This window comes from Eschrichtius robustus, chromosome 12 (genome assembly GCF_028021215.1).
Source record: "Eschrichtius robustus isolate mEscRob2 chromosome 12, mEscRob2.pri, whole genome shotgun sequence".
NCBI lineage: Eukaryota > Metazoa > Chordata > Mammalia > Artiodactyla > Eschrichtiidae > Eschrichtius > Eschrichtius robustus.
This window is the reverse complement of record NC_090835.1, coordinates 12,809,357-12,881,445: the sequence shown is the minus strand read 5'-3', so window position 1 is coordinate 12,881,445 and position 72,089 is coordinate 12,809,357.

Below are 72,089 nucleotides of genomic sequence, written 5' to 3'. Positions count from 1 at the left end.
GAATGAATAGGACTAAGGCCTTGAATGCTGCCAAGACTGCTTCTTTACATTTTGACTCTCTCTACTACAGCCTAACTCTTTACTATTGCTGATTGCTGACCTGTTTTCTCCATGGCTGCAGGCAGCTCTATACTCACACCCTAACAGCTCTTTTACCACACAAGCAAAGAACCCTCCTTTTCAGCTTCAAATTAAAAAGAAAAATCTGCCAAAGGATTGTGAATGGCTAACCTCGCTTCACATGCCCATACTCTGGACCAATCACTTTGACTGTGGAGGGGAAGGACTGTCATTGCCCCAGCCTGGACTACGTATACACCCTTGGGGCCCCATAAATGGGACCATTACTAGAAAAGACAATGGAGGGTCTTCCTAGGCATAAAGACAAGTGTTTTAGAAGCGAGAATGTAGAAGAAAGAAGGACAAATAATCCATGCCTAGGAAGGGGAAATAGGGCATAGCTCACCGAAGGCAAAAGTTGCCCACTTCACAATTTCATGTACTTGGGAATCCTTTTTAATCCTTTCTGATGTTTATGAGAGGGGATGACGTGAAGCCTTGCTTCTTACAGTCCTTTGGTGGAGTGGATAACTAAGTCTGTTAATCTGACAATACATTTAAACTGAGTTATCGTGACAACGGACTTCCATTATCTATTTCATCTAGTTGCAAACTGTCAGAATAAACCTCATGAAGGGGGAAGATCAAAGCTGCTTTGTTTTATTAGCCAGTTTTATATTCCATGAATTCTTAGATTTGACATGGTTTAATACACAACTCAGGACAGAGGTATAAGGTGGTGATTTCCACTGTAACCTCCTACACCCCCAAATCCCACAAAAGTAAAAATATCCTAAAATGACAATTCCTGGCAGTTCAGTCTGAATGAGAGTGTCATATTTTGATTAATTTATGTTTGCTCATTCAAGTTTGATCTGAAATGGCCTGAATCTACAGGAAAAACTTCAAAAAAGGGACCCAAGTTTCAATAAAACTTTCTGAAAAAATATTTAGAAGGGGTATAAGAGCTCTTTCTGTTAAACCCAACTTCAACTCATGTAAGCCAAAAGGATATTTATAGCCTCACATTAAAAAAAAAAAAAAATCCACGATAGCAGGGAGGGCTAAATCTAGGGGTTTAAATGTTGTCATTGGGACCAGCTCTTGTTCCATCTGTTGGCTTTGCTCTTCGTAACGGGCTCCATTCTAATTTACTTCCTTATGAGTTGATGTCCAGTGGAAGAGAAAGCATGCCTCTCTCTCACAAGCCCGCCAAATCTAAAGCTTACAGCTCGCTGGTTAGACTGAGTCACATACTCAGACCTCAGTGCATCACTGCGCCAGGCGATGACGGCTCTAACTGGTGAGGCAGGACTACGGAGGGCGGAGCCAGCATTTGTAGACTATGAACTAAAGTAAAGGAAGGGGTGGGTTCCCAGAAGACATGCAGGGTTTTTCACCAAAAGAGTTGTCACAGGTGTAACAACAAGGATGGTAACAACTACAGACGTTTATAGAGTGCTTAGTACGTGCCCAGCACTCTTCTGAGCATTTTAAATGTTTTAATTAATCTAATCCTCAATACCACCCCATGAGAAGATAGAGCGGTTGAGTAACTCGCCCAAAGTTATACAGCTAACAAGTGAGAGAACCAGGATCTGAACCTAGGTAACCTGGCTCCAGGGTTAGTGCTCAACACTAACCACTGCTCAACACTGCTGCTTCAGAGACATGGGGCAATACAACTCAAAGGGCCACCCTAGAAGGCAGGATACAAGACATGATAGTCAGGACCCCTTCTCAGAAGACAGTTCTTCATGTGATCTTTAGCTGACTGTAAATTATATTCTGATCCCAGACTGCATGGCCCATGTAGAAAATAAACGCATCTGGGACCAAAGGCTAAACATCTTGACTTGCAATCATACATTATTTTGGCCCTATGTCTCTACTCTCAGCTTTAGTAGATGGATTTCTATAAGAAAAGGTTTCCCTTTGAAGTGAACTTTGTTTATACGTGTGTGTCTGTATCTGTCGGTTTTGTTCCTCCCCTGAAGGAAAATACCTCCAGTTCACAAATATTGTAGAACTCAGACTGCTCCTCCATTCCTTTTCTCCTCAACCCCCATGGGAAGCCTGCTGAGTTGGATGTCTGGAAATTGATTTCACCCTCCATGGCTATGCAAACCACCTGCAGTGCCCTTTGACAACAGACGAGTTTTAAGAGAATTCCAAAGAGAATTTGCACTGGCAGGGCAAAACATCTTGTCTCCACCCGATGGAGACTTGTGGAGTTTACAAGGAAAATGATGTAAGAAGATTTAAAGCCAGAAGAGTCAATGGAAGGAGAGAAAACATTTGCAACTTTGGAGTTAGGAATTCTGAATAGCTTATTTGAAAAAAAACATCTTAATGAAATCAGTGAAAAAATATAAACGTACTTGAGGAGTGTTTTGTTATTGAATAAGTTGATAAGTAACTGGATTTAATCAGTTATTTTTCTCCCTAAAATGATTTATGCTGTGTAACAAACCACCTAAAACCTGAAGGCATAAGACACCAATCATATCTGATTTCTCATCAGTCTGCAGGTTGACTGGGGATTGGCCCTTCTAGGCTGCCTGGGCCAGGGATGGCTCTGCTGCCCATGTTTTTTAGTCTCCTCCTGAAATCAGCAGGTCAACTTGGGCATGACCTTCTCATGACAATGGCAGAGATGGCAGAGAGAATGAGCCCAAATGTGTAAGCACTTTTCAAACCTCTGTTTGTACTGTCAGCCAACTTCCCACTGGCCAAAGCAAGTCACATATCAAGCACAGAGTCAAGACATGGAAAAGATGTCCCAACAACACAGGAGGCTACTGCAACCTTATACAACACAGGGAATGGATACAGGGAGGGATAAAGAATTGAAGCCTTTAATGCAGTCTACAGACCCTATCACCCAACCTTTGCTGATTAGACTGAGGGGTGATAGCTGACAGAAGATCAGCCCTCAAAAACTTTGACGCTGACCGGGGCACACCCACAGCTTGAGTGAGCCAATCACATACTAATAATAGCAAACACCTACATCATGCTTACTATCTGCCAGCCATAGTTCTATTTTACAAATATTATTTAATTCTCCACAACAACCTTATGAGATAGATAAAATTATTATCCCATTTTACTCACAAGGAAATTGGAGCAGAGAGAAGTGAAGTAACCTGCCCAGCTGGTAAGTAGAAGGGCCAGGATTCAAACCAGGGCAATCTGGCTCCAAAAGCTCATGACTTTAACTGCTAGGTTTTCTCTCTTGGAGAGAAACAAAGAATTTTCAATATAATGCAGCAGAACTTACAGGATGCCATGGCAAGCCAAAGCCACATGTCACCTTCATTTAGGAAGGAATAAGAAAGTGTGAAGAGGTTGAGGAAATTAGTATGGAGAGAGAGGAGGAAAAGAGAACAGATGTAGACAGAGATGAAGGCCAGAAGAGTGAGGAAAAGAAGGTAGATCCCTAGCACTGCTTTGGGTCCTGATAAGTTTCCAGTTCTCTCCTTCTCCCATGGAAATCTCTGCTTTTATGGTGAAATAATGACAGCAGATCCTTGTTTCCTGGAAAGTATATCGCTTGTTACTAGGCATTTAATTTGGAAAAGTGTTAAGAAGATTTAAAACACTTTATGATTTCAAAATTTACTGCTTGTTGCAGTGGCTTTAAACTTTTATACATTCATTCGTAGATTTTAAAGTATGAGAAGTAAAAGCAGAACCATCCTGAGCAGACGGGACATCTTCATGGAGCCTCTCCCTGGGGCCTCCCCTTCCCATTCTCTGCTCTAAGGTTAAGCTCTGTTGAACAACGAGGATCTTTAGGAAACTGTTTTAAAAACACTGACCCAGACTAAGCACTGGCAACCTTTTTCTTAAAGGGACAGATAATAACTATTTCAGGTATTTTAGGCTCCAGGGACTGTCACGACAACTCAACCCTGCCTTTGTAGAACAAAGGCATCCATAAGCAATATGCAAATGAGTGTGCATGGCTGTGTTCCAATATAACTTTACTTATGGACCCTAAAATTTGAATTTCATTTCAAAATATCATTTTCACGTGTCACAAAATCTTCATTACTTTTTTCCACCCATTTTAAAATGTGAAGTCATCTTCGGCTCACAGGCCGTATAAAAACAGGTGGAGGGGCTGGATTTGGTATGTGGACTGTAGACTGCTGTACCCTGAACTAGATCTTTGTTAAGAACTCTGCCCTTCAATAGAAATAAAAACAAAAATAAACAAACGGGACCTATTCAAACTTACAAGCTTTTGCACAGCAAAGGAAACCATAAACAAAACAAAACAAAACAAAACAAAACAAAAAAACAAAAGGACAACCTATGGAATGGGAGAAAATATTTGCAAATGATGCAACAGACAAGGGCTTAATCTCCAAAATATACAAACAGCTCATACAACTCAACAACAAAAAACCAAACAACCCAACCGAAAAATGGGGAGAAGACCTTAACAGACATTTCTCTAAAGAGGACATACAGATGGCCAGTAGGCACATGAAACGATGTTCAACATCACGAATTATTAGAGAAATGCAAATCAAAACTACAATGAGGTACCAACTCACACCAGTCAGAATGGCCATCATTAAAAAGTCTACAAATAACAAATGCTGGAGAGGGTGTAGTGAAAAGGGAACCTTCTTACACTGTTGGTGAGAATGTAAGTTGGTACAGTCACTATGGAAAATAGTATGGAGGTTCCTCAGAAAACTAAAAACAGAATTACCATATAATCCAGCAATCCCAGTCTTGGGAATATACCCAGACAAAACTATAATTCAAAAAGATACATGCACCCTTATGTTCATAACAGCACTGTTCACAATAGCCAAAACATGGAAACAACCTAAATGTCCATCAACAGATGAATGGATAAGGAAGATGTGGTACATGTATATATACAATGCAATACTACTCAGCCATAAAAAAGAACAAAATAATGCCATTTGCAGCAACATGGATGCAACTAGAGATCATCATACTAAGTGAAGTAAGTCAGAAAGAAAAAGACAAACACCATATGATATCACTTATATGTGGAATCTAAAATATGACACAAATGAACTTATCTACAAAACAGATACAGACTCATAGACATAGAGAACAGACTTGTGGTTGCCAAGGGGGAGGGTGGGGGGAGAGGGATGGGCTGGGAGTTTGGGATTAGTAGATACAATCTATTACATTTAGAATGGATAAACAACAAGGTCCTACTGTATAGCATAGGGAACTATATTCAATATCCTGGGATAAACCATAATGGAAAAGAATATAAAAAAGAATGTCTATATGTGTATAAGTAAGTCACTTCGCTGTACAGCAGAGACGGGCACAACATTGTAAATCAACTCTACTTCAATTAAAAAAAGACATAAGAAAATAAAATAGAATATAAAGTGGGAAAAAAAAGAACTCTGCCCTCACTTATGTGTAAGGGACAGGGACAATCTTGAACACAGGTTAAGTGGGTGTTTCCTGCATAAAATATGACTTAGCACCCAAGGTGGTTTCAAACTCTGAATGTCTCCCAACCCCTAAGATTCTTCCTCAACCAACTCACAGATATTTTCTGCCCTTTTCAACCCAAAACCAATTTTATTCCACAGTAAATAAAAAGACGTAAAAAGCCATCTGAAATTCTGCAGGTGTGAGATCCTTTTCTGAGAGCAAGTTTTGACCTGAGGGGTTAGGGAGGACACGGCTGAATTTTTCCATTCTTGAGGTTTTAAGATTCTATACTAATAAAGACAGAAGAAGGTGTGGCCGCTGAGGGCATTCCGGAGGCAGAACTCAGCACTCTTCGCTGCCTTACGGGGGCCAATACCGATAGCAAATCCACAGAAGCTTCCTAACTTGGGTGTCTGGAATTGTATTGTCAACTTTCAATTTGCTGGACCAACCAGCCGGTGGAACAAGCTTGGATGATCAAAATCTAACCAACTCCCAGCAACTCTTCTACATCAAAGTCTTTTTAAAGTGTTTCTGGAGCACCTGTTTCTTCCTTCCCACATGGAAACAATAAACAGAAAGACAGGAAATGAAGGAAGGAAGAAACTCTCTAGAAGGCCCCAAATGTCGGCTTCAAAGCAATTAAGAATTGACTGTATTTTTATTATCATCTAAATCCCCTTTGAGGTCGATGCTAAAAGCTAATTCACTTTTGCTGTATCTTTAGTGCATGGGATTTATTTTTAAAAAGTCATTTGCAGAAGAAAAGCAAAAGAAGACAGAACTTCTATTTTTACTGACTATGATTTGTTAATCGCTTGACCAGTCAAATTAAATTGAGTTAAGTATCAAGTCAACCAAAAATGTCAAGGACTTTCCCATAGATGTAGATACAGAATACACAATAGAAAATGAATGGAAGTAATCAATTCTCCCCCCAAATTTCACTTCTCTCTTACTTTCTGGAGAAAACCTCAGAATTCAAACTTCCAATCTCCGAGAGGACTGATTTAACCTGAAGCTTTGCTTTTCTACTTTTCTTTGATTAGATAAACCCCCTGAATAAAATATTCTCTATTAATATCTGTTGAAAACACATCATTCACCTTGGAAAAATGTGATACGATGGTTAATTTATGAGTGCCTCTCTCTCTCTCTCTTTTATATCAGCCACTCTGGAAGGCAGCTATGCTAATCACCATACCACCAACACTTGGGCACATCAGTCCCTCTGGTTTAGGTGCTATTTGTGATGAGCAGATCTGGTTTAATGGAAACATGATCCCACCGATACAGGAAAGTAGTAAGAGAAAACAAGAAGTGCATATCTTAGAATCCTTCTCTATTGGGGAATCAGCACTTATACCGACTAATTGTATTCTTGCAAACTCTAACTATTCTATAAAGTGCTAAAAAATCTTAATTCATGATTTTCCCCGAAGCTGTCATTTGTTCTCAGTGGGTGGTCAGGAAGTGAAGTACAAAACATCAGCGGGTTGTTTCTCAGTGAGTCTTTCCTTTCATCAAGCTTGGAGCCCAGACAGGAAACAATATGCTCATTGCTTTACTGCCATTGCGGATTGTTCATTAGTTTTAATTATTTTCTAAGATCTAGAGGGAGCCATCAAGAAAAATGAATCATGAATGGAAAGGCAAGGCAGCCTTCTGTGATCATAAAAACATAAAGCATTTTGGATTATGGACTTTTTATGATTTACACTCAAACTTGAACTGAAGGGGGCATATGGCACAGCAGCGTTTATTAAAAAAGCGTGGGGATTTATGATAAATCATAAGTTTTGTCGTAAAATAAGTTGCCTTTCTATTGAGTTTTAAAGTCGATTTTGTGAGTATGTCTGGAGGAGTCCTTTGCTGATTCTGACCTTGCTAGAAAAATAAATTGAAAAAGTAGCATCTCATTGTTAGGAGGGAGTTTAAAGATGAGGTCAATTAATGCAATATTTGAGTTTTCTCTAAGCAGTCCTACCAAACTCAGGCCATTCTCCAGTCTGGAGCAGCCTATTCCACTCTGGAAAGTTCAGGCATTCGGAACTTTGTTGCTCCCATACTTTACATACTTCCTGACAATCACAGTTTCATAAAATAAGCCCAGTCTTTCTCCCATGGTATCCCTTCAAGTAAAGAAGCAGCTATTGAATCCTTTTACATTTTCTGAAAGGCTTAAGTTTGCAGGCTCTGGAATTCAACTGCTCCCATTCAGGGTTCTGCCACTTACCAGAAGCGCCTTGGGCGATTATTTAGCCACCGTGAGCCTCAATTTCCTCCTTATGAACATGACTGTGAAGATTAAAATGAGAACACTCACCTAAGTGCTTAACAGAGAGTTTGACAAATGGTAAGTGCTCCGTAAGTGCTAGTTATTATTACTGATATTATGACTACGTTTCTTCCCACCTCAGTCTTTGACTAGGAATGTTCCTCCCCCAAATCTTTGAATGTATGTGTCCATCATTTAAGTGTCAGCTCCAGACGTCTCCCCAGGGGGTCCTTCCCTGACTTTCCACTTAAGAGTTGCCCTCCCAGGGACTCTCCTATCTCCTCATTTCTATTTTTCTCCTTGTTTTACTTGATAATCGTCTCCCTCTGCCACCAGAATGTAAGCTCCATGAGAATGGGCTGTTGTCTGCCTTGTTTACGCCCCTGAACTCTATGCCCAAAACCATGCCTGGTGCATAGTGTACTCAAGAAATGTTTGGTAAATAAATGAAGGAGCCTCCAAGACTCTCTGAAGACCAACAGTATCTTTCAGGTTTTAATAATCCAGCAGGGATTCTAGGTCTCACGCCTTCTGACTCTCTTGAGGGTTAACTCCATGAGCCCTATAACCTTCTTTGTCTCTATGGAAACAACTACACGAGACCAACGGCACCTTGCAGCTGTCCCAGTCGGAAACAAATTGTAGGTCATGAATACCTCAACAAAGAGCCACAGGACAGATTTTCCTCACTATTTGACTAGAGGAGGAAAAGAGATCCTTACGGAGCTAAGCAATCTTAAGAGAAATGGGAAATTAAACCATCCATAAATACCTTTAAACTCTGCTGCTGACTCCATGGATTGGCTTAGGCTACAATCAGGAACAGGTGCAGCAGCGATAGGAGTGCGTGTGTGTGAGCGTGTAAATAAATATACAGACACAACATCTGTGGTTTGTCTAATGTCCCTTCTTTTAGGGAAAGCCCCAATCATTTCTTCTCTGTATATGTGGCTCTTGGTGGTGGTTTCCTTACCCACAGCTCAAGGGCTGGACATGGGACCCAAGCCTAGCCAATCAGATTACTCTATTCCTCTCCTTTGTGAGTGGTCAAGAGATATGAAACTGCATCATGCTGGGCCAATGAGAAACCCCTCTATGAATCCTCCTGGTGCTACCAGGAAATAGACTCCCTCTGCAATAATGAGAAGGATGTGAGCTTGGGGGCTTTGGTGAACTTGGGGGCTTTCATGCTCACTGCATGAAGAGAACCTACCTGGGAGGAAAGCAGAATCTAGATATAGAGAGACAGAGTGATCAGTGTAGCCTGTAGATCCAGGTGTGCCTGAATCTAACACCTGGATTTCTTACTTAGGTGAACACATTATTTTCCATTTGTACTGAAGCGAATTTGAAATATATACTGTCACTTACAACTGAAAGGGTGCTGAGGGAGCCAGCAAGTCCCACATGTCCTTATGAGACTCTTCCCTGAATTGCCCTGCTGTGCTGTGTTATTTTTCTGTCAACACCTAGTTCGGAGGCAGGACCACCCAAACCACAGCACTGAAGCTACTGTGAATCTTGAGCCCACACACCGTTGCCAAGACAGTACAGAAAATGTTATTAATAACAAGGCCTCCATTTCTATGGAGTTTTCTTCAAAAGATGCTAAAGAATCTAGTATATATTTCTTTTCTCTTCACCATGTTCCTGTAATGGAGGAATGAAAACAGACACTCCCAAGCTGTGTGACCCTAGGAAGTTATATCACATCTCAGAGCATCCATTTTCTTAACTGTTAAAACAGAGGGAGGGACATGAGGCAGGAATTTCCGATCTGACATTCATGAGACTGTGAGGCATAATGTGAAATCATCAGTATCTTGACCTCAGGGTCTTCCAAAATAAAATGTTGGTATTGAATACTACTGTCTGCAAATAGGGTCTGAGAAAATTGGTTCTAGGTCATATCAGAATCTTTCAATGTCAATTAGAAGCATGGAAAAATCACTCTCACGCTTCTCAAGCGATCTTTATCTAAAAGGAGCACAAGATGAACTGAAACGGTTTTAAGAGACCCACTTACTCTATTTTACTACCAACTTCTCTAGGGAAATGACATTGTAATTTTACCATAAACTTTGCGGCATAAGCCAGCATAATGTGCCCACGAGTTAAGCTATGAATTACAGGTGTCCTCCTGGTCTCCTAAAGCAAATCTGACTCTGGGGAAGATGAGTTTATGTGACCCACACTTAGGGAAAAATACATCTAATTCCTTCTTAAAGGGCTGTAACTCAACTGATAATCTGCATTTTGCCACTTTATTCAAAGCTCTTCAGGCCAGTGCAGCTCAAACATGAACAAATACAGAACCACTGGACTAACAGGGCATTTGTGTCATCATACACGTGTACAATATTCATCAGCCCTTTGAACACTCAGTGTGTGTACAATTGGGAAATATTTTATACTTATAAGATATAGCTATTGCTTCAAGTTATAAAGCAACCCACTGTAAGTCCATGGGAGGTATCAAGCAACATTTAACTATCTGCTAATTGATAAAACAAATAGAATAAAAATTGCAGAGAGAGAGGGAGCTAGATGGGATTAATGAGAAAAAGCTTATTGGAAGAATTGGGCTTTACTATGAGATTTTCTAGAAGGTAGGGACTAGTATATATTTAGGAGTATTTGAAGAGTTGTATGTTTTTTATAAGGGTGGAAGGAGGCTGTTTATAAATGCGGGCTAGAAAACAGTATTATGAGGCATAACTGAAAAATATTTCATTTTACAATATCTAAAGTATCAGTGAAGAGACTAGGACACTCTCTTAAGGATTGGTGTCTCAGAATCAACAGAGGTAGCCGTCGTTAATTTTTTTTAGTTAAAGTACGCTCAAATATTGCATGGAGCATACTTATACTAAAAAATTATAATTTGGGGTATTGAAATTAAAATTTAACAGGGCATTCTGTATTTACATTGACTAAATCTGGAAACTCTATTTAGAAGGATCTCGGTTGACGCTTACTGTTTTTATAAAAGAGGGATTACCAAGTGTTACAGATATTCCTGTCAACACCATATTGCACTTACTATGTGCCAGGCTCGACTGTGGCCACGTGACACATTTTGACTGATTTAATCCCTACAAAAACCTATGAGGAAGGTTTTAGTACTTCATCCCCTTTTTCCCAGAGGAAGAAACTGAGGCACAGAGGAATTAAATAATTTGCCCAAGATGACCAGCTAGTAAGAGGCAGAGCCAGAATTTGAACCAAAGCAGTTTGGTTGCAGAATCCGTGCTCTAAACTACCATGTAATTGTGCCAGACGAGGTGTGTGGCCACATGGTGCTTGGGAAAAACACCCCATCATGGCTCTTTTAACACAGTGGGTCCTAGTGCTTAACTGTCGGCTCAGCCCTTAAAAGCAAAAGCACTGTCCTGGGGAAAGAGCACTCCTGATCTTGAAGAGAACCCCAGGCCCCCCTCCCTTGAGTCTGAACGCCATCTAGTAGTGCATTCAGCTGTCTCCTCATCTTCCCATGCCTCCCAGCCACCCCCTCCTGACTCCCCCTAGGGCCCCCTCTGTCTCTCCCCGACTAGCTCATGACAGTCATTTTATGTTTGTATCACATGATGAAAAGGCAGCATTACAGTACACCATTGCTCTCATAGTAGGTGGGAGGGCCCTGCAGGAGCTGAGCAAGGGGATATGCCATCCACAGGCTTAATTTATTGCCAGGGATTCAAACACTCGCTAGGCTAAAAGCGCATTCCTTACGCGCTATTTTATATCTGTCAAGGTTTGTCCCCAAGATCGGCCAGGAGCTCCTGATATATTTTCAAAAAGGAGCAAATACCATACAAATGCAACAGATATATTCCAAGAATTCCAGTGAGAAGAATTATATCTATCACTTAAGGGTGCTTTCCAGCGAACTGATGCTCTAATTTGTACAACGTAAATGAAAGCAAATCAGAAATATGCATTGTTAGTATATTTAAAAACGATTAGGTCCCGGTATTGACTGACTTGGGCTTTTTGTATTACTCTATCAATCTGTGCAATGTTCAAGCATTTTATTTCTAGTGAGACATTTATTTCAATAAAGTGATATAAAACCCTTCGTCCATTCCCACTTAAAGCTGAGGAACAAGCCTATTTGTAATGACTCTTACATGAGAACCATGTTGAATACTTCTCTATGGTAATCAGACATTACATGAAACTAGAAACAAGAGGGGAGCAAAATCAGTCAACCATGGCAGAGGGGTTGAGATAAAAACGACTCATTTGACTGGGTTGATTTGGGAAATGAATAACAGAGGTAACTACTAACCTGGGAGAGCCAGACTCTTGATCATTCTTTAACACTTTTAAACACAAAGTGCACGGAAACTCATCACTGCAAGGCACAGGTCCGTGTGCTGCAGTCAACACTCAACCGGCTCAAGTGGCTCAAAACCCACATCCTCCAGATCAGTGGTTCTCAACTGGAGGTGACTTCGTCCCCAAGGGGACATCCGGCGATGGCAGGAGACATTTTTGGTCGTCCCAGCTTGGGGCATGGATGCTACTGGCATCTAGTAGGTAGAAGCCAGAGATGCTGCTATACCGTCTACGACGCCCAGGCAAATGCCCGCAGCACAGAATTGCCCAGCCCCCAGTGGCAACAGTGCCAAGGGTGAGAAACCCAGGCCCTGGGCCCTGCCTCAGAGTCACTGACTGTCCTGACACAGAGCTCACAAGGCGGGTCGTGAGCACACAGGAAAAGAGGCAGTGATGATAGGTCCAAGACAAATGGCCCATCTCCCACTTCCTTTTTTTTTTTTTTTTTTTTAAAGATTGATTGATTGATCGATCGATTGATTGATTGCTATGTTGGGTCTTCGTTTCTGTGCTAGGGCTTTCTGTAGTTGCGGCAAGCGGGGGCCAGCGGGGGCCACTCCTCATCGCGGTGCGCAGGCCTCTCACTCTCGTGGCCTCTCTTGTTGAGGAGCACAGGCTCCAGACGCGCAGGCTCAGCAGTCGTGGCTCACGGGCCCAGTTGCTTCGCGGCATGTGGGATCCTCCCAGACCAGGGCGCGAACCCGTGTCCCCTGCATTGGCAGGCAGATTCTCAACCACTGCGCCACCAGGGAAGCCCCTCCCACTTCCTTTGACTGAGGTCTCTATTCTGCACAAAGTGCTTGGCAAATCCCTTCGTTTTCCTTCTCGCTCTATCTGCTCTCCAGTGCAGAGGCATAGATCACTGCCACCTGGCTGCCCGCTGCAAGACACCGCTGTGGGAACAGACAGATCAATGCATCAGAGAAAGGGCCACTCTAGACACAGCTGGCCAACAGGCGGCTCACTGGGGACATTTAACCTGGCTCTTTTCTCTGAGTCCTCAGCCCTTGGTTGTTTGGAGGTGCTTTGACCCTTACTATGGAAGACACTTACTGAGGCAGCTTCTGGGGGTAAAACATATAAGTGTATATGAAAGAATGAGATCATTGAACAGACGTGCTAAAACCAACCGCATCACATGCCCAAATATTGCCTGTTTATGCCTCAAGTAATCCTACGCACACTCCGCTTTATGTTGTGCAAAGCTGACAATGACCACTTTGCTGGTAACCAAAACAATAGAGCGAATTACCTACCAAACCCACCATCAGGTCCCCAAGAACTTGAAGTAATATGGTGTTCCCTGCCACCTTAGTCCATTAGACATCTGGCAGGTTTGGTAGGGGAGGATTTAGCATGCCTCAGATCATGCCATTTGGATGGCTTGCTTAGCTACTGTGTGAAACCCTCTTTCAAAAATCAAGCAACTATCGCCACTCCTTCATCTCACGTGATGCAGACGCTGTACTGTATTGTCCAGAGAAGTTACCCATTTTCCCAGAGACAATATTTAATCTCAGCCTGGATTTCCCAATATGCACCTTTCCCAGCTTCTCAAATGTTACATTCATTTTATTAGAAGCATGGGATTTTCAGAAATGCCCAATCCTATCCTCCCATTTTACACATTAGGAAACTGAAGTCTAATACCTCCCCAAGGTTACTTTGTAGATTGTTACTCTTCAAGGTATTTGCTGCTCCTCTCTGTGGAACGGTTTTACGTCTTCACTTCTCTGCCATAGGATTTTACCACGTTATTTACTTTGGCCAATGAAATATGAGTAGAAATGGCGTGTGCCACTTTCACGCAGGAATTTTAAGAACAATCATGTGGTTCTATCATATTCTGTACCTCTTTCTACACAATGAGCAGCAGCGTCCTGAATAGGGACTGTTTCTTCAGTTTGGGTTCCAGATGAAGGATGAAGCAAGGCAGAGCCACAGCCAACTTGAAACAATGCAAACAAGAAATAAAGCTTTGCTGTTGTCAGCTGACAGGTGAGGCCCTTTGTTAATGCACCATCATCAGCCTATACTGACTGACACAGTCACCCAGCTAGTTAATAACAGAGCTGGTTTAAGACCTAGTCCTTATTTCAGAGACCAGCTTTTTGTACCACAATGAACAAAATATAATTCAGCTGTAATGAGCTACACAAAGAATAACATCCAACATTTGAGGAGAGAGGTCTCGGTTTTGAATATTTTGAGTTAGCTTGTATCCCAAAACTAATCGGAAAGGCTTTGCAGATCACCCACACCATGGATCCGTAGCATTTGTGGGAATAATTAAGGGCAAAACTCCTCAGCAACGCCTAGCGCCAAAGTTTAGACTTTCCATAAACGTCTCTTTCAGACTATGCAGAAGGTAAACCTCATTTTACACAGTACCAAACATAGCATGTTACTTAAAATCAAAGGAAAAAGCAAAACACAACAAAAACTCCTGAAATTCAGAGAGCCTCAAACCAAAAATAAGACAGAATGACACAAAAAAAGGAAAAAGAAAGAAAAAAAAAACCTCCAGACACGGCACAGAACTGTAAACATCATTTAGGTATATAAATTTACTGCATTATTTTCTAGTTAACGAGTTTTCAAATAAGCTAAGAACATTCTGGCAATGTCTTTACTTAACATTGTAATTTCACAAACTGTCAAGAATGAAGAACTCCACTAGGGTAAGTGAAGATATGCTTGAATTTTCTTAATTGCCACCTTGCTAAGGCTTGGAGCTCACTGTTCAGCTGCGTGACAGACGGTTCTAAGCGCCGTCAGGCAGTCGCAGGGGAGACTGGGTTGCTGTACAATGTGCCCATCTCATTACCGTGTTGCTGACAGCCCAGCCTGAGAAAGGAAACAACACTAGTTTCAGGAGTGGAGTTCCCGGGACCAGTGTGGCAGTGACTGACCAAGCAGAGGAGCTCTTGCTATTATTGCTGGAATGTTAGCTCTCCCCAGCCATCCACCCTGGGAGAAGTACGGGCTTGAAGGTAAAGACTCAGTGCCCTACACTGGGTCTCCGAATCAGCCCCCAACACACAGTACCTGGCACATGGCGTATTCTCAATAAATGTTTGTTGAATGAATGAATGAACATCTCTCCTACTCAAGCTTATCAGCTCCTTCCTTTGCTCTCTCCACTTGCCGGAAGAAAGACTGAATAAACTTAATGACATGATGATAAGAGAGTGTTCCAGTTTTTCACTTTGAGGCTCCAGCCCACACTAATTACATCCACTCCCACCTTCATTCACTTGTTTGTACCCATGTCTCTAGTCTCACCAGTTCTGAACTCCTCTGAGAGATGAGACTGCAGCCGAGTCAACTCTCAATCCTTCCTAGTGTTTAGCAAAGCATATTGTTCTTAGCAGGTGTCCTCCGTTTTAATTTTTAAAATGATGTTTTGTATTCCTAATATTTTGTGTCTCTGACATGTTTGATACTTAGAAGAGAGACAGGATGAAAATGGAAAGTGATGAACACAAAACAATGAATTGCTAAAGGAGGGATTTCAGACACAAAGGTGGGATAATATTTCTTGGAATCTTACTTCCTACGAGAGTGGTTTTGAATCCTGGTTCACAGACTGGCTTTAGTGTAGGGTATGCATTCTCAACGGGGGTGATATTGTTCCCAAGAGGGTGAAAATTGGTTCTTGGGGGCTGAAAAAATTCTCATATTTTACAAGGGTTGGTGACTCTCCCAAGGGCCATAAGACATAGATATATAGTATATCTGTTATGTTAAAATTTCATGGGGTTGTATGATTAGGAAAAAATTGTCTGAAAAGACTCTGTGGGGGAATGGGAAAGATAATGAAAACAAGGCTGAGAAACACTGGTTTGTGAGGATGCTTTTCCCAGCCCAAAGGAAAGTGGGTTGTGTATATTATTATGCATGTATGTATATATGTCTGTATAGCATAGGTAAGACAGAGAGAAAATCCATGCAATTTTGCTAATAGGACTTATGGGGAAATACCTAGCCTTTTTTAAAAAAGATATTTCCTTTCTTAGCAAATTGAACATTAGATAACTGTTGATATCTGCATTTAAAGGATGACTCTGGTTCTTTTATTCCAAAAATCTGTAAGTCACTATTTTGAACAATGGACAACATAATCCATGTGTAAAATGAGTCCTGTCAAATATTTAACAAAGCAAGTAGTCTTAAAGTCTGTGAAGAGAATTACCTCAGTCCCAGAGAAAATTTCTGAAAGAGATCACATTTCTGTAAGACCCTGTACAGGGGTTGAGTTAGTCATACTCTTCAGCTCAGAGTAAATGATTGCTGATTTTCTGGGCTGTTTGCTTGAATCATTAATTCATTAAGTCCACCCATGCTCCATACCCATGCTTCCCTCCCTCAACATTTCAATGTGTTAATGTGCATTCTATTTGATATATTATTACAAAATGTGTACTGCTGTTCTATGTGCATGCGTTTTCAACTTCTGTACATGGCACTGTTAAATATCTTATTGTTTCTTCTTTCTATTTTTACTATGTTTTAAAGATCTCTCCAAGTTGTTCTATTGCTTCCTCTCCTGCAAAATCCTCCTGGATGTGTGTCCACAATGATCAATCCACCACTATCCTGAAAATGCACACCCAGGTTGCCTGCGAATCCTCAGTAACCCAAATATCCCGTCAATGCGGGTCAGAGTTTCCTGGGATGTGTCCCAGGTAGAGACTTTCCAGATTCATCCTGAAGATGCATAAACCATTTAAAAAACTTTTTTTTTTACATCATTTGCCATAATCATATGAATTTTCTACTGCTTAGCAATACTTTATATTTCTGATATATTCCAGTTGATTATGATATATATTTATACTTTTTTTAAAACAACTTTATTGGAGTATAATTGCTTTACAATATTGTGTTAGTTTCTGCTGTATAAAAAAGTAAATCAGCTATATGTATACATATATCCCCATATCCCCTCCCTCTTGCTATTTAGGTGTATAAATTTACTGCATTATTTTCTAGTTAACGAGTTTTCAAATAAGCTAAGAACATTCTGGCAATGTCTTTACTTAACACTGTAATTTCACAAACTGTCAAGAATGAAGAACTCCACTAGGGTAAATGAAGATATGCTTGGATTTTCTTAATTGCCACCTTGCTAAGGCTTGGAGCTCCCTCCCACCCTCCCATCCCACCCCTCTAGGTGGTAACAAAGCACCAAGCTGATCTCCCTGTGCTATGCGGCTGCTTCCCACTAGCTATCTATTTTACATTTGGTAGTGTATATATATCCATGCCACTCTCTCACTTCGTCCCAGCTTACCCTACCCCCTCCCCGTGTCCTCAAGTCCATTCTCTACATCTGCGTCTTTATTCCTGTCCTACCCCTAAGTTCTTCAGAACCTTTTTTTTCTTTAGATTCCATATATATGTGTTAGCATACGGTATTTGTTTTTTTCTCTTTCTGACTTACTTCACTCTGTATGAGAGACTCTAGATCCATCCACCTCACTACAAATAACTCAATTTTGTTTCTTTTTATGGCTCAGTAATATTCCATTGTATATATGTGTCACATCTTTTTTATCCATTCATCTGTCGATGGACACTTTGGGTGCTTCCATGTCCTGGCTATTGTAAATAGTGCTGCAGTGAACATTGTGGTACATGACTCTTTTTGAATTATGGTTTTCTCAGGGTATATGCCCAGTAGTGGGATTGCTAGGTCATATGGTAGTTCTATTTTTAGTTTTTTAAGGAACCTCCATACTGTTCTCCATAGTGGCTGTACCAATTTACATTCCCACCAACAGGGAAAGAGGGTTCCCTTTTCTCCACACCCTCTCCAGCATTTATTGTTTGTAGATGTTTTGATGATGGCCATTCTGACCGGTGTGAGGTGATACCTCATTGTAGTTTTGGTTTGCATTTCTCTAATAATTAGTGATGTTAAGCATCTTTTCATGTGACTCTTGGCCATCTGTATGTCTTTAATGGCCCCCAAAGTTATCCAGTCCTAATCCCTGCAACCGGTAAATATTACCTTATATGGAAAAGGAATCTTTGCAGATGTAATTATGTTAAGAATCTTGAGATGAGGGAGGAGATACTCCTAGATAATTTAGGTAGGTCCACAGTGCAATCATAAATATCCTTATAAAAATGAGGCAGAGGAAATTTCAGACATACAGAAGAGGAGAGCAATGTGACTGCAGAGGCAGAGATTGGAGCAATGCATCCATGAGCCAAGGAAGCCTGGCAGCCACCAGAAGCTGGAAGAGGCAAGAAGGAATCCTCCTCCAGAGCCTCTGGACGGAACATGGCCCTGCCGACATCTAGATTTTAGCCCATTGAGACTGGTTTCAGACTTCTGGCCTCCAGAGCTGTAAAACAATCAATGTCTGTTGTTTTCAAATGCCGTATTTGTCATAATCTGTGTTTTTTTTCCTTGTCATAATTGTTTAATAGCACAGGAAACTAGTACAAACACAGAAGTTTGTTTTTATTTAGTTTGGAACCAAAACTCTAATACAATCTACACTTTCTTATTACTATTTATTACTACTGCATGAGAGCTTGTTATACATGAAGAATCTTAGGCTCTATATCTCCAGAATAAGAATTTGTAATTCATGAAGATCGAAGGTAATTCGTATACACTTTCAGGTTAGAGAATCACTGCTCTAAATGAGTCTGCAGCCTTTTGGTGAGAAGCTGCTTCTCACTTGTCGGCAGGTGTGAGGTCACCATTTGGTGGAGGGCAAGTGTTGCATTAACAGGCTGGTGAGAGCCCTATAAATGCCTGAGAGTGGGGTTACACTGCAGGTAAAATCCCTCTCAAACTGGAATCCGAACACATGTTAGTGAGGAGGGATGTGTAAATGGCAGCTATCTTGGAGCTGGATCAGGGGGACTTCAAGATTCTTTAAGATGGTGCTCAAATACCTAAAAATGATTCTGATATTGACAGGACCGAATTACACATTTTTCATTTATTCTAACAATTAACAGAAAGAAATTTCTGAAAGTCAGAGCTACCCCGAGAGAAATGAGGTACTCATAGCACCACAGGTGACACACTGACAGGGATGTAGCAAGGACACAAGCTTTAAATGCGACAGGAGTGACCAGGTGACCTTTGCCATCCCTTTCAGTGGAAAGTGTGTATTTCTATGATTCCTGAACACCACTGAAAGTCATAGCTACACTTTTAACAACAGTTTTTAACAAAGCAAAAGTGTTGAATTACAGCATCTACAGCCAAGGAAGGACTCATTAAACAGTTTGGATGGATTCCAAAAGCAGTGCAGGACTGTTCTCTGACCTATAGAAAAATCCAGCAGAAGAAATTTACACGTCAACTCCTGCTTTAATAGGCAACGGCAAACTTCTGGAGTCAACAACACAATCTATAAATGTGGATGGGAGCTAATTTTTAATTGGCACCTTCTCTTGCACCTGCCATAGGAGTTTCGCACATTTATCAACAAATTGAAAATGCTTACTTGGTATTTGCAATCCTGTTCCTTTCACATGCAATCAACACTACTGAAATTAGTGTCCCTCCGAATACTCAGAAATATTTGGAGTGAAGAAAAGATCATTTTACACTTGGCTAGTTGGGGAGGATCTCAGGGTTACAGTTCTAAATCTTTCATTCTACAAATGAAAAAAAAAAACCTCTGAAGTTAGAATACTGATGCCAATGCTTCCTCTTTCAACTCTCAATAGTATTGGAAGTTTCTACAATGATATGGACATTCTAGCAGGTACATGAGATGGATGTGGGTAGAAACTTCGTGAGGGGAGGAGATGAAGAAGTTAGAGCAAGAATCTGAATTGCCTATACTGAAGAGTGTCCCTCCAAATTTCATGTCTATCTACAACCTCAGAATGTGACTTATTTCCTTATTTGGAAATAGGACTTCCAGATGCAATTAGTTAAGACATGATCATACTGGATTAGGGTCAACCCTAAATCCAGTAAGTCCTGTCCTTATAAGAAAGCCATGTGGAGACACAGACCCACCCAGAGAGGAGAACACCATGTGAAAATGGAGGCAAAAATTAGACAAATGGAGCTACAAGCCAAAGAATCCGAGGATTTCCAGCAACCACCAGGAGCTAGGAAGAGCCAAGGCACGATTCTCCCCTTCAGTATTCAGAAGAAGCACTACCCTGCCAACACCTTGATTTCAGACTTCTGGCCTCCAGAATAAATTTGGTGAGATAATAAATTCCTATTGTTTTAAGCCATCCAGTTTGTGGTACTCTGTTATGGCAGCCCTCGGAAACTAGTAACTTTCATCCCAATTTATCATGAAAAATGATGGTAATGATGCTCAGGTAGGTTTCATTATTACCTTCATTTGCACTCACTTGCCCAAGGAACCATAGCAAGTAGATGAGCCAGGATATGAATATTTGTAATTCTGAACAGGGCTCTCGCTCTTCACAACCACATTCAACTGCCTCCCAGTGATGATGACTGATTTTTTTTTTTTTTTTTGATGACGACTGATGTTGATGATGTCTCCCAAATTCACTGCTCTTAGAGTCAACTGTGCCCTCTCTCTGCTTCACTATCACTTAACTACTCCTTGAGTGTGAATCTAGAACTTTCAGGCAAATGACCAAGTACTCAACAACTTCATCAGCAGAAAGCTAATAAAAATTTTTGCAGCAGGAAGTTCCTGCAATCAACCATTAGGCCTCATGGTAAAATGGGGCCTAACTGATTGGCTGTAATCAACTGGCCTAATTGATTACATTGATTAAAACTGTATTCAATGCCATCTTATTGTCCAAGACTCAGTTGCTCTGATTAAATGGTCTTACTACTGAGAGGAGAGAGACAGATGGCACATGGGAAAAATTATTCTTTTCCAGGTGGGAGCATGTTTAAGAGCCACGTTGAGGGAGCTGGGTCATATATTCAGTCATATTTTGAATCTAATGGAATCATAGATATTTCATAAATGAGGAAACTGAGAACTAGAAATGAGAAGGATCTTATCCAATATTAGAGGCGAGCTAACTAAACATTTGGGGTTAGAACGCAGGTTTCCTGACCACTAGTCCAATGTTCATTATATTCACCCTTCCATCCACCCATCTACTCTTTTGTTGATAACATTTGTCCAACCATCCATCATCCATCCATCCATTTATCCATCACGCACCCATCAAGTAATTATAAAGCATCTGCTAAGGATAGTTACTGGAGATACAAGGCTAAAGGGACACTATCCCTGCTCTCAAGAGCTCCGTAACACATGATATTCGAACATTTGTTTCACCATTTAAGACTTTCCCGAAACAGAGTGTTAGGAAAGCAAACACAGAGGTTAATCTGAGAGTGGGTTGGCTGTCCAAAACAGTTCCAATTCCAGCACCTTCTATATCTGACCTACGGTACCCACATTTCCCCTTTCCTAATTTTTTGAAATCAGGTGACCAGTTTCAAGAAGATACAGTTACTGCAAAATGACCAGAAAAAGAATAAACATCATGGGCTCTGTTTGCAAGATGTCATCATGGAATTAGCGTGTGGTATTTTGTTTTTTTCTTAGCCCACTAAGTTGTCACGCATTTCTACATGTATGCACTTTTAAATGGGGTCTGTTTCATGTTAGACAATGAAAAAAGCCTGAGAGAAGTGTTGTTACAGAGGAAAAGAACTTCATCATATGACCACATTCAGTGATGCAGCTGTCTCTTATTGTTCTCTTTCTACTTCCTCCCAACTGTGCAGGGATATTTTTGTATTGAATGTCAGCACGGGAGAGGGGCTAAGATCTTGGCTTCTGCGAGTCAGACTAATTTGGATTCCAGTCCTGCTTCACCTGCTGACCACAGGCAAAATATTTAATGATTCTGTGCCTCAGTTTCTTTAACTGTAAAGAGGAATTGATGAAAATACTAGGTCCACAGTTGTTGTAAATATTAAGTAAATTTATACACGTGAGCATTTAAATCATGGTAAAGTTATTAAAAATACCTCCTGCTCTAATATATGTTAATCTTATAATGGTTAGTCACAACAAAAGGAGCTCACTTAAGATACAAACCAGCAATGGCATCCATTGTCTGAATATATTTTGTGCCATGACTCGGTTTTTATTTACACGTGGGGAGTGTTACTCGGCCATTCAGCACCTCTACCTGTCGGACATATTCTTCATGGCAGACACCATAAGGGTAGAAAAGTCACTGAGAGAGCTCAAAAGACAGGGCTTTGAGTGGTGGATCTTCTGTTCACTGCTTGTGGCAAGTTATTGGTTCATTATGCCAGAAGGGACTTGTGCAGTGATCTGGTATCGGTATCTTCTCTACAGATGAAAACACTAAGATCCAAAGGGGCTCATTCCTTACAATTAGATTTTAACAAATGATTTTGCCACTAAGAGAAATGGGGACTGTGTGAATGACAAGTTTTGGAGGGTGAAAGAAAAAAAATTGACTAAAGGTAAGCACTGGATACAGAACAAAGATTTGCTTATTCTTCACAACAAAATAAGCAAGTTAACTACCTTGTACAAATAAAGCTTGATTAGTTACAAATGTTTAAGCATTTGTTCACATACTTAGCAATATTTATTTCTTTAAAAAATCTGAAGCAAACTGAATCACTTTGCTGTACACCTGAAACTAACATAACACTGTAAATCAACTATACTACCAAAAAAAAAAAATTTTGGAGCAAATTTGACCGAATCTTATATTTGTTAAATTTAGATGATGAGTTTTTGTTATGTTATTCTCTTTCTCATTCTGATGTTTTAATAATATTACAATAATCAAATTTAATTTAAAATAAAGATTTCACATATTGGATGATAAAAAAACGAAAAAGAAAAAAACAAAAACACAAAGGGGCTCAGATGTGTTCAAGGTCACACAGCTAATTAGTAGCAGAACTCATTCACTTTAAACTAAGTCTTTCTCCCCTCAACACAGACTGGAAATGTTTCACTCCTGGTATCTAAATTCCTCTACTCAGGTCAAATTGCCTGGATTCAAAGCTCCACCCAACCTCTCACTAGGCATGTAAGCCAGGGCAAATGACTTATCCTTTATGTGCTCTAGTCCTGACCTATAAAATGGGGAAAAATTAATGACCTCATAGTGATTTTGGAAAAGATTCAATAATATAACCTAGAGACAATACTTTGCACACTATCTGGCACTCTAAGATATTATTATTATTGTAGGTTTAAATTATATCATTTGTCTTCAATTGTAAGGGTTTTGATAAAGGCAAGAACTTTGAATCCTTCATATTTTCAAAACAGATTACTGAATAAAAGATCTTGGGACTTCCCTGGTGGCGCAGTGGTTAAGAATCTCCCTGCCAATGCGGGGGACACGGGTTCGAGCCCTGGTTCGGGAAGATCCCGCATGCTGTGGACCAACTAAGCCCATGCACCACAACTACTGAGCCTGAGCTCTAGAGCCGGTGAGCCACAACTACTGAGCCCACGCGCCTAGAGCCTATGCTCCACAACAAGAGAAGCCACCGCAATGAGAAGCCCGTACACCGCAACGAAGAGTAGCCCCTGCTCGCCGCAACTAGAGAAAGCCCGCGTGCAGCAACAAAGACCCAACACAGCCAAAATAAATAAATAAATTTAAAAAACAAAACAAATCTTAATTTCACTCATTAATTTATGTATGAATCAAATATTTACTGAATACCTATTATCTTCTAGGCACTGTTTTGGGTACTGGGATATAGCAAAAAATACACTTAGCTCCCTTAGAGTAGGGTGACAGGGACAATAATAAAATAATAAATGAGTAAATTACATATGTATTAGAAGGTGCTATAGAGAAAAAACAGAAAGGGGAAAGGAATACAGTAGGGATGAAGGGAACTGAGCAAGAGAGTTGACATTTTAAATATGGTGGCCAAGGAAGGTGACATTTAAGGAATATTTGAGGAAGGGGAGGGAGATAGGCAGGTAGATATCTGGGTGAAGGGTAGCCAAACAAAAAGAAGAGCAAGTGCAAAGGCCTCGAGGCAGTAGTGTGCCTCACATGTCACTGCAATAGCAAGGAGCCTGATGTGGTTGGAACAGAATGAGAGTGCAGGACAGAAGTAGGCAGTGAGACCAGAGAGGAAACTGGAGCCAGGCCATGAAAGGCAAGTCATCACAGGGATCTTGGTTTTTCACCTTTCATGAGTTATAAGCCGTTGGATGGTTTGAAGCAGAGGAGTGTATAATCTGGCTTATAGTTTAATTGATTGTTTAACTGCTTCTGTGTTGAGAATAGACTAGAGGATTCAAGGGTGGGAGCAGAGACACCATTGAGGAGACATGACACAGACAGTGCTACGTGTTGACCCAAACAGTTTCATTTTCCACCTAGTGCACAGGAAGACTACATTTTCCAGCCCCTTTTTTTGAAGAAGAATCTGACTTTTATTTTCTGAAGAGAATAAACAAAAACGATGCCACAGATTCTACCAAAATTTGTTCCTCTTGATGACTTGAGATTTCAACATATATCAGAAAAACTTGACTGTGGCCTAGCATTCTGGCTAGCGTTCAGACTCTCATGTTGTGAAACTTCATGAGAAAGAGCAAACTAATAGGGGTATTAAATTTATTCCCACTTTGCAATTGTAAGACCATTAATTAATAGCTGATTTTATAACCATTCATTGTCTCCAGAAGGCCGGTACTTTCTTCTATCATGGACCATTCAAAATCAATCAGTCCTAACATACAAATAGAAAGTAACTTGTTTGTAACAGCAAGAACAGTTTCTACCCAACAAAATCCTGTTTCTGTTTTTCCAGCAACCTGTAAAAATATTGCTGAATATATGCAGAATGAATGAACTGTTAATAGGAATTACATATTTGTATTACCTTGTGAATTTCACAAAATTTTCAGAAATTGGTTATTCACCTTTACAGCCTTCGCTTTCAGCAAGAGGAAGGTTAGGCCTATTTAGGATGAGGAAACTGAGGTTCAGAGCTGTTGCATGGTTTACATAAAGCTACAGAGTTAGCAAGTGATAGAGCCGATAATAAAACTAATGTCTTTTGTACTAAAGGAAGGTATCTGACTGCCAAATAGCTCCTTTGTATCTGGGTATCTGAGCCATATGCCCAGTTCAAGACAACAGAATGTGAGTAGAAGAGATATATGTATATTCCTTCCAGGCCTGGTTCCTGAAAGATCTCATGCCTTCAGATGCTCTCTCTTTCTACTTTCTGTGGGGCTGGAAGTTAACCCTTGAATAGTAAAGACATGATGGAAGCAGCATGGATCCCCAAGGCATCACTTTAAGGGGAGCTACCCAAACAATGAGGTGAGTGAGAAATAAACTTTTATTACACTAGGCCACTGAGGGTTGGGGATGTTTGTTACAGCACCTAGAGAGCTTCACCCTGACAAATACAGGAGGCTAACACAGTAAGTCAGGCAAGAGATCATAATGACATGGATCTGGGACTGAGCAGTGGCAGTTGTCAAGAGTGGTTGGAACCTGGATATATTTTGAATGTAGTGGCTACCAGATTTTCCGACAAATTTGAAACGGCATGTGAGAAAAAGAGTCAGGGATAACACCCAGGATTTGGGGATGAACAATTAGAAGGATAGAGTTGTTGTTAATTGAGACAAAGAGGACCACAGGAAGAAGAGGTCTATAGGTGAAGAGACTGCAAGGCAAAAGGAGATCAGGAGGTCAGCTCTGGCCATGTGAGGTTTGAGATAATTATCAGACATGTGAGTAGAGATGCTGAGTAAGTTACACAACTCTACACAAGGGTGTGCTGGAGCCAGCTTGCACAAGCTATGAAAACCAACTATAGAAATTCCATGAGATTTATAATCAAGTTATTAAACTACCGGTAGCTTGAAATCAGCTGTGGTAGGAGTATTTACACCACATAAATGCACAAATGCCCATGTCAGGCCTTTTGGTTTTTTCCCAGGCAGCTGGCTGTTAAATATTCACTAGCACCCCATTAGGTATAAGAGTTGAGGGAAGAGGTCAGGTTTACAAATGGGATTATTTCTTTAGGACCTTTCCCTCACAAGACATCTTACAAATCTACCTCAAGTGTCAGAAACATTTTTCATTTAATGTTATTTTCTTGGCCATATTCTATTAACCAAAGCTTTTTTTTAGACAATACATACACAACCCACTTATATGGTTCACTCTGTGTTCACAGCTATTACACACTGAAAATAAGTATCTTAATTCTATTTTCTAGTGTATTTAAGGCAACAAATACAAAATTAAATAATTTCAGTTTTAAATCCCAGAATGTACTTATACATCTTCGCTGAAATTTCCCATATTTATAATACCCCAAATATTCCCATCTAAATAAGGAGTCCACCCTCCACCCCCGCTCCCCGCTGCAATGAACACAACAATCTCTTCTAACCTCTGATTAACCAACTGTAAAATAAGGATTGTATTTTCCCTGCCTATATCACCAGATAATTGTGAAGATCAAATGAGATAATGCACATAAAAGAGATCTGTCAAATGTAAGCAAACAGAACAGATGTTTATAGATCTAAAATAAAATGACAAAGAGTCTCTACATTGATTGTGGTCTTCAAAAGATTTATTAATGCATTTTGTGGATGGCTAGGTACCATTCAGAGCCAATCAGGTTATGGATATGGACCTACTCTTCTAGAACTTCAAAATAGGTTGACACATAATGGAAACTGATCTGGAAGGACTCCATGCCAACTTATATTGAACTTATGCAAGAGGAATGTAAGAAAATGCTTTATTTCTTCACTTCATTACCTTCCTCACCCTGGACATATCCTCATTCCTGGAAAGGAATCTGATTTTCTTTCATGGAAAAGATGATAGTAAGATTGAATCTCATTTTGTGACATCAGTATTGTGCTTTTGCCTTTAGCTTTTAAACAATGTTTGTTGAAGAAGATGCTTCTCTCAATATTTTAATTCAAACTGAGTTAAGCTAAGAGGGGGAAAATAGTGACATAAAATAGTTATATATGTTTATGAGATGAAGTGAATGAAATTATTTCTTTATCATTGATTCCATTGTACAACTGACTGACAATATAGTCCCAACAAATGGGATCTCCAATATTTCAGGCCTTTTAGTTTTTTATTAAAAATGGCAAATTTGAGCATTAATAAATGAGAACCCTTATTTGAATACCTCAATATAAATTAATTGGCAATGTCTATAAATATGTCATAGGGGATTTTTATGTGTTTAAATGTCTTTCAATGCACTTAGCCTTGTATGCACCATGGTATCTTTGTTTCTGCTGCTGAAGCTTTAAGAAAGGGATTAGATGAAACACAGAGGATGTGTAGCATATAAAGTAGGAATTATTGTCTACTCAGTTTGCTGCTTTATTTACATGAAACTTCTCTAGGCAACTTAAACTTTAGTTGATCCATGGAACTGAAAGGCAAAGAGTGGATATGTTTGGGACAATAGATAAACCATTTTTTGAGAGAATATCTAAATACTCTGGTAGCTTAATGGCTGTTTCCTTCTATTAAAGCTGGTGCTGTGTGTGTGGTCTGTAACAGAGGAAAAGAGTGCTTGTTGGCAAATCTGGTTAGGACCGATTTCAAGGAAGGGAGGTATTACCATTGACACACTGAAATCTGATGCAAAACAATGAGGTAGAATACCTGACGGGGCCTTTACTCATTCAATTTGTTTTTCAATGTCTTGAAGACCCAGATGGAATACTGATTGATTTAATTATGTCTGACAATGAGTATGTTAGCCATAGCGACTACACTGAATGACAGACCCAACAAGACATCATGAAGTTGTAAAGAGGGACCGATTAACAAGAGGACATGTAACAGTTACACATACAAAGTCCTGCTGTAGGTTAAAAACATCAACTGCATGAGTGTAACACAACCCATGGTTGATGCATTCTTGGTTTTCTTGACCTCATTGGTCTCCAGGGTCTTGGTTACTTTTTCTGGCCTGCTGCTGCTCAGGTGACCATCTTCAGATGGACACAACTAATTGCACCTTGTCTCTTACTTGCCTCATTTACCTCTTGCCTCCTTGTGGGAGTCAGACACCTGAGGATCTGCTCAGCGTCCATGCAAGTGAAACTTGAACTTATTCCTTGAAAATGGAAATTGACATGAGTAGATCAATACACCTCCTTTCATCATGGTCCTGAGAAACAGGTATTTACATAGCTTCTCAGAAGATGGTGATGTGCAGAATCTATGTAACTGTCATGCTTGATTCTCTGCAGAGGCCAGCAGGACATCACACCACCTTTTTGTCTCTTATACGTCATGCCTTCCTGCCTTTTCCATGTTCCTGCTCCCTTCATGGGATTCCACACTAAGATTACCCCTCCTCTCTGCCACTCTCATTTCACCTTCCCACCCCCCTGAAATAAACACCAACTGCACAAGTACATCACATAAATGACAAAGACCTGGGGTTTTGATGGTAAGTTAAACGTGAGAAACACTATAGTGTAAATGCCCCCCAAATCACAATTCAATATCAGACTGCCTTTAACAAAGAACTTTTAAAAGACCACCTTTATCAGAGGAGAGGGTACCTGATTTGGTTAAAGTCCTGTAGTTAACAAGAAGTGGAGATTATATTTGAACCCATCTTTCCTGAGTCTACACCATATGCTCTGATCCTCTGACCCACTACGCTTTAGGGATGGGATTCAAATCCATTTTACAAAATAAATGGTTAAAATAGCAAGAATATTCTGGAAAAAATTCCTTTGGTGGGATATGAAAATTGTCTTCAAACAAATGAAGGACTGTTATTTATAAGATTTGAACTTATCACATCAAATTCAGCACAGTCACTGTGCTGGCACGTATATGCTTTATAAACATGTTTTATATGTTTTATAAAAGTCCTCATTTATCTTCCCAACAACACTACACAATGCTTACTGCCACTATTTTTCTTTTAGAGACTAGAAAAGTGAGGTTTAGATATATTGAGCAATTTGGTAAAGGCTCAATCAAGTAAGTGGTGGAGCTAAGATCAGAACCCCGGTACTTAATCACCCTATCTTGCCACTATAAAGGTACAGATGTCAGCTCAGTTTTAGGGAAAATATTTAACAATCAGAGGCTTTGAAGGCTGCCCTCATGGTGATGAATTCCCTGGTAGTGGAGATTTACCAGCTGACTTGCTAGATGTGATGAGGCTGGTCCTCCTAAGATGAGACAGAGCCAACACTGTTATCATAGCTCTATTATTTCCTCCACCTAGGTGGGGCTGGAGGGCAGGACGCAGGTAGAGCAGGGTCCAGAGGAACCAAAGCATGAATGGAGAGCATCCAGGACTTATTCCACAAAAGTGTTAAAGGCTCATGGTGGGGTTGGGGCAGGAGTGAACTCAGAGTTTGGCAAGGTGGAGCACATCAGTGGAAACACTGAAGTCAGAATCAATAGACGTGATTGTTGAATGGGAAGAGCCACTATGCTTTAATCAACATGAATCTTCTCAGACCAGAGGCATTTATCCCTTAATAAGACCTCAAGTAGAGTTGGCAAACGAGGTTTCCAGAATGGCCTGAATGTTTACTTCCAGAGCTCTTAGAGCGTGAATTCATGCTTAGCCAAGTGCTGGGCTTCATGACCTATGCAACTCCCACAAACTCAGAAAACCCAACTAATTTAGGAAGCCTAGTAAGGTCTGGACCACTGGGAGAGGCTGCTTTAAGACACAACAGTTTTTGATGGAAACCCAAGAAGTTGACAACACATACCTGGATTAGTTAGTAGTTGATTAGCAATGAAATGTTTCCTAATACAGCACTAGTATCCTTTGGGAATTAAAAAAAAGTTGGTTCCTGTTTGAATCACACCAGACTTTTGACTTCTTTCAAGTCTTCTCAATGGACGCATTTAGGATAATCCCTTTAATTCCTCCCTCAGCGCTTCTCTAATCAGTGAACACATGGAACTGCCATTCATGCACAGAGACAGGGAAATCAGCCTGGCAGCCCTGACAATGGTTTGCACAAACTGGCACAAGACTACATGACTCATGAATAGCAGGCACATTTGGAAGGCGGAGAATCACAACGTAAGTAGTCCTATAGTCACTGGGAACTCATCATTTCTTACGGCAAGCTTCTCTTGTCTTTTCTCAATTATGCTTTATGGGCACTTATCTCAAAATTTAATTGAATTGGTTGCTTCACAGATGGGCTTAAAGGATATTTTAGTTTCCAAGCACTGGAGACAAAAGAATGACTGGTACTGGTTCTCAAATTAGAAGCCATTAGAAAGGGGAAGTTTTTAGCGGGTTTGAAAGAATTTAACCACGTTTGAGCATGGTATGTTTCCTGAGCATCAGGAGGATTCAGTCCTCAGTGGGGGGAAGAGAAAGAGAGGCTGAAGCTAGACTGTGGATCAGGTCTGTCTGCTGCTGAAGAGAGGCTGTGAGTCTCAGTGCTGCTGGTGAGAGCTACATGGGTGATGAAAGGAAGGAGGGCTCTTAGAGAAGTGAGGTGAGAAGCCCTGGAGGGAAGAGAAGGAGGCTTCAGGGAGGACTGGAAACCGGGAAGAGGTAAAGCCAGCTGGTTTCCTTCTGCACCATAACCCCCTGGCCACATAATTAATTGTGTTTAAGTTAATACTTACACTAACTGCAACACTAACTCAAATCCAGTCCCAACCCAAATATTAACTTAATGGAAGACCAATTATCTGGGAGTCTAATGCTGAAACCTCTTAAATAATTGTCCTGAAAAGATTTTAAAATCAGTTTCAGTCTACGAAATAACGCTATTGTAATAACCAAACAATGATTTGCCTTGGGCTAAATAATCTCTGGTGCTTATTTTATGCAGTTTTTACATGAGGTATTAAAATTATCCCCAATTCATAAACAAGACGAAAAGACAACCCTCAGAATGGGAGAAAATATTTGCAAACGAATCAACGGACAAAGGATTAATCTCCAAAATATGTAAACAGCTCATTCAGCTCAATATTAAAGAAACAAACACCCCAATCCAAAAATGGGCAGAAGACCTAAATAGACATTTCTCCAAAGAAGACATACAGGCGGCCACGAAGCACATGAAAAGATGCTCAACATCACTAATTATTAGAGAAATGCAAATCAAAACTACAATGAGGTATCACCTCACTCCTGTTAGAATGGGCATCATCAGAAAATCTACAAACAACAAATGCTGGAGAGGGTGTGGAGAAAAGGGAACCCTCTTGCACTGTTGGTGGGAATGTAAATGGATACAGCCACTATGGAGAACAGTATGGAGGTTCCTTAAAAAACTAAAAATAGAATTACCATATGACCCAGCAATCCCACTACTGGGCATATACCCAGAGAAAACCGTAATTCAAAAAGACACATGCACCCGAATGTTCATTGCAGCACTATGTACAGTAGCCAGGTCATGGAAGCAACCTAGATGCCCATCGACAGACGAATGGATAAAGAAGTTGTGGTACATATATACAATGGAATATTACTCAGCCATAAAAAGGAACGAAATTGAGTCATCTGTTGAGAAGTGGATGGATCTAGAGACTGTCATACAGAGTGAAGTAAGTCAGAAAGAGAAAAACAAATATCGTATATTAATGCATGTATGTGGAACCTAGAAAAATGGTACAGATGAGCCGGTTTGCAGGGCAGAAGTTGAGACACAGATGTAGAGAATGGACATATGGACACCAAGGGGGGAAAACTGCAGTGGGGTGGGGATGGTGGTGTGCTGAATTGGGAGATTGGGATTGACATGTATACACTGATGTGTATAAAATTGATGCCTAATAAGAACCTGCAGTATAAACAAACAAACAAACAAAGCAACTAATACTAAACTTTCATTGGGTTATTTGTATGGAAATATGTTAATATAAATGTTTCAGACATTACATGAAATTTCTAAAAATCTTATATGTTCTGGTATAATGTTATAAGTAATAACCCTAGTTATTACTTTAAAATGTATATCTCAGAAATAACTAAAAAAAAAAAAAAAATTAGCCCCAATTTATGGATGAGGAGTCTGAGGCTTAGAGGGGTTAAATGACACACCTAAGGTCATACAATTAGCTTCTGGGGAGTGAGCTGGGATTGAACTCTGACATTCAATTCTGGAACAGTTGGTGAGGATGTGACAGATGGCCAGAAATGGGCCCTCAGTAATGAAGACTGTACGCTGAGGGCTTACCAGTATCCCAGGTGCTGTGTTGAGTGCCTTTGCACTGCCTCATTTAATCCTCCCAATAATGTACTGTGATTTGGCACTAGACTAGCCTCCTTTATCGATGAGAAAACCAAGACTCTTAGAGGCAAAGCTAATTGCTCAAGAGAGCTTCTTTCAAAATCAGGGTTGAGGCTGGCACTCACATTCAGAGCTGCTGGACCCCAGAGCCCCACCTACTGAACTACACACAAAAACGTTTTGACATTTTTGAAGAACGAGATGAGAACCACATGGGCCAGATGGGAGGTGAAGGCTACTTGTATTTCACAGTCCTACTTGCTGCACTGCAGGTAATCAACAAGTATTTTAAAAGCAATTGAGTCAAATGGGTCAAACCACAGAAAGAGAGACTTTGATTAGACATGAAGACGAACAGAAAACTGAACAGTGAAACCGGTAGCCTGGGGGAAGCAACTCTTCAAAAACAAGAATAATTGCATCTTCAGACATAGGAGTTTGGTGAACCAAATCACTGGTTTTCAACTCTGGCTTTTTGCTATTTTACAGGCACTTAAAAAAAAAAAAAAATACTGATGTATGGGACTTCACTCAAGATCAGTTAAATCACAGTCTCTGGGGATGAGCCCTGAACAGTATTTTTTAAAATCTCTTCTGGTGTGTCTAGTGTGCAGCCTGAATTAAGAACTGCTGATCTTCCCAGTAGAGGCCCCTTTCAAGCCGGGGGTGCCTTGAGCACTCTTTGAAAAGCCTTAATTGTTTTGTTTAATGTTTACTGCTCCCCTAAAACCCAAAGTGAAGACTATGTAAGCCGTACGTCCTTCCCCTTCCAACAAAGACACTGAAGTATGAAGGTGACGTATCACTTTCTCAAATTCTAGCATGTGCCAGACTCACCTGGAGGGCTTCTTAAAAGACAAGATGCTGGGCCCCACCCCCAGAGCTTCAGGTGTGGCTGGGGCCTGAGAATTTGCATTTCTAACAAGTGTCCAGGTGATGATGCTGCTGCTGGTCTGAGGACCACAAGTTGAGAACCACTTTCAAGTAGGGTTTCAAGGGAACGTGGTGAAAAAGAACACACTTATTTTTTGTCATCCTTATCAGTGTAACATATTCAAAGGAAGTTTTACACCTAGTGGTGGAATTTCTGCATCAAACGGTATCACTGATGGCTCTCTTCTCATTTGATCCCCATTTACTGCCATTTCTAACTCCTGCTTTTCACAAGTCTAGTCAATCTGCTGCTGAACTAAAAGATCTTGTCTGAAGTGTCACTCAGGCAAGTTTATTTTGGTATCCTAGAGAAGTCAAAAAGTAGCCAAAATCAATCAGATTCTTTACTTTCCCATAGTCACTTGGCAAAGTTCTCACGCTTGGGGCTGGGCAGAATCTCAAACCCACTATGTTATGGCCAAAGTGATTTGTGTTTATGACCAAGAAACTAAGTAACGGGGTGAGGAGGAGGAAAAGCCAACTCTGATCTGAGGTGCTATGGAGGAAGTCTTCAAAAAACCATCATGACTGGATTCAAGGGCTACCATAGAAGAGCGTTCTTCCACCGGGTCATACAAAACCAGGAAAACCTGAGGGGTGGTGAGAGCATCTGATGTTTGTGTTAAGTGGTTCTGTCTGGTCTACACATCCGTCTCACCCCACTCCCCTAAATAATTAAGTTTCCCTTAATTTAAAGGGTCCACCTTGGTTTCTGACCAGCTTTCCTTGGGTATAATTTTCTGGTCAGTCTGGGAGTTAAAAGACTGGCTCTTTATTAGTGGACTGAGTTAATATAAGTGTTTAATTCCCAACTCACCAGCACCCAGATTAAAAAAACCCATATTATTACTCAAACCCTAGAAGCCTACATTCTATCTTCTTCTAGGGATTAAGCCTATCCACAGGTAGGCATAACCTCATAACCTAACTTCTAACACTGCAGATTAGTTTTGTCTATGTTTGAACTTTCTTTATATTGCTGGAATCATGCAATGTGTATTCATTTGTGCCTGGCTTCTTTCACTCAATATTATGTTTGTGAAATTAATTCATAAAAGCATCAGGAGTTTGTTTTCAATGTTCTATAGTATTCCAATGTATAACTCAATTTGTTTATCTAATCAACTGCTGATAGTTGGGCAATTCCTAGTTCAGGGCTATTAGAAATAACACAGTTATAATTATTCTTGTGCAAGTACTTTGGTGACCATCGCAGACATTTCTGTTCAGTATATACCTAGGAATTTCTGGGTTATGGGACATGCTTATGTTTAGCTTTAATGGATACTGCCAGATGGTTTTCCAACAATATATCAAGTTTTACTACCAGTAACAGTGCCTAAGTATTGTAGTTGGTTCACATTCAGGCTAATACCTGGTGTTGTCTTTCACTTAAACCATGCTGGTGTGTGTGTAACGGTATATCATTGTGGTTTTACATTGCATTTCTCTGCTGACTAATGATGTTGTAGTCTATTTATTGCCATTTGGCAATCTCTCTTTTATATATCTAGTTCAAGTCTTTTCCCCATTTTTCAAATGTGTTGCCTGACTTTTCTTATTTATTTTTAGGAATTGTTTATATTGAATATGAACTCTTTGTCAGATTATCTATCTATCTATCTATCTATCTATCTATCTATCTATCTATCTATCTATCCATCTATCTAGTATCTTCTTCAGGACTGTAGCTAGCTTCCTCTCTCTTTCAATGGTTTTTTTCCATGAAGAGTCTATATATTTCTAAAGGGTGTTTTGGTTTCTAACCCCCATATAGTTTTCCTTCTACAATTCTGGCCAACACGGAAACACACTGACTTAATAGAAATTAACAACTTGAATGGTATGACTTCTGACAGTCTGAGTCATGAAATTAATACCCCTAATTCACTGATCAGAACTCATGGCCACATTATTCTTCATTAATTTATATGCTTGGGCTTCTGGGTAGTCATTTCATACATGTAGCCCGCCCATTACAATCTCTCTACAATGGTCAACTGTCAGTCGACTTTGTAACATTCTGTCAGATACAAAAAGATTTCTAGTTAGGATTCAATCCCGTCCATCTCACCAGTTCACAAAGGGGACAAAGGGAAAAGGAATAAGACAAGGAGAATATTCAAATATAAACAAAGTGACTTAAAAAGATAACTGGGGAAGCAGAGAAAAGAGGCAAGGTTTTATTCAGCTGCAAATGAGGCTCTGAATGAAGTCTTGTGAGGACTTTGGTTTAAGTGCTCTGGGAGGCCAGTTTCTTTCTTACTTTTCCACAGAAGACAATTTACATAAGTAGAAGCCCGGTATCTGAAGTAACCATAGTAACCTTACCCTTCCATCCTATTCAGGGTGTGCATTTTTCTCCATTTAGTGAAATCTCTCTGCATAATAGGTATGTGAAACTTTACATGTTGATGTAACACTGAGTAAATGGATCAGAGTTGGAGTAAATGTTAGAGGAATTGTCAAGAGGATTGGGAGAAGAGGGGGGGAAGGAGACTGCCAAAACAGAGAAAACAAATCCTTAGGGGATTTGGTGGAAATCACACCTACCTGGGAAAATAGAGACCTAGTCTGTGATTACCAAGATGTATGATTTTTTTATTGCCTGGAATTACGTAAACTAAGAGAGAGAGGAAACAAGTTAGAAAGGAAAGGGGCTCCCTATAGATGTGTTATACTTATTCTCTTAAAAATCCAGTAAATTGTGTCCCAGCTCCAGCTTCTCAGAGATGCTCTCTCTGGGCAATGAGATGACATACTAATCAAGGAGTTGAGCAGGTGTGAGGCTGGCTTACCTAAAGCTTGTGGACTGAGAAGGTGATTCATGGAGCTGACCTGACTTGTAGGCCCAATGCAACTCCCTATCCTGCAACGCTCCTATCAGACCATCTCCATATTTTTCTGGGTTCCATTAGTTATAAACTTAAAACTGAAGTACACAGTGATGGCCTGTTCAGTGTTAAAAAATTAATGATCTCGTTCAAATGATTAACACTAGTATCAACAATATTTTTCATTATGGAAGGTGTTTCTTTCTCTACTCTGGTGCCCCCTCTGAAGTGATTTTTGGTGTGACTGCTTGGAAAGGTGAGAATCTGTTCCACTGAATCTGTGAGAGGAAGGAAAACCAAAGACCAGTCCAATACAGCTGACCTAGCCGATGCTTTGACTGGAAGTGTCTTGAAATCCCAAGGAGGGGAGAGTACAACATTATCATATTTCGATTAGACAGCCCATCAGCAATGCATTTATGTGTTTATGACCTGGTGGAGAAAACACTGAGATGATGTCATCAATAAATGAAGCCATGGAACTTTTTTTCATTACAGAGATTCCATTTCTGGGATTAAAGGGCTCATGACTTGTGGCCAAGTGGAAGATGCTGAGGAACAACCTTCTGACATAGAAAACACTCATTTTCATACAAATACTGCCATAACGTGCTCACTCATTCTAGTATGGAGTAAGTATGGATTTTCTGGTATAAAACAGTGTTTCAGCAAAAGACACTGTGAATATCAATTTTCAAGAAAGAAAGAGGAAAAATTGCATAATAAATACAATTCTCCAGAGTCACCACAATCATTTAATATATTTTAAAGCCTTCATATATCAAGGTTTATATATTCTTTTTCACAATCTCTCCCTATGCACTGAATTGCTTAAAGCATTGTCCCTTCTGTTCTGTAAACATTCCCTGAAGGCAAAAACATGTACTAAATTTGCATTCATGAACCAAAATTTGGCGTGTGGTAACTTTAAGACTTTGCTTACTAGAAATGCCAGTTGTTTTTGCTGTTACTTTATAAGGAAATTGGGTTTCTAGCTAACATTTCTCCCTAATAGATGCCTACAGTGAAGTTTCAATTGTGAACACTTTCTTTACAATTTCTCATGTATAATTCTGCAGTAAATCTTATTTGTGGGTAATGGACCTATTTCTTTCAGAGAAAATTTGCTGATTGTACACATCCTTTCCTCTTTGTCTTCCTATAAAAAGGGAGAATAAATGTAAATGAGTCGCCTTAAATGTGATAGGCACTGTATATATATATATATATACATTTTTTTAAAAATTATGTTTGCATTACTCTAGCTATTTCACAAAAGCACACCAAAGGAACCAGAATTTGACTTTAACCCAGAAAAATTACTTTATAAGTAGTATTCTCTAATTAAGTTCCACAAATGTTACAGGGATTCTGATGAATTCATATACAACACAAAGCAAAATCAGTTCAGACAATACCAAATACAGGAGTTTTAACTTGCTATAGAATAGCATATCAGAATATTAATCACTAGTAATTTTAAGATCAGCCGTTTATGGTTTGCTTGTCACAGTGCTGGGAACATAATAGGTGTTTAATAAACATCTTTCAGCAGACTGATGGATATGTGGGGTTCAGGAGTTTAAAAATGAGGTGGGCTGTATTATTCACAACAGCTAAAACATGGAAGCCACTCAGGTGTCCTTCAGCAGTTAAATGTATTAGCAAAATGTGGTATATGCATATAATGGAATATTGTCCAGCCTTAAAAAGAAAGGGCATTCTGACATATGCTACAACAGAGATGAACCTTGAAGAAATGATGCTAAATGAAAGAAGCCAGTTACAAAAAACAAATACTATATGATTCCATTTACATGAGGTATTTAGAGTTCTCAAAATCATGGAGACAAACAGTAGAATGGTGGCTGCCAGGGCCTGGGATGGGGGTGGGGGGTGGTTAGTCTTTAATGTACACGTAGTTTCAGTTTTGCAAGATGAAAAGAGTTCTGTAGATGAACGGAAGTGGTGGTTACCCAGCAATAAAAATGCTTTAATGCCACAATGGAATATTATTCAGCCATAAAAAGGAACAAAATTGAGTTATCTGTGGTGAGATGGATGGACCTAGAATCTGTCATACAGAGTAAAGTGAGTCAGACAGAGAAAAACAAATACCGTATGCTGATGCATATATATGGAATTTTAAAAAGCAGTACTGATGAACCTAGTGGCAGGGCAGGAATAAAGACGCAGATGTAGAGAACAGACTTGAGGGCACAGGTGGGAAGTGGAAGCTGGCACAAAGTGAGAGAGTGGCATGGACATATATACACTACTAAACGTAAAATAGATAGCTAGTGGGAAGCAGTCACTTAGCACAGGGAGATCAGCTCGGTGCTTTGTGACCACCTAGAGGGGTGGGATAGGGAGGGTGGGAGGGAGGGAGATGCAAGAGGGAGGGGATATGGGGATATATGTATACATATAGCTGATTCACTTTGTTATAAAGCAGAAACTAACACACCATTATAAAGCACTTATACTCCAATAAAGACGTGGGGAAAAAAAAGTCACTGACCTGTAAACTTAAAAATGGTTACGATAGTCAATTGTATCTTATGTGCATTATACTACAATTTTTAAAAATGGGAAAAAAAGTACTCATGGCTATAATGTGAAGTGATATAGTTTATTAAAGAATTTTCTCAGATATTCCTATAAAAGTTGGTTAAGATGATGCATTTTGTTATAAATATTTTACCACAATTTTAAAAATTGAAAAAAAAAAAAAAAAAAGATGGGCTGAGAATCTTGATTTATCTAGTTTCCCAACAAAGAACAGAACCATTTGCCTCATTAGAGCTTTCTATATACCTTCACCCCAGGACTTTAAATCCTCTTTACATGCGGATGACCTGCAAGCTCTATCTCTGGGCCTGACTTCTTTTAGGGACTCCTGGACACATGTGTCCCATCACCTGCTGGAGGTGTCCACATGGAGGTCTCACAGGTACCTCTGAGTTAACAGGACCCGAAGCACACCTTTCTACTGCCCCTCCTCCACCTATTTCTCCCTCAATCACTCTAGTCGGAGCAAATGACACTATAAGCAAGTCAGATGCTTAAGAGAGAAACTGGGGTGTCACCTCCTCTCTTGTGTCCCAACAGCAGGCCCTGTTGGTAGAACCTCTAACCTGCCCCCCAAATATGCCCCTCCCCCACCCCTCTGCCCAGCCCATGCCGCCATCTTCCCTCACCTGGACAAGGGCTAAGCTCCTCTCTTGCTCTCTGTAAACCGCTCTCCACCCAGACACCAGAGAAGTCTGTTAAATAAATAAGACCGTAACATTCCCTATGGAAAAATGCGTTCCTGTTTTCTCCTTGCACTCTGAAGAAAATCTAAATCTAAATCTTTCCTGTGGCCTAGGAGACATGACCCCTGTAAACCCCTTTCACCCTACCTTCTGCCCCCCACCCCGTCCCTTGCTCTTCCTGTTCCAGCCACACTGCCCTGTGTTCAGTGACATCAACACGCTCCCCTCTTTCCTCCGTAAGGCCTTCGTCGTGCCATTCCTCCTGCCTGGAGCATTCCTTCCCTGTTCTTTGAAAGGCTGCCTCCTTTACAAGATTCCGGTCTCAGTTTACATGTGAACCCCTCAGACTGTCCTGGACAGCCCTATCTAAAATATTTCAACTTGGTGTTTTCACTCATTTAACTCTTCCGCTTATGTGATTTTCACAACTTATAATTACATTTGTATAAATAAAATTGTATAAATAATTATACATATAATTATATACAATTATATAAAATATATTTCTAGATATATATCAATATGTATATATTTGTATATGTATATTAAATATTTGTTTGTCCTATGAAGTACAGACTGTACACTTCATAAAAACAAAGCCTAAATTATGTTCACTTTTGTTTCCCAAGCTCTTAGCACACTGGATAGGACAGAGTAGAAACCAATGATCCATTTGTGGAATAAATAAGTGAATGAATGGGTTGCATGTAAATATCATTCAAGGGCTTCCCTGGTGGCGCAGTGGTTAAGAATCTGCCTGCCAATGCAGGGGACACGAGTTCGATCCCTGGTCCGGGAAGATCCCGCATGCTGTGGAGCAACTAAGCCCGTGCATCACAACTACTGAGCCTGCGCTCTAGAGCCTGCGAACTACAACTACGGAACTCACGTGCTGCAACTACTGAAGCGTGCATGCCTAGAGCCCGTGCTCCGCAACAAGAGAAGCCACCGCAATGAGAAGCCTGCGCACTGCAGTAAAGAGTAGCCCCCGCTCGCCATAACTAGAGAAAGCGTGCGTGCAGCAATGAAGACCCAATGCAGCCAAAAATAAATAAATAAATGAGTTTATAAAATAAATAAATAAATAAATAATCATTCAAGAAAAAAACTGTAGGTCTTTTCAACATAAGTGTTGACTGCATTTGGTAAAGAATGTGAAAATCCTTTGTAAGGCACTGCACAAAGGTTAGGCATGATGATTTTCATTTCTTACTGAAGAGCATGGCTGATTTAGGATCATAACACTATATAATTTTATAGCTGAAAGAATCCTTTAAAGATAATTTTGTTCAACCTCATTTTAGAGCTGAAGACACTGCCCAACTCATTAATTCAGATGCCCCACCCCCATCATTCATGGGACCTACACCACCTGCCTCCTTCCTGCCTTTCCTGTCAATCTCTACTTTAGGCTCTGAGCATTGGTGGAATATTCTAAAATTGTCTGAAACTCATTTATGAGGACAATTAGCTGATGGTCATATTTAGTTTTTAAATGCAAAGTGTTGTGCCATTGTGCATTGCTCTTTCATCTCAGGAGTAGAGGATAGAAACAGATTATTGAGAGATCACCTCTCATTTCTTCTTTTCCTAAATAATTGGGCAACAATAAGCATAAAAAACACAGAAATCCCTTTTTCTCTCTCTGTGTCTCAATAGTACTTTGGATTACCAGACTGGATGGGGAGAACATAAAAACAAAGGAATGTTTTCATCTCCTTTTCTTTTATCCCAGAACTATTGATCTGCTATTCAGGAATATGATTACTTTTTCAACTTAATGGAAAATGAGAGATTCCCAACGGTTACATGCCACGTCTTCTCAAACATCAAAACGTGTTGCAAATATCTAGCTCCTGTGAAGTACTTTCATTTGTGTCTGAATAATTTTTTTTTACAGATGGGAACATTAAGGTAGGCAGGCTATTCTGATATAAACATAACTTCTGCAAGAGTTGTCAGTGTGTATGTGGTGTAGACATAACTACTCTGTTAAAAGTACATTTACTGCAGTTTGACAGATCCTTGCATAAAGGATAACAAACAAACAAACTTAAAACCTATGTGATGTCTTCCTGAAGTGGCTTCTGCTATATTCTTCCATTCTCCAAACTTCCTGCTCTGTACATTGTATCAAGTACAAACCACACATCAAATGCCGTGGTAACAGTTCTAAAGTAGGAGTATTTTGGTGGAGACAGCTAAGGTAATCAATGACTGCAGGCTGCTACGGGAGCCCAGACATGGAGCATAATTCAGACTCAGGGGTCAGGGAAGGCTTCCTGGAAGTTTCCAGATTATGGAATGAGAAACGCATTTCAAGCAAAGCCAAGCTCACAGAGGCAAGCGAGGGTGACAGAAAGAAGGAAGGGAAAACAATTCAGCTCACACAATGAAGTGGAGTTTAAAAAGAAATCAATAGTCCTTCTTGACAGTTTACGCTGGTAAATCTGGTTATTTGGAGTCATTGTTAAAATTAACCTGTTAATATCGGTTATAAGGAATGGCCAATTTTGCCTGCATTCACTTGTCTGGAAAACTAATTATACGAGCACTCTCGGTGAGTAGGTCAGGAAGCAGATGCGCACAAAACCCAAGCATTCCCTGCGGAGAGCGCTAATTTGCTAGGATTTTCTCTTTTAAGTGATATTTTCCATTTCCTAAATCTTTCACACTCTGAAAGAAAGTCCTGTGTACTTTTTCATTTTGAGCAGTTTATTAAACTGCTCAAACAGATTCCAAAGGGAGCAGCTTTGGACTCTGACCTTTTTTATGAGTCATTATTCTTAACGTTTGCAGCTCTCTATCCACTAGCAAGGGCAATGACTTCTGTGAACCAGACAGGGTCTCGGTAACAAATCTTGGTATCCTCCTGTTTTCATCTACCTCATGGGTTTAAAATGACTCTCAGCAACATGTGACAGATATGAATTATACTATGCTCTGGTACACAAGCATAAATAAAATGCCAGTAGACGGAGGAATAATTGCAAGCCTCATATATGCATTCATCTTTGTATGACGCCTAGTAACTCTGTACTATGTCAAAGATAACAAAAAAGCACATAGCCTGAATTATGAGCATCTGTGTTTATCTACTGAAAATTGCTCAGTTATTGAAAATAACACTGCTCATGATACTCACAGGTGTGTGTTTTCTGTGGGGCAAATAGCAGCATTTAAACCAGAAAGCAGAATTTGCGTTAGTAGCTTGACATTTCCTTACATTAAATCTTTCCAGAGTTTATTTGATCACTTGCTTTAAAGCTGTGTCATATGAGAGTGGGTCCACAGACCACAAACAGTTTTTTTTTCCTATAAGAAGAGTCAAAACATTAAACTCTGCATTTCCGAATCAAATATGTCAGAAGCCTCTGTGCCTTCCTCCACAATGTTCTTCCTTTTTATGTATGGTCCCCTCATTATTATAGAGTGACAATATCCCTAGGCATGCTTGGGATCACGGTAAAGAAAGGTAGGAGTAACCCTCAAACTTTCCATCCACAAAAGAACATTCTAGCCCTGCAGGAAAATATTCTCTATTGTGACATGGGATGAGGGGAAAGGAGCTTTCCTTCCTTAAAGTGCTATTTTTTTTCCATCTGTTAGAAACTTTTCCTATGATTAGTCACTATAAGGTAACAGATTGATCCTTTCTGTGTAACCTGTTATACTAATCTCATCTACACGTCTGTATTAAAACATCTGAACTTTAACAATATGTAACCAGTAAGAAGATAATTTTTACTGTGGAAGATAAGAAGGAAAAAAGGAAAAAAGTTAGATAAAAATATCCTTTCTTACACATCTTTGAACTGTTATTAGTTATTTACAGTTAACAGTTTTTAATCAAATGTTCCCTTCTAATTGTGACTCCTAGTTGTGACTTGGAATATCATTGAAAAATACTGACTTTGCAAGGTATACACTAAATTCTGCTAAAATATTCTTAGGCCCTAGGTCTGGGATTTCTTTAGGTACTTCTAGGAGGTGGATTTGCCAATGAGGGCTTTTTTCTATAGCTAGAATTGCTCTAAGCATTGATATCCTGGAAAGGTTTTCCCCTTCCCCCGTAATAATTCTTAAAATATCAGCAATGACACTGATTAAGCCTGACATTAAAATACCATTCAAAACATGTTTTAAATAAGAACAGCTATTTAAATACAACTGAGTACTTTATAACTAAGGTAGATTTTTAAAAATGAAAATCTACAGTATATTCAAGATTCCTGGTGGTGTAAAGGCTTGGCATTTGGCCTGCACATGCCAAATCTACTACCTACACTTACTCAACAGGGTGGCCTTTAGAGACCGGCATTAGTTGCACTGTTAGGGATGAAAAGCCACATTTGCAAACAGAAATGCCTGTGGGAGCCAGACAGGCAAAGGAGAGAAGCTGTCCCCACCTCCTCCATCTCTCCACTGGCTCAGCCAGGTTTCTCCGAATTGGAATCTCATTTCAATGGGACCAGGTCTTCAGATCATTTTTACAAAAAGAGTAAAAAAAAGTAGGTTTTTATGTGAAATCTGTGTGTTTTAGGGGTTGCTAAGTCATTAAAAACATTAACTTATACACAGTGTGAGCCAATACAGTGCTCACCAAAAAGATGACAATGGGATGAATTACAATCCATGGATGGCTATTTGGAAAATTCCTTAAAAAAAAAAAAAAAAAGAAAAAAAAAGACTTCTTGTTCTTTATTTATCTTAGCTAGAATACAACCTACCCCTTTTTGTCTCCCTGAGTTAAGTTTCTTTTACTTTACATTCAGTCTTCCCTCTGACTCGTTTAAGTTAGGTCTACTGAAGTACAATTTACACACATCAAAAATCACCCTTTTCAAGTGTACAGTTTGATGAGTTTTGGCAAAAATGTATAGTCATGTAACCACTACTACAATTAAAACATGGAACATTTCCTTCGCACCCCAAAAGTTTCCTGGTGCCCTTCTGCAGACCCTTAGCCTCCGGCAGCCTTGATCTACTATTGATCACCATAGTTTTGCCTTTTCCAGAATGTTGTTGAATGTATTATTAACTTTTTCTTTTTTATTGCTGAGTAATATTCTGTTGTACAGATGTACCACAATTTATTAAGCCGTTTACTTGCTGATGGGCATTTGTTACTTTTTCTAATTTTTGGCTCTTATGAATAAAGCAGTTGTAAACACTAGTGTACAGGTTATCTTGAGGACATATGCTTTCATTTCTCTTGGGCAAATACCTAGGAGGAAAATTGTTGGGTCATATGTTGTATATGTTTCACTTTATAAGAAAACTGCTAACTCTTTTCGAAAGTGACTGTACCATCTTGCATTCCCACCAGCAACGTATGGAGTTCCAGTTACTCCATGTCGTACAGTGGTACCTCATCGTAGTTTTAATCTGCATCTCTCTAATAATTAATGATATTCAGGTTCTTTTCATCAGCTCATTTGCAACTCATATCTCTTTTCGACAGGTATTCATTTAAATCTTCTGACATTTTTATTGGGTTCTCTGTCTTTTTATTGAGATTAGAAATTCTTTATTTGTTCCACATACAATTTCTTTACCAAATAGGTATTTTGCCAATGTTCTCTATCAGTCTGTGACGTATCTGTTCAATGTTTTAAGAGCAGAAGTTTTAAATATTTTTCTTTAGGATTTATATTTTCAGTCTTAATAAAATAATTTTTGCCTAACCCAAAGTTACAAAGATTTTTCTCCTATTTCGTTTTTCTAGATATGCTATGGCTTTACCTTACACTTGGGTCTGTGATCCAATCTGAAGTATTTTTTTTTAACATAGTATGAGGTAAGGGTCAAGGTCTTCTGAGTTTTGGTATTAAAAGACCCAGAATGCAAATATGGTAGCCAGCCATGTATCAAATATTGCCCTATATGATGATTTTCTCCAAATCTGAGAAAGTTGTTTTTCAGTTCCATACCAACCTATGGCTGCCATATTCGCCCAGTTAAATTATTGTTAATTATTTTTCTCTAATAGTATGTTTAATGTCATCTCGACTCCTAAGCCTTATGCTACTGAATTAGATCACTGAACAACTACTATTTCCCTTTTCAATTTTAGTTTCAAGCTTCAGAGAAGCTTTGTGTACCTGTCCAAGACAGTCACTTGATAGCTGTGAAATCTTGGGTAAAAACTTTGTCTCCTCATTTCTAAATGGGCATTAAAATACTGGTTACAGACAGAAGGGTGGAGGAGGGGCAAAATAGCTGAGTGGGATTAAGAGATACAAACTAGTAGGTATAAAACAAATAAGTTACAAGGAAGTAATGTAAAGCACAGGGAATATAGCCAATATGTTATAAGAACTTTATATGGAGTATAATCTACAAAAATATCAAATCACTATGTTATACACTGGAAACTAATAACGTAAGTCAACTATACATCAATAAAAAGTTTTTATTGACATATAGTGATTTTTCTACTCCTTGCAAAATTTCTTGGTACCCTGTAAAGCAGTTAATGTAAATATTATTTGAGGTAGCAATGTTACTGAAAGAGCTTTGCCTTGAGCTTTGCTTCTGAGCGTTTTAAATATATTGTGAATATGACAGAACTCTGCCAAACAGATCACAACACACACTGGAATTCGGATGCCAGGAGTCTGGCACACGGTCCAGGGCCTAGGCCCCCGGCATCAAAGCCCTTCCCAGCTTGCCTACATCTCAGCAGTCAATAATTTAAGCTACTCCAGCAAGCGTGCCCTTCCTTACTCCTTCCAAGTTAATCACAGAGAAGCTGTTGTGACACAAGTCACAAGGAATCAGAATATCTGCTTCCCTCCTTCAGCACAGCTTTAACAAGCAAGACAATGGGGAAAACAACTACAAAGCAGGAAGATGCAGAGGTGCCGAGGCCTCAGAACTACATTTCTGTTGTTCCCTTTTTCGCAATCAGGATAAAACTTTCCACCTTGTGCTGTTACAAGAGGACGAATCACTCTTTCCTTTACAACTTGGTTTTTCCATCTTAGGCGCAGCCTGGTTATTATTTGCCACAGGGTGCTTCTTTCTTAACAAACCCGTAGCAGCACTAAGCCAATCTTCCACTCTTAGAAACTTGTTTCTGTGGAGAGGTGGGGACAAAAGCTTTAGTGAAACGGGTGCCAGAGAGAGTCAGAAGCCAGGAAGCAAAGATAGTGTTATAAAGAAATGTTGCTAGGAGAGGAAAAGAAAAATAGGATGGTGGAAATAAGGCTCTTTAAAGATGGAAGATACTGGTTACAAGGAATAAACAACTTTACTGCATTCAGGTGCTTGTGAAACTGATCATATGAATAGTGTTAGTGAGCAAGGCAGTAAACAGACCCACATACAACTCATCACTCAAACACCTTCTGTCCAAGTCACCAATGCCTTACACTCACCAATCCCAGTGGTCCATTCTCAGCCTTCATTTACTTGATCTATGGTGCATTGTGATAGCAGGGCATTCCCTCTTCCTTGAAAGATTTTCTTCATTAGGCTTCTGCGACTCCACCCCCCTTTTCCTTATTTTTACTCCTTCCATTCTCCCTTCTTCTACTCAGTCTTCTTTGCTGGTCCCACCTCACCTCCCCAGCCTCAGGCACTGGACTGCTCTTCTTCCATATCTGTACTCACATGCTAGGGCATCTCATTATCAACTTATATACCAATGTCATAGGCAGAATAATGCACCAGTCCCCAAAGATGTCCTCATTCAAATTCCTGGAACCTGTGAATATGTGACCTTACCTGGCAAAAATGGAATTAAGGGTGCAAATGGAATTAAGGTGACCAGTCAGCTGTCCTAAAAATAGATTAGTCTGGATTATCCAGCTGGGCCCAGTGTAATCACAAGGGTCGTTAAACTGGAAGAGGGAGGCAGAAGAGGAGATCAGAGCAATGCTGTGTGATGAAGACTTCACTCACCATTGCTACCTTTGAAGATGAAGAAGGCGGCCATGAGTAGAGGAATACAGCAGCCTCCAGAAGCTGAAAAAGCCCAGGATATGAATTCTCCCCTAGAGCCTCCAGAAAGGAACACAGCCCTGTTGACATCTCAGTTTTAGTCTAGTAAAACTTGTGTCAGACTTCTGACATACAGGATTTTAAGACAATAAATCAGTGCTGTTTTAAGCCACCACATTTACAGTACTTGTTACAGCAGCAATAGCAAACTCATATAACCAAAATCTGATGTCTTCAACATTTTTTTAACCAGCCTAAATCATGCCTCTGTACTTCGTATTGTTCACTTGGCATCTCTACACAAACGTTTAACGCAGAAAAATTAAGTTTATGACTTGCCCCCCAAACTTAATCCTTTGACTGTCTTTCCCTTCTCAGTAAATGGTGACTCCATTCTCCCAGGCCAGGCCAAACAACATGGAGTCACCTCTGATTCTTCTTTCACACCTGCCATCTAATCCATCAGCAAATCCTATTAACTCTGCCTTCAAAATATAACTCAAATCTGACCACTTTTTCCTTCCCCAGCACTATCATGCTTTTTCACCACTTTTTAAGCCACCATCATTTCTCAGATTTACTGCAATGTCCTCCAAATTGGTTGCCCCCTTCCTCCCTTTTCCTTTAGAATTTAGAATATAAAACAATGACTGGCCCTTTTAAAATATCAGACATGCCACTTTTCTCCTCAAAGTCCCATGGTTCCCCTTCTCATGCAAAGTGATCTTGATGGTGGTAATGGTATAACTGGTGCATGTATATGGCGAAACATTAAATTTTATCCATGAAATATGTGCAGTTTTTGGTATATTAATTATATCTCAAGAAAGGTGTAAAAACAGCAAATACAAAAGTGATTTTCTGGTTCTCCCATTTTAGCATGTATCAGGGCTTGTTCCAGAACAGATTGCTGGGCTCCACTCCCACAGTTTTTGACTCAGCAGGTCTAGAGTGGGTACCTAGAGTTGGCATTTCTAACAAGTTCTCAGGTGATGCCTATTCTGCTCATCCTAAGAACCGCACTTTGAGAACCACTGCTCTACAGCAACAACCTGAAACGGATGGGGTTAATTATTTTCAACTTCCTCATCTGACAATCACAAGGACTTTAACTTTTAAATCTCTTATTTCAACAACAAATAAAGGGTCAACAAGAAAATCTCTATAATGACCCAATGGCTATGCCAGTCTTTCATGGCTTGAGCCCACTTTGCACTGCTGACTGCACGCTCCCAAGAAATAAAGCTAATGTGCTTGGTTTTCTATTGACACATGAATGTGTGTGAAAGGCTTACCTGGGGAATTCTATAGAACATGGAAGAATCAGACCATACCATATCAAAATCTGGCACATCTGTTAAGGGCAAGGGTGCTTAGCAGATTATCAAGATTCCTGGAATAATATTCTTTTGTGCAAGGCCACATGTAATAACCCAGAACCAGAAAAAATCAGTAACTTTGGTACTCCACACTGAATTAATAAGTTACGGATCAACAGCTTCCTCAAATTTCCTTTGGTTTTAGGCTGCTGTACCTTAGGACACCAATGAAACTTGATCCTTTTAAAATGAATGATTCTCTACCCTGGCTGGGTATCAGAATCACCTTTGGCCCTTTAGAAATTGGACCCTCTTTAGCCTTACTGAGTTAGCAAGCTCACAGGGATGAGGCTGGTGCATTTCTACTGAAAACAAACCCAGCAATCAATTTCTCTGCAGTCATTTTGATACACGGCAATGTTGGGACATCTGAGAAATATTAAAATGTGACTATGCCTGGAATAAACAAGATGAGTCCCACATAAAGACTGTGTTAGTAGTAATTGGCATCTCAGTGTGCAAGGGCCCAGAGAGCAGGTTTCAATCCAGGGATGGATGAAGATAATTTGAAGGCATTCTGAATGTCAATGAAAAGAGGGGAGGCTGCTGGGAATCTGACTGGGAAAAGTATAGGCTTTGTTGTGAGAAGGGAGCGAGTTGAATCCTGTCTCTGTTACTGCTACATAACCTTGGCCATGTTACTTAACCTCTGGGAGTCTCACTTTTTTCCTTCCTTATCTGTGGAATTGAGAGATAGGAAATAGTGCCTACCTCTTAAGGATTCTATGGGGATTAAATTAAATGAAATTATGAGTGGCAAGTATACAATTGTGCCTTAACAATGTTCTTGGAAATTTCTAAGAAATATGAGTGTCTTTTATGACAAGCATAAAATACAACTCAAGCATACATACAACTAGTTATCTCACCAAGAAATGGCAGCTGGGTTTGCTAGTTTCATAATGACACAACCATGAAATATTAAAATTGTGTATGGGGCTTCCCTGGTGGCGCAGTGGTTGAGAATCTGCCTGCCAATGCAGGAGACACGGGTTCGAGCCCTGGTCTGGGAAGATTCCACATGCCGCGGAGCAGCTGGGCCAGTGAGCCACAATTACTGAGCTTGCGCATCTGGAGCCTGTGCTCCGCAACAAGAGAGGCCACGATAGTGAGAGGCCCGCACACCGCGATGAAGAGTGGCCCCCGCTTGCCACAGCTAGAGAAAGCCCTCGCACAGAAACGAAGACCCAACACAGCCATAAATAAATAAATAAATAAATAAACAAATAAATAAAATTTTTAAAAAAGTGAGTTTCATCTCTAAAAAAAAAAAAAAAATGTGTATGATTGGAAATTGCTAGGAGGGACACGAAAAAGAAAGCATCCTGATGAATAAAAATGGAATTTGAGGCAGCTACATTTGCTCTAGTAGCATTAAGTAGCAAGTAATTCCTGCATTTTAAATACCAAAAAATTATGCTATGGCCACAAGTGTCCCTGGAGTAGATGAAGAAATAGTGACAAAGCAGGGGCTTTCAATCTGAAAACCACAATGACACACGGATGTTTTAAATAAAAGATGCCTCATGTCTGATTTTTTGCATGATGTCAGAGTCTCTCATTATTAATGTTCACTACTCCAGAAGTTAGATTCTTGTCCATTAACCATCTATTAAATTTTTTCTGGCTAAGGGTTTTAGCCGCAAAGCCAGTCTCTCTACGGATATACTGGCATTGCCTTTGCTCCCAAAAGGGGAGGCCAGAGACACCTCAATGCAGTTTATGAAAAAGGACAGCGAGGTCCCTTCTCCCTTCATTTCTTTCTGGCTGGACTTGAATGCAGAAGAGCTGGCTTGTAAAGTCAGAAGAATGCACCGCCAGAGATGGCAGTCTGGAGACGATTAAGTGGAGACACCTCATTTCCCTGGTTTTGATGCGGTCATATCATCTGTAGATTATAGCACTCAGCTGTTTTTCCATTTAGTCATTATTCTGCTGTTTGTATAGCTGGCAGTCCTCTCCCTCCCCAACCATGTGCTGTTACAAACTCCAGAAGCAGCTGTTTCAGGAGTGAGCCAGTTCAGGGAGAAAAAAATATACAGAAAAACAAATGGTATAAAAGTAGATTAACTTTTGTTTAAAACCATTGTTTACATTATCTTTTCATCACCAGCTCCTAATCTGACCCTTTAAATAAGTCTTGTCTTTATTCTGGTTTAGATTTGAATGTGACTTGAATCTTTACTGTTAAACATTTCAGAACTGGCCAAATACCCATTGTAATTATAATCTTAGGTTTGTTCACTGGTGGGAACTATCAATACTTTAACCTCAGTTCTGGTCCTTTCGTATTCATGATTCTGGAAGCTTTAGTGAGTTGTGGGAAAGAGTCAGTTTACATAATTAAGATGCCTTCTAGTTGTACATTTTGCCATTTGGAAGCTTTGCAGTGGGAAAGAGTCACTTTACAAAATTAAGATGCCTTCTAATTGTACATTTTGCCATTTGGAAGCTTTTCAACACTTTTCTAAAAGAGTAAGTTAGATAACCTACTGACATGATGATTCCAGGATGAATGTGACTGAACCATCAACCTCATGAATGAGGCTGATCCGTGATGTCTCAAGTCTGAGAGATGGCAGTTTCTGTGTCTAAGTGGCTGTAGTAGGCATCTGTGGTCTTTGTTTGGCAACATCCATTTACCCTTCTAATTAAAAAAGAAAAACATTGTTCTTCTTTGGAGAAACAATCCTCTCCCACTCTTAGTCCATTTAGCTTGGGTAGTGCTGGTCTCACCCCATGGGATGGGTTCATGACCGAAGCCTGGCCAATCACAGCACTCCACCTCCAGTACAGTTGGTGGTTGAGGGATGAGCATGTGAACTAAGGCAGGCCAATAAAATTCAGTTCTGGGACTTTTCCCTGGAACCATTGGGGTAAAATGCTGTTTCCACTGGTTGATTTAGCTACTAAAATATAAGCTTAAGAGTTGTTGGTGGCTAGACTTCTGTTGGAGAAGAAAGACAATGAAGAAGCAGAGCCAAAAGATGGAGAAATTGGGGGGAACAATAGAGAGGGAGAGAGAGAAGAGAGGGGAATGAGACACAATTTGAGCTCCTGGATACAGCCTTACCTGAAGATATAGTTATCTGTGATCTTTCAATTACATGAGTCAATAAATCCTCATTTTGGCATAAATCAGTTTGAGTTGTATTGCTTTCACTTAAAAGATTCCTGACTTCAAAGCCCAAGACTAGGATGCAGAATATGTTGGGATTATTCCTTGCTTTCTCTCCCTTTTTCTTATATGTGCAACTTTAGATGAATCACTTAATCTCTTAGCCTTAGCTTTTGTTTTTGTAGAACAAGAAATAATGATGCAAAATACTTAGCACTATTTTTAGCACATATTGTGTTCAATAAATGCTAGCTACTATTATTATTGTTGTCATTTATAACAATAGTCACAGCAACAGCAGTCATAATAGTAAGGTACCTTCTCTTCCCCAAACTACTGGCAACCTTGACTAGAGTATCCTAATTTTGACAACATGACTTTGATACTATCAGTTGCCTCTAAAAAAAAGCCCAAAGATAGGGTTATTTTCACCAATTGTACTAGAAAATAGATATCCTAATTTGCTGGAAACCACATAGAGTGGTTCACTTAACACGAATATACATACACACACACACAAGCACTGGCATCTTCTTTCCTAATAGTAACAGGGGAATTCATCACGCTTGCTATGATCTAAAAGTATATTTCCTCAAGCATTGCAAAAATATAACTTATATAAACTTTCAAAATGCCACTTCTTAACAATCATTCCTTTGGGAATGAAATTAACATGCTTGAAAATTGCAGTGGCAAAGCATCAAAAGCATGCCTTATTTCACAACCTGAGTGGATGTGAAAGGCTTAAACAGAGCCTTACCTATGGGCTAAAACCTAGGGTTCTGGTTATCAATAAGAACAGTAATTCAATAAGAAAAAATGTAAAATGCCAATAACAGTGTTTGAGACATAAAACATGCTCAAATATGCTCATTCCTTCCCCTCTCATCCATCCATCCATACACCCACCCATCACGAATTCAGGCCCTAAATGTGCCAATACAAATAAAAATCACTCAAACACATTTCTTTTTACACTTCCAATGACAAAATAACAACTTAGCAAAATATTTCTACTCCTCCAGTTGTATGGAAGAGAAAGAGTTTATGTTGTACTTAATAGCATACCATATTAATATATTCAAGTATTACTTATGAAATCTGGTGTATATCACAATTAATGCTAAGTTACACTGGCATGTAACAAAATTTGATAGATGAGAGAACAACAAAACAACAGTTACTGATGCATAGGTAGGCCTTGTTTTCCAGCAAGAGGCCCTCATCATCTAGTCTCGATAGATTAATTGAATGAGAACCCAAATCTGCTCCCCTCATATTTTATGTACTAGGGAGACTTATTCTACTTGGAATACCATGAGAATTTCAAACTCGGCTTGTGCATGGTTCAGGAAGTAGAAACGAAAGACCTGAAAAGATCTGTGATCGGCACCTGTTTCTAGTAATGTGAAAAAAAAAGGTATCCTCTATTTGAAGCAGAGCGGAAGGGGCTCTTGATGTACAAAAGCAGCTTCAAATGTACTGAACAAAATAATTGATTTTCCCTTGAAAGAACAGGAAATAGTACTTCTGTTGCAACTGTTCTGTCGCAACAAAGTTTTGCAACTTTTCTTCTTTATTCCTTACCTTTTAAAACAGACCTTTTGAAAGTAGCTCACAGTTTAAGGGGAAAAACTCTTACTTTGACTATGCCCTTTCAAGAAGGGGAAAAGTGTTTCTATCTAGAGATAAATTATGGTGAAATGGAGAACCTCGTGGTCTGTGCAGCCTTCCTCTCATTCCCAGAGGGTGGTGGAGGGAGCGTGGGTTCTAGACACAGGGACCTGGATTGAAATCCTGGCTTTGGTCTTAAATGTCTACAAACTTGGGCAAGGACACATTGCTTAAACTCTCTGAACCTCCATTTCTATATTTACAAAAAGAGAATCATTTAGTCTACTTCAAACAACTGTAAGAGAATTACAGAAAGAAGTATAAGCAAAGAGCCCTGTATTCTCACGTGGTTATTTATTTATTTATTTATTTAATTTTTGGCTGCGTTGGGTCTTTGTTGCTGTGCGTGGGTTTTCTCCAGTTTTGGCGAGCAGGGGCTACACTTGTTGCAGTGCACGGGCTTCTCATGGCTGTGGCTTCTCTTGTTGCGGAGCACGGGGTCTAGGCGTACAGGCTTCAGTAGTTGTGGCACGCGGGCTCAGTAGTTGTGGCTCACAGGCTCTAGAGCACAGGCTCAGTAGCTGTGGCACACGGGCTTAGGTGCTCCGCGGCATGTGGGATCTTTCTGGACGAGGGCTCGAACCCATGTTCCCTGCATTGGCAGGCGGATTCTTAACCACTGTGCCACCGGGGAAGCCCCCACGTGGTTACTTCTTAATACGCCCTTTCCCAATGCTAAAGGAAATAGCTTGCACTACACATTAAATGTCCTTCTATCTTTTTCTCAATCAAAATTTACTTATGATGTATTTCATTTTAAACTCAAGTGGGATCGAGTGTGTCCAGGATGAAGGGCTGGCCTGTCCTCTTCAGGATTCCCTCCACCCCAACCCCAGCCCACAACCTCCCTCCGCCGTGGAAGAGCTCAGCTCAACCCTCTGTGGTAAACGGCAAGTCTCTTCTTGCCTCTGATGATGGACTCCAATAAGCAGCAATGGACAAGGCAGAAAACAAACAAACAAACAAAAAACACTGAAAATGGGAAGTAAAAGACACTCAAAAAGATGCAGGGTGGTACGCTGACAGGAACAGAAGAGCTAGTTACCTTGTCCACCAGAGCTCCACAACCCATCTATCTTGGACAAGCCACTTGACGCCTCACACTCAGCTGGAGTCTCATTTGCAAAATGATAATAATTTTACCTCTCTCACAGGGCTTCTGTTTAGATGATACATCGTTCCATGTAGGAAAACACTGTATAACATATGGTGGGAAAGTATTATCAACTAGCAGTTAATAACCGTTTAGGTGGACCAGTGTCTTGGCCTGGTAAAAACGCTCAAGAAAGCCCAATGAAAATAAGGTAGGTTTGTGATGTGGTAGAAAGAACCCAGTTCTTGAAGTCAGACTGACGTAGAAGCTTCTAATTCCATCACTTTCCATCACTGTGACTGTGGACATATTTCTTTATCTTTCTGATCTTCAATTTTCTCACTTAAAAAAAAGGCTTTCCCACTCATCTTGCAGATTTTGTGAAGATTAAATGTTATATGTATGTAACACAACTAGCAGAGTATCTGGTACAAATTCAGTCAGTAAAAACCGCCATTATAAAGAAATGGATTTCAGACAAGGTGTAGGTTGAGCAGTAGGGTCTTAGAGTAATTCTGCTAATATAGGTTCCTGCTGCTTTTCCCATCCACATGGAAGTTCAGCTTTTTCTTAAAATGTTGGGGTTCTCATGGAAGCTGGTATACAGTTGCTTTCAACTGATTACATGAAGGACCATCTTGTCTTCTACCCATTCATCTCAACAATAATCCAAAGGGACTCCCGTGTGTAAAACAGATAGCTAGTAGGAACCTGCTGTATAGCACAGTGAGCTCAGCTCTCGGTGTTCTGTGGTGACTTAGATGGGTGGGATGGGGTGGGGTGGGAGGGAGATCCAAAGGGGAGGGGAATGTGTATACGTATAGCTGATTCACTTCATTGTACAGCAGAAACTAACACAACATTGTAAAGCAACTATACCCTAATAAAAAAAGAAAATGGGGTGCCCTAAAGATCCCTTCTAAGTCCTGATTTTGGGAAACAGACCATAAAATGGGTTCCTTTTGCAACTGCAACTAATAAGAATCAACACAAAAGGAATGAGATTAGCTGACTGTAGAAGTGTGCAGATCATTTGTAAATTCGGTCCTGAGGAGCCTTCAGTGTCTCTGAAATCTAATCAAGATAACAAAGGCAGATTATCAGGTTGTGTTGACTGGTTTCCAAGTGCCTCACAGAAAGCTGTGCTATACTCAGTTGTTGTGACTTGACTAACAGAGTTAAAATGTGTAAGAGATATTAAGAAGATCTGTCCAAAGGTAAAAGATAAGAGGATTATAATAACTGCAGAGGTTTTACATGGCCCAGTGAAATATTCCTTCAGATCATTAACAAACAAACAAAATCTTTTGCTTTTTTCTTTGAAGGTTTCTGAAAACTAACTTGGTTTACTAGTTAAGTTCATAAAGATAAGGGTGTGCCATAGAGACTAGAATACAATATTTTATTTATTGGGTCTCTATTGTAAATTAAAACACAAGCATTACAGTTCATAGACCAATCTTTGATTTTCTGGTTAGCATCGATGACTTCACTAGAGCTTACACATTTTTGAGTAACTTGTTAAGATAAAATGATAAGAAATGGGCACAAAAAGGAGAAGGGAGAAGCAGCTGTGAGCAAGAATATGAATTACCTATTACTTCTGAACTTCTTCAAACTTGTTCAAGACTTATTTCTGAATTTATTAAAGGTTTACATTGGATACTTAGAACAGAGTGAGCCCTTAGGAGAAAGGATTACAGAGGAGACTGAAAGTGCAGTTGTCAATGAATTTGGAAAACTGATGCAGTCTCAAGATGAGAAATATGTGATAGAAGTATGTGTTGAGTGAGCCCTCTCCAAATTTTGAAAATAGTTCCAGTTTATAAATACTTTAAAAGCCTAAGTATATTTATTGTCAATAAAAATACTTAGAACAGTTATTTTAAAATGGCAATGACTTAGTATTATTCATGATTTTTTTTGGGTAAGTTCCTGGTACATGTGTAAAGTATAAGCAAGAGGCTCTTATGATCATTTTCTCCCCTGTGAAAAGTGAACAAAGTACAGTGACTGAGACCATGGGCCCTAGGGCCCGATGGCCCAGGTTTGTATTTGGCTTGCTATTTACTATGATTATGGTTTCAGACAACTTAATTTACCTCTCTGAGCTTCTGTTTCCATTTCTGTAAAATTCTGTGTATTAGTTATTTAGTGCTACCTAAAAATGATCAAACCCTGGTGGCTTAAAACAACAAATATGTATTATCTTAGGCAGGTTCAGAGACTCAGGAATTCTGGAGCAGCTTAGCTGGGTGCTGTTGGCTCAAGGTCTCTAATGAGGCTGTAGTCAAGGTGTAGACTGGGGATGCAGTGATTTGCATGTTTGACAGGGGCTGGAGGATCCACTTCCACAATGGATGTCTCACATGGCTGTTGGTTAGAGGCTTCAGTTCCTCACCATGAGAACCTCTCCAGTGGGCTGCTTGAGTATCCTCATGACATGGCAGCTGGCTTTCCCCAGAGTAAGTGATCCCAGAAAGAACAAGATGAAAGCCAGAATGTCTTTTATGGTCTAGCCTTGGAAGTCACATACCATCATTTCTTTCACTTTCTATTGGTCACACAACCAATCCTGATACACTATGAGAGGGGACTATACAAGGACATAAATACCTAGAGGTAAATCATCGTGGACTCTTGGAGGCTAGCTAAAGTAACAGCTTATCTTGCTGTTATAATAAGAATTAAATAAGATACTGCACAAAAACCACTTAACCTAGACCCTGATACAGGAAAGGGCTCAATTAGTTAGTGGCTAAGTCTAAGTGAGATCTTCATGCTTTATTCATTATGACAGCTTAAGTGCCTACTTATTATTATTATTACTGCCAATATTATTATTATTATTCTCATCAATTTACCAAAGACTTTAGTGCTGTAGCCCATGACTTGAACTACTTTCTAAGTGGGAGGAACAACCAAAGCCCCCTTCGTCTTGCTCCTAATGGACTGTCTTGCTTTGCACTTGGAAATCCCAGGGGTGCAGGTGGGCGGCTGCACTAAGTGCTGAGTTCTGGGGCAACGTATGGTCTTGTTTTATCCCTGCAAACACAGCCCCTGAAGCCACAATATAAACCCTGTGGAATTTCTCACCCTTGTCTGTAAAGGAGGCTGAACCATTCCTAAGACTGCAAACATTTTCTGCAAACTAAAGTACAGCTCTGTCCTCACCAAATAATTTCTTCCCTCTCAGGTGCTGAAGTATGAAGAGGGACACCTTATTTTATTGCAAAATGAACAGTGAGTAAACAGAGAAATGTGATTAAAATTCATCTGAGGGCAGGCAGGAATTAAGCTATCCCATGTCCATCAGTTTGTAGCGCACCCGAAGGAGGGCAAAAGAAAAAATGTCACTGCAGCTCAGCTGGAAAATTGTTGGGGCATCTTACTAAATGAGTCTCTTGTTATCCTCGACTCTCTCTCTCTGCATGCCCTATGCTCTTGAGAGCACAGTGGGCAGTACTGTGTACAGTGATGTTCTGGGGTGGGGCTGGGGGGGGGGGCAGCGGTTGGGATTTACTTGTTAACGTGATTCCCTATGGGCCTTCTTATACATTACTGAACTCAAAAGCTTAAAGTGACTACCTCCTTTACCTTCTGAGCCTTTTGGAGCCATATATGAAAGATGATCCAATCCCCTTTAAACAAAAGACAACAAAAATCCTACAGTCTTCTAGCTATAGTTTCCATAGCAATTCCAAATCCTGAGCAGGACTGTATTAAAAAAAAATGTAGGGCTTCCCTGGTGGCGCAGTCACTGGGAGTCTGCCTGCCAATGCAGGGGACACGGGTTCGAGCCGTGGTCTGGGAGGATCCCACGTGCCGCGGAGCAACTAGGCCCGTGAGCCACAATTACTGAGCCTGCGTGTCGGGAGCCTGTGCTCCGCAACAAGAGAGGCCGCGATAGTGAGAAGCACGCGCACCGCGATGAAGAGAGGCCCCCGCTTGCCACAACTGGAGAAAGCCCACGCACAGAAACGAAGACGCAACACAGCCAAAAAATAAACAAATAAATAAATAATAAAAGTGTTTTCCAAAAAAAAAATGTAGTTCAGTTGCAATGGGCCCTAATATTTCAACAGATATTAAGGTATTTCTCCTGAAATGGACCAGTAAATTTTATTTCATAGACTCAAGGGAGGCAGTTGATAACTAGTCTAGGTCAAGGGCTGCAGAGTCAGCAGATCTGGGTTTGAATTTAGTCTAGACCATTTACCAGCTAGAGAGCTAACCTAGGACAATTTAGTTAAACTCTCTAAGCTTCAGTTTCCTCACCTGTAAAATGGGTTTAAAAACCAGAGTGCTGATAGTATGACTATGATGACTACACGAGACAATGTATTTATCTTAGTATAGTGTCTGGCACATAGTAAATGCTCAATAAATGCAAGTAAGAATTGTTGCAGTAAACAAAATGATAAATTTCTTGCAGAAATATATGCCTGCAAAGGTGAAGTAACCTATCCAAGGTTACAGAGCTAATTAGTTGGGAGAATTTGTACTAGAAATCAGATCTCTTAATTCCTAGAGTACGACCATTTTCTGTTATTCTGAAAGATGGAGGTTGGACATGAATTGGGCCCTTTTAGACCACTGGTTCCCAAAACACAACTATGACCCTTTAAAAAATTCTATATGTATATGTGTGTATGTGTGTGTGTGTGTGTGTGTCTATGTGTACAGACAGATAGATATATAAAATTTGGGTTTGAGTTTAGACCTATCAGATCACAATTTATGTTTTTTAAAAGTTTCCCAAGTGATTCTCATGAAACCCCTCCATTAACTGTCAATCAGAAAGAGTGACAGGAGCCTTCTAGGTGAGGAAGGACAGTGTGAGGAGGGTACAGATGTAAGAAGGTGTAATGGCATTTGGAGGAAGTGCAGGAGACGTGTGGCTTGGAGCAGAGGGCGCCTGTGTAGGGTCCTTGGATATCGTGACCAAATGGTCAGGTGAAGCCCCACAAGACAGCCCAAGCCATCTAGGCATCATTACATGATGATATCCCAAAGAATTTTAAGGTTCTAAGAATATGAGAAAATGCACTATTCTATCTGGCACACAGACTATCAGCTTGGATGGAAATATCAGTCAAAAGAAGACTAGAGATATGCTCAAACCAATGAATAAAGTGATGAGCTTGGGTGGGCTTCACACTTCTTTGTCAAAGAAGTATCAGGTAGGGTATTACTTGAATCCAGACCACAGACTATATGTCCATACTCCCTTGTGACTTACAGAGTCACTGATGGACCATTACCAATGGTGTGTGGTGTTTCCCATCAGGGTTGCCCATAGAACTCAGTCAGGAGGCTAAGGTGAAATTACCAATCATTACTCTACCTCAAATAATTTCCCAAAGGCATGGGATAAAATTATAGTTTCCTTAGAGGGCAGACTTATTTTAACCCTTAGAAGATTTCAAATTAAATATAGAAATGTTTATAAGACCCAAAGTATTAATATTTTTGAGTTAAGAAGTCTGTGCATTTGGCATTTTATATAATTGGGGATTTTATGTAATTGTAATGTTTAAGAGAGTTTGTCCTATTAAGTTAGCCTTAAAATTCCACTGTAAAATGTGCAGTTCAGCAGTTGATATAGAATTGGGATTTCAGATTCAAATCTTATACATTTTTACACAGCACTGGGAACACTTAAGGTGACAAAGTTCACCACACTTGTACATTTAATTTGTTAGATGCATAAGGATAGTTTAGGTGCATAAGAAACAGATGATTTAGGAACCTCAAGGGATCCTCCCACAGGGGTCTGGAAGAAGCCACATCAGAGTAAACCCCACCGGACTCCTTGTTAGGAGAAGGGTCATGACACTCAGCTCTCCTGGCTACACTAAGCTCATATCAAGGGGACCCAGAAATAAACAGGAATCTGGCTGGGACACTTGTTGGGAATTCACTGTAATGGGATCAGGGAGACGCTGCAATCAAGTCATTGCAGAGCGGGTGCCCCAGCCTGTGCCAAACTAGAGTCATGGCCAGACGATGGCAGTGGGAATGGGGGAGATGTCTGTCAAGGGACTACTGGACCCTGACCAAGCTGACAGAGTGTACCAGTCTTCCAATGCCAACAGCTTGGGCAGCTGAGGGGACACGACCGCAGAAACCCATAACGGCAGAGAACCCTTTTTCCATAAATCCTCAAGGTCAAGTAAGCTTTGCTATCTGACCCCCCCAGACACCAGTTTAGAGAGAAGCAAAGGGAGAAGAGAGGACTCAGAGATTATAAAGGACTTCCTAATATTACACGGGACTAGGTCATAGATTGGAGTACCAGTTTAAGCGGAGCACATGAGGAAGACAAATCCGCTGCAGACGAAAATGAGGAAACATTTTCTCTGCACATTCCACCGGTGGTGTGAGCAAACTTGTGGCCCTCTTTCAAACTTGGTTAAATCTCATCTCATAGACTCAGAGAAGGGAGAGTTGGAAGCCTATTCAGAAAGTATACCAACAGCCTCATTTTGCATTTGACGAAGATAGGGCAAGAAAATATTAAGCGACTTGGAGAGGTAGAACAGCATAGTGACCAAGAGCTAGACCTGGAATCCGAGAGACCTCCACCTCAACTCTGCTGCTGCCATTTCCTGGCTGCATGACCCATGGGAAAGTTACTTAACCTCTCTGAGCCTTAGTGTCCTTTTTTCTAAACTGGGAACACCATAATAGCTACCTCTAGGGTATTTGTGAGAATCAAAGGGAACATATTTCAAACACAGCATAGCACCTGGCATAGAGTAATTGCTCAGTAAACAGTAGTGGCGAGTGAATGCTGTCTAAGTTCACACTGATGGGAAGAGACAGGACAGGAACTGAGGGCAGGATGCACAGATCCCCAGCAGCAGGGGCGGCCTTAGTTCTGTGATTAGCACTGGATCTGCTCAGGTATCAAATAAGGCTGGTCATGATGAATACTGCCCATCTAGCTAGGTTACAGTAAATGCCAGAGTCAGTTCCCCAGGAGTATTCATATTAGCTGATCAGAGCTTTTCTAACATGCCATTTGCACAATTAGAATCTTCTATACTGTTCATATTGGGTTGCTATTAGGCTGTTTACCTTGAAGAGTTTTGCTCTTTTTGAAGACAAAATGGGTCAACTTTTCCCAAGAAGTCTAAGTCAAATTTTGAACGAGCACCGCACGGTGGATGCATGCCAAAGCAAAGTGGGAGGGATCGTGGGGAAAGTGGAAAGAGCACCAGACTGAGTCTAGTCCTGCTTTGAGTGACTTTCTGAAACCCTGAGAGCGTCTCTGAGCTTTGGGCTCCCTATTAATTTTTTTTTAAAGGGTAGAATTTGGATGCGATGATTAAGTGCTCTTCCAGCTCTGAAGTTCTGTGATCTTTTGGGCACAATGTCAAGTTGATTGAAAGCAAGTGAATGATTGAACATGGCAAATGTGACTTTCTCATCCATTTTCAGGTTCTATTGACGACTCTTACAGCAAAGGGCAGACTGTTCCCCTTTCACAGATGACAGAATCGATATGGGGATAACAGATATCGACAGCAAATAGACAAGTTAAGTAAAAGCGTATACAAAATAAATAGCTACCCTTTACGAGAACTTAATATGAACCAGGGAGAAGGCTTTCTTTATACAGTATTATTTCATTTGATCATAGGACAACTCTGTTGGGTATGTATGAGTGCTATCTCCATTTTGAAAATATAAAAATGAAGTCACAAATGTTTGTATAGGGCTTTAAAATTTATCTCTATACATTTATTTTATTTGAGTCTCATGAAAATAAGATGGGTATTCTTCTCAGTCTACAGATGAAGAAACCAAGGCCCAGAGCAAGTTAAGAGATTCATCCCTGGCCACTACACCAAACTGGGGTAGAGCCAGGACTTAAATCCTTTGCTTTTCCATGATATCAGCTGCCTCTTCACCAAAACAACTACTCTAACTCTCCCCATTTTTTCTTCTTTCTCTGCAAAGCTCCCATTTTCCCATTTGTTCTCCACTGGTACATCATGCCACACTCACTGATGGAAGCATTCATCACCTCCCCACACCACACTCCCACACCTGCCTATGTCTGGATGCTCCTGATAAAAGAAGTGTGGCTCTTCCCATCAAAATCCAGTGCCCTTATACTGGCCCTGGATCCCAACCCTTTGCTTTCTTAGTATTTCATTCCTTTGTTTATCCTTACTCTATGATCCCATCTATGGCTCCCTTTCTACTGCATCTTTCCTGTGAGTACCTCAACAGGTGCTGCTATCTCCCATCTTTAAAACACCTTCCTTGAATCCATGTCTTCCTCCAACTCGTGTCCCACTGCTTTAGATCCCTTCAGAATTAAACTTATCAAGAGTTCTCTATTCACACAGCTCCACTTCCACATCTCTATTCTTTCTTCAACCTACTCCAATCTGGGCTCTCCCTTAACTTCTCCAAAGAAAATACCCTTGCCAAGGGCACGGGAACCAAGGGCATGGGAACCATGTTGCTGAGTGTAACTATCTTCCTCTTACTCAGTCCCTCAGCACAACTGAACCAGGTGGACCCTCTGTTTGTCGTCACACATCTCCTCTCATGGCTTTTGTGATGCTGCACTCTTTCGGTTTTCACCTTGCCCCACTGGATGCTCCTTTTTACTCTCCTTAGTGCTGCTTCTCCTCTCTAAGACCCCTAAATGTTGGAGTTCCTCACAGTTCTGTTCAGATTCCTCTGCTTTGTCTCTACATTTTTAATGTGATTCAATTCTTCCCCATAGCTTTAAATGTGTCTACATTATGGCCATTCCCACATTTATATCCCTAATCCCAGACCTCCTTCCTGAGCTTCAGATACTCATCTCCAATTGCTTAGATAATATCTTCTCTTGGCAATTTCTGGCATCTCAAAGTGAGTAAGTCTCAGACGGAACACTTGACTTGCAACCTAACCTGTTCTCCTTACTCTCTTGCCTCACTTGTTTCAAGCATTTTGATAAATGGCATCACCATCATTATCCACTCAATTGCTGATAACAGAAACCTATGCAAGTCTAATAAGCACTGCCTCCAAAATGGACCTCAAGCCCATCTCCACTGTTTCTCCTCCAGCCCAGTGGTATTTAAAGCATTGATGATGACGATTCATTAAATAATAAACTTTTTTTTTTGAGGGAGGGACAGTCTTCTGAAATCAAATTATACCTATGCTCCATTCATGTGAACTTCAGTATGTGGTCTGTAGACCAGCAGCATGAGCATAGCCTGGGAGCTTGCTAGAAATGCAGATTCATAGGCTGCACCAAGATCTACTGAATTGGAACTTCTGGATTCTGGAGGAAGGGCTTAGGAATCTGTTTAGTTGGGATCTCTAGGCGCTGCTCATTCATGTCAGAACTGGAGAACTAGGGGGCTACACTGCAGACTATTCTCAGGGCATCACTGTTGAGAAGTACAAGCTTCCTGCCCCAGTGGCCCTGGAACAATTTACAGCATGGAGAGAAGTATCTGGAAGTGACTGTCCCAAGGGATCTTAGCCTGTAACCAGGCAATGTTTGTATACACCTTCAGAAGGCAGATTAACAAACTGAAACACTGGACTGGGAACCAGAAAAAAATTTTTAGAAATGGTATTACATTTTTATGAAAACATAGTATATACACAATGGTAAAAATGAGATTCAAACTGCAAAAAATATCTACAAGAATTTTCCACTTATTCCAAAGTTCCCATTGCCTTTCCCTAGAGAAAACCAACATTTTATATTTCTCAGTTATTTCCTCCAGAAATTTTCTTTGCATATGCAAACATATATACATGTTTTTTACTCTCTCCTGTTTTAACAGAAAATAAATTATATCATATGACTCTTCTGTGACACTTTTTTCCCCTGAAAACTGTTGCTATTGACACATACAGAGGTTTCTCGTTCTTTCTAATGGTTATTCCTTTGAGTTTATCTATCTTATCTTACTTTACCTATTGCTGGCCATATAGATTGCTCCTGAGTTTTTGCTATTACAAGCAGTGCTGTAAAAAAATATGCTTATCTTCGGATATGTGTGCAAATATATCTGTAGGACAGATCCCTGAAAACAACACCTACCTCCTACGTTTGTCTTGGTTCCCTCATCTGATGATTTCCGGGGACCATTATAACTCTATGAATCTTAGCTCTCTTCATAGAGCAACCTGTTCCAGAAACATTAGAATATGTAAACCTTTGTTGATTAAGAAAAGATCTCAGTTAACGCATGCCAACTTCTGCAGCGTGTTGTGAGGTACCACACAGCGCTGATCAGGAAACAGAGAGGGCTTTAAGAGGTTAGGGGAGGTAAACTGAATAGTGTAAAATATCCCCAGCAATGGTCGATCAGTGTTCTAACATCCCTTCTTTCTACACTTTGCAACTGCTACCTACTTTTATAAGACTGCAAGGGGAAAAAAATGTATTAATTTTCTTCTCCCCTGTGTTGTTGATCTCAAGGTATTTCTGAGAGCTCTACCTTTCCTCAGGTTTGCTTATGACATACCTAAAGTATAGCTTGGTGGCTTCTGTTTGCAGGGGTCTATTTTTAATAAACCTTAGTGGTTTTTACCTAGAAGTGAACTCACAGCATTCAGCAGGAATATGCATATACACAGACACATACACTGTCACACTCACACATCACCAGTAAGATTATGTGAGAAAATTCCTCCGCAAGAGGGTTATGGACAAGATTTTCTTTGCTTCTTGGAAGACGGAAGACTCCCTGACAAGGATTTTATTTTCATTGTAGTAGGCTGTCAGCATAGCCATTTATCATAGCCGGAATTAATAAGGAAAGAACAGAAGAAAGACGGCTTGCTGCCAAACAGCCTGGGGACGCTCAGGGCTGCACAGATCAATCAGCTGGACACCCGGGCTATTGTCTGCTCATCAATTCATTCTCACTGAGTTTCAGAACAGATAACACCAGGCCTTTTTCTGAGGCATGATCCTAAACTGCCCGCCTATGCTTGCTTTCCATTCCACCCTTTTAATCCCATAGGACACTCATCAAGGTGGCATATTGTGTTTAGATTAAGCTCCTTCTCTGGAAATCAACTCATGGCAGACCACTGCTCTTTTCCGTTGCCCAAGTGCAGAACAGCCTTAAGAAACCAATAGGCAAAAGAGATTAGCATCAAGCACATCTGAGATGCAAAGTCAGACCTTTGTGCACCGTGACAGCATAATAAATTAAACAATAAAATGCTTTCTAAGATAATGGGAGACCTGCAGGCCGCAGAGGAAAACTACAACATTGATTTCCAGTGGGCTGGTATACTGGACATTTTGTTTTTCTCTTTTATCCATAATTCTTTTTTTTTTCCCACAACTTTAATGGAGTATAATTGCTTTACAATGGTGTGTTAGTTTCTGCTGTACAACAAGTTGAATCAGCTATATGTATATATATATATACCCCCATATCCCCTCCCTCTTGAGTCTCCCTCCCACCCTCCCTATCCCACCCCTCTAGGTGGTCACAAAGCACAGAGCTGATCTCCCTGTGCTATGCGGCTGCTTCCCACTAGCTATCTATTTTACATTTGGTAGTGATATATATGTCCATGCCACTCTCTCACTTCATCCCAGCTTCCCCTCCCCCGCCGTGTCCTTAAGTCCATTCTCTATGTCTGCGTCTTTATTCTTGCCCTGCCACTAGGTTCATCAGTACTACTTTATTTAGACTCCAATCCCCTTCTACCAAAGACAGCTTTCTGTTTTGTTTTGTTTTTTCAGCAAATCACATCCTCCGCCACTTTCAGTTCTTGTGCTTCCGGATGGGCTCCACACCTGTTTTCATAGTCAGAGCATCTGACTGAGTTGAGGCCCCTCATAACATCCCATTCCCCAGGTCACAGCCATTGGTTCATGAATGGACCCATGACACAACAGAGCCAGTGAGATATAATTAGATTTCCAGGATACTTAGACATATTTTGCTGGCCTCAAGAGGGTAAGAATATAAATGTAGAGTCACCATGGGCCACTACAGAGAAGTTGAGAACTTCTGCCAACATGGCAGAAAAGTGAAATGAGAGAGAGACTGAAACCAGTCCTGATGGTATTATTTGAGCTGCTGGAAGAAACTTTCTTGAAGCTTATATCCCTTTGAATTAAAGAAACTAATAGAATCTGGCCATTTGAAAAAAGGCCAGTGTGAATTGGGTTTCTGTTACAGTAAAAAGGATCTTAATCAATACAGGCAAAAATCTATTAATTGGGTTTATTGACTTTAGCGCCCTGAATTCTAAAACTTTGAAAGGATTGCAAAAGTTTTGGACAGACCCAAATAGCTTTTTAACCTGGAAATCAGAAAACACGAAAATACCATGGTTTAGCTAAAGAGCTAAAATAGCTAAAATTCCTCTATAAAATTAGTTCTACCCAATGCTATGAGAAGTGAAGAACAGGACTTTCCACTTCTGGTAATTTTTGACAGGGTAATATGGACCAAACCTTTGATAAGGATAACTCTTAAGGCTGGAAAAAATAGAAAAACAAAATAAAGGTATTGCAATGCTAATAAAATAGGGAAGAATTATTGGGCTAAGATAGATAGGAGAAGACAGTACTCTAGAGATGTAGTGTTCAGAATTTGCTGTTCTGGAGGAGGAAGTTAAGAGTCTGAGCCATGTATCTGAAAGCTTATGGGGAGGGATAAAAGCCCAGGGCTTTCTATGGAGGGGGCTCATGATAAATGCAATTTATGATGGGGCCCTGAATGTGTGTATCTTAGGAGGAAGAATAAATTGCAAGTAACACGTTTCTCACATAAACTGATCTAAGCTAGGAGATATATGGATAATCTAGAAAATTAACCACCTCTAGAACTGAATTAAAGTAATCTCAGATCACTAGAGCCTTCATACATGTAGCAGAAACAAACAAAAATCTTTTATGGAGGAAGATAACATCACCATGGACCACACATTATCTCTATAATTCTTAGAAACAATGGCTGGCATACAATCAAAGAAGACTCACAAGTTATTGAGATAACATGAAAGATGATCACCAGGGGAAAAAGCAAAAATGAAAACAGAAAGCAATCCACAGAGTCTTCAGACACTGGAGCTAGACTTTAAAACAACCATGCTTACTATTTCAAGGACCTAAAAGATGGACTATATAGACAGATGATAGAATATTATATAAATTACAGAGATGATCTCAAAAGTATCAAATAGAAATTCTAGAATGAAAAAAATAAACCACTAAAATTAAGAATTTCGTGGAAACACTTAACAGCAGATTAGACCCAGTTAAAGAGAGAACTAGTGTCTTTTGAGGAATGGAATTTCTTAATTTTAATGTATTGAATAGTACAATTTGTCGACATTTTTCTTGTTGGTTAGGGCTTTCTGTCTCCTTATTAAAAAACAGTTCCCTTTTCTGAAGTCACGAAGATGTCATCTACATCCTCTTCTAAAATCTTTATTGTTTTAACTTTCATGTTTATATCAGCAATCCACTATAATTGGGGTTTTTTTGGTATGATATGAGGTGGAGGTCAAGGATTTTTTACCCCACACTGTATCCAGTTGTCCTACTATTGAAAAGAACACCTTTCCTCATTACTCTGCAGAATAATTAGAAGATAATTTAGACAACTATCCTCATGACTTTGGAGAAGGAAACTACCACAGAGTGGTAGAAGATCTTTGTTAAATATACAACAGAAAAGGACTCATTTACAGAATATATAAAGACTCCCAATCATAAAATGATAGACAACCCAATAAATTCACTCCCTTCTGCTTTCTGATCTTTTTAAAATCATTCGTTTTTCCATATGCTCTTTTGTTCTCTTCCTTAAAACTCCACCTCAACATTTGCCATTATGCTACAGTTACAGCACTGGATGGCAGTGACAAATCTGGGACATGGAAGCACAATCTATGCTGATTTTCTGTCAAAGTCTCTAAGAGTTTGTTGCTCAGTTCAGTTCTTTTTTTTCATTTCCCTTTTTAGTTGTAGTTGACTTACAATCTTGTAATAGTTTCAGGTATACAGCAAAGTGATTCATATATATATATATATATATATATAATTTTTCAGATTCTTTTCCATTATAGGTTATAACAAAATGTTGAATACAGTTCCCTGTGCTATACAATAGCAGTTCAGTTTTAATAAGCAATTCAGACCTTGGAATGTTTACTCTCAAGGCTGACCCTCATACAGATGTATTTGAGTTCATTATGTAGAATGCCCTACTTGAAATCCAAGTGTTAAGAAACACTCAAAATCCTACAAAGTCATTCTTTTTCATGCCCACATTGGCACATGTACCTTTAGTCCTAACTATTGTGTCACTGATATGGGAAGCCATTAAAAAAAAAAAAAAAAAAAAAGACTTGAGACAAACTCAGCTGAAAAAGCTTAGCTCTAGAAGAGAAAATCAATGTTATAGTTTTGCTTCCTTTTCTTATAAAAGATTTCAGGACAAGTCTTTAGAAAATTGGAAAACAGGACTGATTTTGGTTTGTTTCTCAATTGGCTTCTTTCTGCCATTTTTTACTCTGGTGAGAATTACTCAGTACTCTGTACAGGGAAAGAAAGCTAGAACTAGAAGTCTAGATGTTAATTAATTGATGAAACTTTTATTGCGTGCCCACTGTTTTCCAGACATTGTGCTAGAGACTGAAGACAAAGTGGTAAACAAAATAGATGAAGTCCTGGCCCTCACAGAGCTTACAGGCTAGTGAGTTCTCAATTGTAATCACAGGCAAGTCACTTAACCGCTCTAAGCATCGTTTTGCTTACCTCTCAAATGATGATGATAGTTCCTGCTCTACTTAACAGAACTATGATGATAAATATGAGATATATTCATGAGGACTAGGATGTGGCTGTGTTGTGAAAATCTAAGTCCATTAAAAATGTCAGGTGAGTTCTGGTCCAAGATGGCACCATAAAAGTTTCCTGAATCCACCTCCTCCCATGGACACAATGAATCTATAGTAATACATGGAGCAATTCCCTCTGAAAGAAATCCACAAACTAGCTGATCAACTCCTACACATCAGGACAATGAGAAAATACCCATATCACCCACATTGAAACAGGGAGGAAAGGCCATAAACCCCACCCTTGACACAGCACCACACAGTCAGGATGGAACTCCCAATTCCAAGCTTCTCTCTGAGAAGTGAAGGCTTCAGACCCCACATCTAGCATTCCTAATTTCAAGACACCCATCCGAGGGATGGGCTCCCTAAACACTTAGCTCTGAAAGGAAACAGGCAAAAAATGCACATCTTCCAATCTTTCCCTGAAAGATGCCTATTTGCACACTTTAAAAGGTACTTTAGCAGGCATCTAGGGGCTCACTGCAATCCTCCCCAAAGACTTAGAAAGCCAGCAGACACTACCTCCACCTTCTCATTTGAGCCTGTTACCACTTGCCAATATCTCCCTGGTAAGAGACTGTATACATGCCTGCACCTCAGCTTTTCAGCTGCTGCCCAAGGGATGGGCCCCTAGATCACCTAGCTTGATAGCCAATGAGGCCCGAATCCATGAGTCTCACAGGACTGGTAGCAAACAAAGAAGTTATTAATGGGTACAGGAGCACCCCTTGCAGCTATACACCCAGGTCCAGTGCAGAGGGGCAAGCATAAAAGTCCATCTCCCAGTTTCTCCTTGGAAGTGCCCTAACTACATACTTTCCCAGCTGCTGCCTCTGGATCCAGCTTCTAATCAGCCTACATCTAGGCATTAACTGGAAAAATCTGCTGTTACTCTGAAGGGGGTTCCCTTGTATGTAACAAATTGTTTTTCCCTTGCTCCTTTTAATATTCTCTCCTTGTCTGTAACGTTTGACATGTTAATTAAAATGTGTCTTGTTGGGGGGTGGTCTCTTAAGGACCATCTTATTTGGAACTCTCTGAATTTCCTGGATCTGAATGTCCTTACCCAGGTTACAGAAGTTTTCAGCCATTATTTCTTCAAATGATATTTCTGCCCTTTTCTCTCTCTTTCCTGCTGGGAGTTAACAGAAGGAAGGAAATACAAATATCTTACTAGAAATAAATAAAACAGAAACTAAGAAGACAGCAGAAAAAAAATCAATGAAACTAAGAGTTTATTTTTTGAAAAATAAACATAAAAAAACCTTTACCTTGACTTACCAAGAAAAAAAGAGAGAGGGCTCAAGTAAAATTAGAAAGAAAAGAGGAGAAATTACAACTAATATCAAAGATATTCAAAGGATCATAAGAGACTACGATTAACGACTGCTTCTAAAAAATAAAAGTAGAGGGAACACTTCCAAACGCCTTTTACAAGGCCAGCATTGCCCTGATATTAAAACCACGCAAGGACACCACAAGAAAAGAAAATACAGGCCAATATCCCTGATAAACATAGATACCAAATCCTCAACAAAATATTAGCAAACCAAATTCAACTGTACATTAAAGGGATTACACACCATGATCAAATGGGGTTTATTCCAGGGATGCAAGGATGGGTCAATGCACACAAATCGCTCAATGTGATACACCACATTAACAAAATGAAGGATAAAAGTTACATGATCATTTCAATAGATGCAGAACAATTTATGACAAAATTCAACATCCAATCATAAAAATTGTCAACAAAGTGGGTTTAGATGGAACATACCTCAACATAATAAAGGTCATATATGACAAGCCCAAAGCTAACATCACATTCAAGACAAAAATCTGAAAGGTTTTTCTCTAAGATCAGGAACAAGGCAAGGTTGCCTACTATCACCACTTTTATTCAACTCCTATTGGGAGTCCTAGCCAGAGCAATTAGGCAAGAAAAAGTAATAAAAGGCATCCTAATTGGAAAAGAAGTAAACTGTTACTATTTATAGATGACATGGTATTATATGTAGAAAACCCCAAAGAATACCAAAAAATTGTTAAAACCTTAAGAATAAACAAATTCTCTAAAGTTGTAGGATACAAAACCAATATACAAAAATTAGTTGCTTTCCTATACACTAACAATGAACTAACAGAGAAATTAAGAAAACAATCTCCTTACCTCAGCCTCCAAAGTTTTATGTAGTGAAAACAGTAAGCTATCAGTGAAAGAAAGTGAAGAAGGCGCAAATAAATGGAAAAATTTATCATGCTCATGGATTTGAACAGCCCAAACTGTTAAAATGTCCATACAACTCAAAGCAATCTGCAGATTCAATGCAATACCTATCAAAATTCCATTGGAATTTTTCAAAGAAGTGGAAAAAGAATCTTAAAACTTGTTTGGAACCACAAAGACTCCAAATCACCAAAGCAATTCTGAGAAAGAAGAACAAAGCTAGAGGCATCAAGCATCCTGATTTTAAACTATGTCACAAAGCTACAGTAGTCAAAACAATATATCGGTACAAAAACAGATACATGAATCATTGGAACAGAGAGCCCAGAAATAAATCCATGCATACATGGTCAATTAATTTACAACAATGAAGCCAATAATATACAATAGGAAAAGGACAGTCTCTTCAGTGG